This window comes from Rhinolophus hipposideros, assembly GCF_964194185.1.
Source record: "Rhinolophus hipposideros genome assembly, chromosome: 12".
NCBI lineage: Eukaryota > Metazoa > Chordata > Mammalia > Chiroptera > Rhinolophidae > Rhinolophus > Rhinolophus hipposideros.
In genome coordinates, this window is record NC_138058.1 from 5965762 (window position 1) to 6037850 (window position 72089).

Consider the following 72089-nt stretch of genomic DNA (forward strand, 5'->3'; position numbering starts at 1 on the left):
GGGTCTCCCACATTGATTGTCCCTGTGTTTCCCAGAACAGAATACTGTCCAAAGACAAGCAGTTTTCCATAGACATTTGTTCAGAAGGATGACAGAGGGATAACTCTTCAGGGTCTCCAGCAGCATCTTCCTGCTCATGACGCTGTCCACTTGGTTAAAATACACCTGGAACAAAGTCATTACCCTTTTCAGTCACCTCACCAATTACAAGCTGTTTCCATGAATCCCATGTAGAAATACCACACCCTGAAATTATGATATTGGGCCTACTTTAATTTCTTTCTCTTTTCTGGGGTTGAGATCGCCAACAGTGCCTCCGAAAACATCGGGAACTGGCTGGTATGGAGTAAGCAATCTGGCCTGTGGGCCAGAACATGTCCTTTATTGGGGGAGAATTTCTCCATCACACGTGAGGCTAGAAATGCATGGAGCAGTGGGGCTACGTCTTCAGGAAGTTGCTTATCCCCTGGGCGGTGGCCTCACCGCAGTCCCTGTCCTCCATCTCCAGGACGCGCATGCGGCATTTGTGTATTACACTTGTGGTTGATGTCTGGATGGGCAGCAACAGGTCCTTCGTGTAGGATACACTGAGGGTCAGGGCATCACCCCCACAGGTCAGGGAAAGCAGGACAGGCAAGTTTCCTGCCGAGCAGTAACCATGCTTCCCTCGTCGTTAAACACACCACAAGACCTGTCTCTGCTGCTCTCACCCGCAGACTTGACCCGCTAGATCCAGGGCTGTGCCACTGTGCCCACCTGCTGCAGCTGCCTGGCCACGCGCGGTGCCACGGTACTGTCCCCAGCAACACCACTGCCAGCCCTACTGCGGTCGCCCCAGGCCGAGGGGGCCAGCACCTGCAAGCCCCTGGCACCCAGGGCCAAGCAACGTGAGCCGGGCACAAACTCTGAGTCACCACAGTGCGCTGGCCACAGATGTCCCTATCAAAATTTTAAACGTACATTCCTCTGCCCTTCAATTCACAGTGCAGACCTGGTCGCAACATTTTCCCCCAAAATCCTTTACAGCACAGGGACGACGTACATAAATCAGGGCACATCTATGCAATGAAATAAAGAGTAAGCATTCAAACCAATGGATGAGAAGGAAGTACAGTTGTCCCTTGAACAACATAGGAGTTAGGGGCACTGACCACTGGTAGAGCCAAAAGTCCCGAGTAACTTAAGTAAGCCCTCTGCATAGGCAGATTCACAACCGCCAGTTGACCCTTAAACTGCACAGGTTTGAACTGTGTGGGGCAATTGAACTGAGGGGGTCAATGGAAAAGAATGTGCAGAGGAGCAGATCCAGCAGTTCAGACCCATTGTTCAGGGATCAGCTGTGAACATATGGAAAGATCTATAAGTGTTAATTAGGAAACAAAGTTACCGAGCAGTGAGTTTAGAATGGTCTATTTTGGGTAAACAAAATAAATAAGAGAAATGATAGATGATAGATAGGCAGGAGATAGTAGATCCACGGACATACGCATGACTTTTTAACAGACAGGAATGCTAGAAACAGTTGATAATGTTTTTTTTTTTAACCTTTGGAAAGAAGAGCTGAGAGTACAAATGGAAAGGAGAAAGTTTACTTTCCATCCTATATGCTTTTGTACTTTTAAATTTTTTCTTACTTTCAACTTTCAATTAATGCTAACAAGTTTGTTAAACCACGGAATTATGTACACTTCTATTTTCTTTCTATGCTTTGGAGATTTAAAAAATACAATAAATATTATTACTGTTTTAAGCCTATCAAGTTATTGAGTTTGTACAGAAGTATATTCATTCGTTCGTTCATTCACTAAACATGTACTGAGTGCCTAGAATATGCCAGCCACTGTTCCAGTCACTGAGGCAACAAGACACAGCCCAGCCTTTGAGAAGCTTACGGCCTTATTGGCGGCGGGGGGAGAGATGTTCATTGAGAGATTTACTGACAACCTGCTAAGTGACATCACAGAGGAAGTCACAAAGGGGCATGGGGCACTGAGGAGACGGCCCTCCCTATACCCTGGTTTGTCTGGGAAATAACCAGTTTGCATCCTGTGGGGATTATTACATGTAGACCCTTTCTCTCCACAGTCACTCAATGAAAGGGGCACAAAACAGCCTAGATAAGGGGACACAGGTCAAGGAAGGCTACCAAAGAAAGAGAAGCTTTAGCTGAGTCTTGAATAATGAACAGATCTGTCTGTATTTCTTTGCTAGGTATAAAATACCATAAACTGAGTGATTTAAACAGCAGACATTTATTTTCTCACAGTTCTAGAGGTTAGAAATCCAAAGTCAAAGTGTCACCAGGTTTGACTTCTCGTGAGGCCTCACTCCTTGGCTCGTAGATGGCCACCTTCTTGCTGTGTCCACATATGGTCCATCTTTCCTGTGTGTGTGTCTCTGCCCTAATCTCCTCTTCCTATAAGGACACTAGTCAGATTAGATAAGAGCCCACCCTAATGACTTCATTTTAACTAAAGGCCCTATCTCCAAATACAGTCGCATTCTGAGGTACTGAGCATTAGAACTTAAACATGTGAATTGGGGTGTGGGATGGGAACACAATTCAGCCCATAACAAGGTCTTAACCAGAAACTAAGTTGGGGGTGTCCAGGCAGAGGAAACAATGTCACTAAACATTACAACTGTAACACTTTTTCTCTTGACCTTTAACAAATTTGTCTGAGTTTATTTCTTGACTCTCTTTTGAGCTGACTCATTTCCTGCTGCACCTGCCAAGAGTTGTTGAAAGCTGAGGGCCAAACACTTCCAAACCACCCAGAAGAGACACACTGTGCTCATTTTCCTGAATGATTAGGAGAAAAAGCTCAGTGCTTGTCTGGGAGCGCTAACTGTAGAGTTCCTGGAGAAAGCCTACATGTCACTATCATAAGTGTCCAACCAGCCCAGGCCAGTTTGGTTCCAGTTCAAATCTAGAGTCAAAACCAGGTACTTTTGCTCAACCCAGCCTCCCTAACTTGGCAACCATGAGTTTCCCCTTGAAGGAACATGAACCCTTTCTAAAATCCCAAGGTATCTTTATAACACCTGCAGGACCCATCACTACTGTTCTATGATTACTACTGTCTCCAAACTATGACAAATAACAGGCACTGGGGACTTATCTCATGAACTCCAGTGTTTATAAAAGAATCTGTTAAGGGAATTAATGTTGGGGTGGCAAATTTCCTGAGAGTGAGATTCCATATCTCAGAAAAGTTTATTTTTCTCCCCTAGAAAGTTTTTGTTTTGTTTTCAAATACAGACTTACCTACAATTATAGTCCTGTCCACTTCTCAGTGGTGAATTTCACTCAACTGCATTTTTCTTCTTTATGTGGTGAGGAAGAAGGAAGTCAGTGGGTGGCCCTGACAAGCCCACTCCCCACAGTGCACGCACTGTTCACAGGCTCCCACATAAGCTCTACCTCCTTATGAGCGGGTAAACAGTTCTCTAATCCTTTTGTGGTCACACACGAGTGAGCTTATTTCCACCAATGATGAAATTGTGTTAAATCTCTCAGGAAACTGAGTAGTGAGTCCGGCTTTCCCTGAAAACACTTCTATTGTGGAGAGAAATAAATGATCCCTGCAGGTGTCCAACTGGTAAATCAATACACCCCAACAGGTGTGTCCACTGAGAAGAGGCCAACAGGTAAGGCAGCTGGGATCTTTGACTGCTTCTTTCTCCATGGACAACACAGGTCTTTAATAATATTAGCCAGGGTACATGCTCCCATAACTGTTGCCGAAATTTATAATCCAGAGCATGTCTATAAAGTGAATGTCTTCATAGCATTACTCCAAGGCTGAATAAATTCCAGTGAGCAATTATTTTGATTGCAGATGGGTTTCTGAGCTGCTCTTGCTATTGGCACTCCTGTCCCCTACAAACTATTTTCCAACAACAGCCAGTGTGCTCTCTGTCCAGTGCAAATCAAAACCCTGATTTTAAGCAAGGGTGCGAAGCCCTTCAAAGCGACCCTCTTGTTTTAGAGTAAAACCCAAACTCACTTTCAGTCCCTAAGCCTGCTTAACCTGACCCCCACCTACCTTTCAGATCTGGCCCCTACCACTTGCCCCTGATCACCACACTCAGAGGCTCCTCTGAGAAAGACATGTCAGAGGAAGTTCTGAATAAAATCATCTATCGCACCTCTTTTGAAGTAATGAAACAAAACCCAAAGACCAACTACACCACTTTGCTTACCAGTATCATGGATCAGTCTGTCTCCCCTTTTAGGAGGAAAGGTATATAAGACTTATACACTAAGATGCCAAATTAAACTCTGTGGTTTCCATGGTCTGCTTAGGTTTTCCAGAAATTTTCTTTACACCATTACTTAGTCTTGTCAGCAACACTACTGTACAGGTTTTGAAAGGCAAGCTTCCTTTTCTTCTCCATTCTTGTGCTGGCTCAAAGGGTGCATGCTCACTTCCCTTGTACTCCTCTAATAATCACTGAGTCTTTGCCTTGTTTCAGTGATGCCTGGGGACTGGAAGAACTATTTTACTGTGGCTCAGAATGAAGAATTTGACAAGGACTACCAGAAGAAGATGGGAGGAAACACGCTCACCTTCCGCACAGAGATCTAAGAGCAACAAGGAATTGGTCAGGACTTCCTTACTAGATTTTAGACATTTGAACCTCCTGACCAAGAATGCTTAAAACATTGACAGCCTTTCTCCAACCCCAAGTTTTTGCACACTATCTGTAGCTTCTATGGCACTGGTATACTTCATCAAAATATGATCAAATCCTGGGTAGAAGTTTAAGATTAAAATAGGTGATCATTCACATATACACCTACCATATGATAATGTACTCACCTACACTAAGGAAAAAGAAACACATGATTTAACTCCGTGACTAGTTTACAATAGCCTGGCCTCCCAGAGACAAAATTCATGAAAAGAGAGAATTAAATAAGAGTAGAACTTCAACATAAGAGAAAGTGAACAAGAGAAGCAAAGTATATGAGAAGTGAGCACGAGGAGAGCATGAAAGTTTTTATCCCTGATGGTCAAGAATGAGGGACCAAGGATGGCCCATCTCTTAGAGATATAAGGTTATGAGGTGTGGAGGATAAAATGAAGAGAAGCGGCGAGTGATGGGAGCATGGGATAAACAATAAACAGTCCACTTCTGTGGTCAACACAAGGCTGGAAACAGAGGATTTTATACTCCAGATGGGCTCCTTAGAGAGAGAGAGACAGAGAGAGAGAGAGAGAGAGAGAGAGAGAGAGAGAGAGAGAGAGAGAGAGCTTAAATTAGCCCAAGGAAAATAAAATTTAATACCCAGCACCACATTCACTGTAAGAAAACCTTAACTATCACATCTCTGGAAAGATTTCCATGTAATGCTTCTTAAAAAGAGACTCCTAGCAAAATTGTCAGAATTGCTAAGTTGTTTAGCTACACATGTAATGGCGTTCTGCTTCTTCTTTTTTCTTAAAACCTGCCTCAGAAAAGTGTCTACCATCATTTACACAAGTTGCACAAAGGTCAGTGTGTTATTTTTAAGGAGTGTCAGGAAAGCACATTTTGTGAGAGTGGTACTTTCCCATGCGACTCCATCATATGACACAGAAAATTATTTACTCCACTCAGTAACAAAGGATTTTGCTTGCATTCTTCCTTCTTTCTACTTTCTAAAATAAGCATGCAAATCACTAAACACATGACAAACAATCTAATAGAATATCATATGTATGGAAAGAGCTGAGTTGCACTGAGACTGTCTTGTGAACTGAACCAGTGTGATAAAAGAGCAAATAAATTTTTATCAGTGAACACCCATACCAAATATCTCCAATTTACATTCTAGGAGCTACTTAAACATTTAGACAGCAAGCACATAACAACTCCCTTTCATTGCCTTTTTTTGGAGTTGGTTCCTGGAGAACCTGTGGAAGGGGTTCCACACTAAGTTTCCCCAGATGCTACAAAGTGGAACTCAGGGCTTTTAACACTTCTCATAAATCTCCATCTTGTCTTGAATGACTATCACTTAATTGATTCATCTGTGTCTCAACTGGAGAGAGACAGTGAGGAAAGTTCAGCCAGAGCATGTTTCATGTTCAGACAAATAAAAAATATGTCCAATCTTCCTTTTACCCTACCTAAGGGAGGCAGCCCACCTCAGCTGGTTGAAGCTGAGTTTCTGGGTCTGTTTTAGCTGGGCCAGGATCTTATGGGAATGAGTATTTAGGCATCCTGGGGAGATATATTTGTGAAGAATCAGGCTCCCATATTTGGAACAAGTATCAGGGATCCTGGATGGGGATCACATTGCAGCCCCAGAAATCCAGACATCATCAGAGCTTCCCATTCTTTTTCACAAAGAACACAGAAGAACATTCCCACCAATGAAAGTGTGTACTGTGAAGGGCTTGCCTCTGTTTGAGGCTTCTGGAGGAAGTACCTCCAGGTGTGTAGGCCCAGGAAGGGCCAACATTACCAGAGCTATGGAGCTCCCAAGGTGGGTGCTACTCCTGTACCGCCCACCCCACACACCGTCTGGTAGCAAATCCTGAGAAGCAGCACACATGCTGTGGGTTGTAGGAGTAAGCAGGTGTGTGTAGAAGGGACCCTTGGTGGATGTGGACCATGATGGCAGGGACTCTAAAGCAAGTACAGAGTATGGTTTTCAGGTAGCACTAGGAACAGGGTCCCCAGCCAGAAGATGACATGAACCAGGAAGGCTTGTGAGTAGCTAATGTGTTAGATTGTCCCACAGAACCTCTGGACTGCCATGGTCATGTAAGCAACCAGTTTCCCAAGAGCAGTCATTGGGGTCCACTCAGAGAAGTCAGGCTTAGCTCCAAAGTTTAGCAGGAAAACTGGACTGGCTGTCTAGGGCTTGGCCCACAGTATGATTAAAACTCCACAGTCCTTATGGCCTTGACTAGGGGCCACTGGCTGCCTCCCAAAGCTCCAAGGTGATGAGGAAAATCCCCAACCACCACGAGCATCAGCAATGGGAGGCAGGGGACAGTGGGGTGGGGAGAGGCAGGCCCGCTAGCTTCCCACACGAGGGCCTATGTACAGAGTTACTATGACACTGGATATTAGTTCAAATATCCTCCCCAGCAATGCATGTGCTTGTGAGCCCAGGAAACTAGCACAAAACTTCTCCCAGCACTCCTTCTCCACCCTGTCACAGCTCATGTCCCAGGGAGATGGAATTTGGTGGAATGTCGTGTCACTTCCTGGCTTCTAATGCAGCAGGAAACTACAACCAGCCATAGGCTGTCTCACAAGGCAGTGTTCTCACGGATTTCAGGGAGCCCAGCTTTGACCTGATGCTCAGGGGCTCCAGAGTGTGCCCCTCCTCAAGGCAGGGATCTGGGCACGCCTGTTCCTGCCATTATCCCCTCCTTATTGCTGCCCCAGGCAGATGTCAGCTCCCAAACTTTTATGCTGTCAAAGCTACTGGGCAAAGCTGCCCCAGCACCCCAGTGTGTGCTGCCTTCCCTGGAGGAAACAGGCAGAGGCCTGTCAGAAGGAAGCACACAGCCGGTGGGGCAGATCCAAGGCTATGTGGGCAGAGCACCAGCAACAGTGCTCTAGGTACAGGGAGCTTTAGTGAAGAACAACCTACTTCTGAGTCCCATGTGCAAAGCTCACCATTGTGGGATTGCCAGAAAGAACCCTGAGCTCTATAGATTGGAAAGCTTCATTCTGAAGCTGGAAGCTGAGTAGTCAGGTGAATACAGGGTGGGGGTGGGGGCTGGTAAGACTGAGGAACAGCAGTGGTGGTTCATGTGGGATTATTTTGCCAGTTCAGCATTATGAGTTTTGCCCTGAGCTTTGCCATCGAAGCTGGGAGGACCTTCAGCTGCAGGTGGAAGTCCCCCTTCTTATCTCACCACACTCTGCTCCCAGATACACAGCCTGTGGCCACTCAAGTGGAAACCACCTGTGACACAATATCCTAATCTTTTCTTGTGGGGCAGAGGGTACAGTGTTCCAGCCAGTGGAGGTCCTGGGAGGGTATGTCCCCTACTCAGGGCACAGGTCCTATTATAATCAAGAGGGCACAACAATCAAGAGTTATGGCTATCATCAATAAGTCATCAAACAAGTGCTGGTGAGGATGTGGAAAAAAGGGAACCCTCGTGCACTGCTGGTGGGATTGCAGATTGGTGCTGCCACTATGGAAATCAGGATGGAGATATTTCAAAAAACTGGAAATGCAACTACTTTATGATCCAGCAATTCCACTCCTAGGTACCTATCCAGAGAAATCCAAAACAATAATTTGAAAACAATTTATGCACCCCTATGTTTATTCACAATAAACAGCACTATGCACAATAGCCAAGACATGGAAACAACCGAAATGCCCAATGGTAGATGACTGGATTAAGAAACTGGCACATTTACACAATGGAGTATTACTTGGCCAGAAAGAAGAATGAAAGCTTACCATTTGCAACGATATGGATGGACCTAGAGAACATTATGCTAAGTGAAATAACTCAGACGGAGAAAGACAAATACCATATGATCTCACTTATATGTGGAATCTAAAGAATAGAATAAATGAACAAACTAATGAGAAACAGTCTCAAAGATACAGAGGAAAAACTGAGGGTTGCTAGATGGGAGAGGAGTTGAGGATGAAGGAGAAGGAGAGGGGATTAGGAAGAACAATTGGAAACCACAAGATTGCCACAGGGATACGAAAGTCAATTTGGGGAATGCAATCAATAATATTGCAAAGATTTTGTAGAGTATCTGATGGACACTTATCTTACTAGGAAGACCACTTCAGGGATGGTGTAGATGCCTGACCACTGCACTGTACACCTGAAGCTGAAGCTGAAGAATAATGAACGTCAACTATAAATATATATATATATATATATATATATATATATATATATATATATAGTCACAAGAAGTGGAGTACAGCATAAGGAAATGTAACGGTTGTATCCGATGTCAGAGGAGTAGTAGATTGGGGGAGGGAGGTTATCAATTTGTGAGGGGTGTAAATGTCTAACTATTACATTGTTTTGTACACCTGAAACTAATAAAAAAAGAAAAAGAGTTAAGCTTGAAATAAGGGACTGAGACAAGGTAACCCGAGAAAATGGCAAGGGGAGAACCTGAAGTGTGTATCGGGACTGAAACTCAAAGCTAAAGAAGCAGAACAGTGTTCCAGCCTTGCTCTTGTTTTCTTGCTGGAGACGGTACAGAAGGAATGGAGAAAGTGAACAATCAAAAAAGGGGAAATACTGAACCCTGATAGATGATGATGGCTAAATTCCTAAACAGGAGCTTCGCTTAAACTGTAACTGGAGAACTGGCTCAAACCAGTCCCATTCTGTTTCTAACAAGATACCGAGTTGCTTTTCAGAGAAAACAGATCAAAACCACAGGTCATAGAGCTGTAGCATGTACAGAGGAGACAATTTTAACCAAGAACCAGTCTCACCCTCCCCTCCGCAGAACTGAAGGACCAGGACATAACCAGAGCTTGAATGCCGGAACCTGTCAGACGTGAAGACTCCATTGTCCAGGAAGACCTGGTGCTGAAGCCAATAACCATATCTCACCATTAATGGCCAACTTCCAAAGCCCTCCAATCAATCAAAATCTGGCCCGTCAGCATTTCCATATACCAGTCTGTTCCCCCTAATCCCTTAAAACTCGCCCCAAACTCTAGATTGGAGAGACACATTTGAGCCTTGCTCTTGTCTTCTTGCTGGTAAACTTAAGCAACAAAAGCTTTTTCTTTTCTCAAAAACTAGAGCCATAGTGTCGGCACTTATGTGTGTTGGGCATCAAGAGCTTGCTTAGTAATAACACCAAAAGGACAAAATATTTGCCAATATACTTAACAGATTTTTACTCAATTTCTGAGAGAAAACTGAAAATATGGAAATGCTTCCACTTCCCACTTGACATTTCATTTTATAATAAACATCTAATTATGATAGATGATAGAGAGGTAGAGAGATTGATAGATAGATAGATGATACAGAGGTAGATAGATAAAAAGTGTAAACTGTTCTTAAGTATATTTGATCTTGTGGGTATAATTTAATGCCCAGACACCATAAGATTTCACAGTCATGCTTGTCCATCATGCCAACCCTCTGAAGGATGTTCCTATCTTTCCAAAATTTGCCTCTAACATATGATTTCACTGATATGTGGGACATGAAACTGAAAACAACAAAAGAACAAGACAAATAAATGAAGAAACAAAAACTCATAGACACAGACAATTCTTTTTGGTTACCAGAAGTTGAGGGCAGAGGTGGATGGTCGATGAGGGTAAATGGAATCCAATACAGAGTTATGGAAGGAGAACTGACTCTGGGTGGTGAACACACAATGTGATATATAGATGATTTACTACAGAATTGTACACCTGAAATCTATGTAACTTTACTAACATTTGTCATCCCAATAAACTTTAATTACAAAAAAATATAATTAAATTAAATTAATTTAAATGAAAGAAAAACGAGAAAAACAAACGATTTGCTTTTACAAACAGCCTTTGGTCATTCAGGCTGGTATGATGTTATGTCAAAGTAGATCGAATGTTGAAAAAAATACTTTGAAATCATAAAGCAATTTGAACACAAAGCTTTATAAAGCCAGCCTTCCCTTTGGTCACCCGTTGTGTCAGATTCCAGTAGGGACAGAATCTGGTAGAGGCAGTGTAGATGCCTCAGAGGAGTACATTGGGCCTGGCAAACACTGATCCAAGAGGCAGCTCTAGGAATTCTCCGGTCTGGAGCCCCACTGACTGTCACATCCCACTAGAAGGTTGGTGTCCTGAGACTACAAATACTCCAACATGGAGTATTTGTGAACTTGTGGGAATATTTTAATGCCTAGATACCATGAGATTTCACAGCGATGCTTGCCTGGCATGTCAACCCCCAATAGGTTGTTCTTGTCTTCCTAAGATTTTCCTTTACAAACAGCCTTTGGGGAATCAGGCTTGTGTTAGGTTATGTTAAAATAAAATTAAAAATTGGAAAAAATACTTTGAAATCATAAAGCAGTTTGAACACAAAGTTTAATAAAGCCAGCCTTCCCTTTGTCCACCCACTGTGTCAGATTCCAGTAGACACAGAATGCAGTAGAGGAAGTGTAGATGCCTCAGAATACTGAGTGGGGCTGGCAGCCTGTGGTTACAAGGAGGCAACTGTAGGAACTGTCAGGCCTGGAGCCCCGTTGACTGTCACATCCCACCACAGGGGTGGTGCCCTCAGACTAAGGTGACTCAGACTTGGAGTTTATTTGATCTTCTGGGTATATTTGAATGCCTGGACACCTCAAGATTTCACACCGAGGCTTGCCTGGCATGCCATCCCCCAGAAGGATGTTTCTGTCTTCCCAAGATTTGTCTTTACCATATGATTTCCCTGATATGTGGTACATAAAACTGAAGAAAAAAAAAGAACACAAGAAACAAATAAAGAAACAAAAACTCCTAGACACAGACAATAGTTTAGTGGTTACCAGAGGATAGGTAAGAGGGGAGCAGAGTGGTAAAAGAGGGTAAAGGTTATCCAATATATGGTGATAGAAAGAGAACTGATTCTGGGTGGTGAACACACAATGTGATGTATAGATGATGTATTACAGAATTGTACACCTGAAATCTGTAACTTTACTAACCATTGTCCCCCAATAAACCTTAATTACAAAAAATGCAATTAAATTAAATGAACAGAAAAAGAAAAGAAAAAAAAATGATTTGCTTTTACAAACAGCCTTAGGGCATTCAGGCTATTGTGGGGTTATGTCACAATAGATCTAAAACTGAAAAAAATAGTTTGAAATCACAAAGCAATATGAACACAAAGCTTCATACAGCCAGCCTAACCTATGCCCACCCATTGCAGAATGCAGTAGAGGCAGTGGTGATACCTCAGAATACTAAGTAGGACTGGCAGCCTCTTGTGGCAGGGAGGCAACTCTAGGACCTCTCAGGCCTGGAGCCCTATTGACTGTCACATCGAACCACAGAGGTGGTGCCCTAAGACTCAGGTGACTCAAACATGGGCTATATTTGATCTTGTGGGCATATTTTAAAGCCTAAACACCACACGACTTCACAGTGATATTTGCCTAGCATGTCAAACCCTAGTGCCATGTTCCTTTGTTTCCAAGTTTGCCATTACAAACAGCCTCTGGGCATTCAGGCTGTTGTGGGGTTATGTCAAAATAAATTGAAAAAATACTTTGAAATCATAAAGCAATTTGAACACAAAGCTTCAAAAGGCCAGCCTACTCTTTCTCCACCCAGTGTGGCAGAATCCTTTAGAGGCAGAATCCAGCAGAGGCAGTGTAGCTATCTCAGAGTGTAGAGTGGGGCTGACAACCTCAGGTTGCAAGGAGGCAGCTCTAGGAATTGTCAGGCCTCGAGCCCCATTGACTGTCACATCCTTCCCCTGGGGTGGTGCCCTAAGACGAAGGTGACTCAAACATGGAGTATATGTGATCTTCTGGGAATATTTTAATGCCTAGATACCGTAAGATTTCACAGTGATGTTTGCCTGGCATGTCTGCCCCAGCAGGATGTTCCTGTCTTCCCAAGATTTGCCTTTACACAAAGCCTTTCGGCATTCACGTGGTGTGAGGTTATATCAAAGTAGATCTAAACCTGAAAAAAAAAATACTTTGAAATCATAAAGCAATTTGAACACAAAGCTTTATACACACAGCCTACCCTTTGCCCACCCAGTGTGTCAGAATCCACTAGTGGCAGAATCCAGTAGAGACAGTGTACATTCCTCAGAGCAGTGCAGTGGGGCTGGCAGCCTCTGGTGATAAGGAGGCACCTCTAGGAAATGTGAGGCCTGGGGCCCCATTGAATGTCACATCCGACCAGAAGGTTGGTGCCCTGAGACTAAGGTGACTCAAACATGGGAGTGTATTTGATCTGAAGTGTATATTTTAATGCCTAGACACCATAAGAATTCACAGTGATGTCTGTCTGGCATGTCAAATCCCAGTAGGATGTTCCTGTCTTCCCAAGATTTGCCTTTACAAACAGCCTTTGGGTATTAAGTCTGGTTTGGCATTATATCAAAATAAATTAAAAACTGAAGAAAACACTTTGAAATCATAAAGAAATTTGAACAAAACGCTTCATACAGCCCTTCTACCCTTTGCCCACCCATTCATTATGTCACAATCCAGCAGAGACAGAATCAAGTAGAGGCAGTGTAGATGCCTCAAAGTAGTAGAGTGGGGCTGGCAGTCTCTGGTTACAATGAGGAAGCTCTAGGAACTCCTAGTGTCCTGAAACTAAGGGGACTCAAACACGGTGGGGATGCCCACTCCATTGGAGAATAAGTGGCATTTCCCAAGACTGAGGTGACAAGACCCACCAAGATCCTGGAGATGCGAGTAGTTCAGGTAAGAGGGAAAAAAAAATTTATGCTGTACCAGCATCTATAGGAAAACAAAAGAAAGGCCACTGGTGATCGTGTTGTATTGTTGACAGCAACACAGTACTTAAAAAAGAAATGAGTTTCGTACATCAAATGCATGGCAGATTAATAAGCCATGAATAACCAAATTACAAGGTAGCTCAGAAAGGAAATGAAAAGCCCTCAGAACCCCAATTCAAATGCATGGCAGGCTGTGATTTAAATGACAGAGGACCCAAGATTTCAGTTATGAAAAATTTCAATGATTTACAAGAAACTCAAAAGGGCAGTTCAATAAGCTAAGGAATAAAAGCAACAAACAAATGTAGTACTTTACAAAGAGATTGAAACTATAAATAAGAACCAAACAGCAATTCTGGAGGTGAGGAACTCAATAAATGATATGAAGACTACATAAGGGAACAATAGAAACAAAGTAGACCAGAAAGAAAGAATTAGTGAGCTCTGAGATTGAAACCTAGAAATGACTGAGGTAGAAGAGGAAAGAGATCTGAGTGTTTTAAAAAAATGAAATAACTCTATGAGAACTACCTGACTCCATTATAAAAAGCAAGATAAGAATAATGGCTATACCAGAAGAAGAAAGGAAGGAGAAGAGAACAGAAAGACTATTAAAACAAATATTCAATGAGATCTTCCCAAACATATGGAAAGAGTTGAAACTTCAAACTCAGGAAGCTCACAGAACAACTGATTATCTCAATGCTAAAAGACTTTCTGCAAGACACATTATATTAAAGTGTCAAAAGTTAATGAAAAAGAAAAAATTCTCAAGGTAATCAGAGAAAGAAAGTCTGTAACCTACAAAGGAAACTCCATCAAATTATCATTATTTTTTTTTTCAGCAGAAATCTTACAAGCCAGGAGAGAGTGGAATGCAATATTCAGAATATTGAAAGAAACTACTAGCCAAGAAAAGTATATACAGCAAAGTTATCCTTTACATATGAAAGAGAAATAAAGGCTTTCCAAGACAAACAAAAGGTGATGAAATTTACCAACTACAAGACCTGCATTACAAGAAATGTGGGAAGAAGCTCTTCTACCTGATACAAAAAGACAAAAGTATACAAGACTGAAAAAGATGACAAAAAGACAGACAGAAGCAGGGAATTGCAACTCTTTTTTAGAATAGGTATTTAAAAATTATAACATAAAGGTTAAAGGGGGAAAAGCAATTACAAAAAGACAGTAATTTCTGCAATTTGGAAACAAACACACAACATAAAGAGGGATAATTTGTGACAACAAAAATATAGAAGAGGAGGAAGGAAAGAAATGAACTTACATAGGTGAATAGAGATAAGGTGCAATCAGAAAAAAAAAAGGACTATTGTACATGTGATACTTTTTTTGCATTGGCTTGATGGTAACCACAAAATTAGAGTCTAGAGCTGAGACACATAACAGAAGAAAAAAAAAGAGGAAATGGAGAAAAAAAATCACAGAAAACCAAACTAAAATAGCAGACAGGAACACAAGGGAAAAGAAACAATGGAGAAGCAGAGCAACAGAAAACAAAAAGTAAAATGGCTATAATAAGTCCTCATATGTCAATAATCAACCTAAGTATAAATGCACTGAACTCACCAGTCAGAAGGCACAGACTAGCAGGGAGAATTGAAAAAACAAGACACAACTATATGTTGCCTTCAGGAGATCCATGTAAGCTACAAAGACAAACATAGGCTCAAAATGAAAGGGTGGAAGATGATATTTCAAGCTAGTGGCTGCCAGAGAAAATGGGGTGTAGCCGTATCCTATATGAGAAAAAAAATAGATGTCCAAATATAAAAGGTAACAAGAGACAAAGATGGGCCTTTTATAATGATAAAGGAGAAAATACATCAAGTTACACTTATTAATACATATGCACACAAACTGGGAGCACCAAAATTATAAAGCAACTACTAGCAGAACTAAAAGGAGAAACTAACAATAAATATAATAATAGTTGGGGACCTGATTACCCCATTGATAGCAATGGATAGATTATCCAAACAGAGAGTCAATAAGGAAATATAAGCCTTAAATGTCATATTAGATCAAATAGAAATAATTGATATTTTTAGAACTCTCCATCCCAAATACTAGAATATACATTTTTCTCAAGTACACACTGAACATTTTCTAAGATAGATCATATGTTGGGGCGCATTTATTTAGTCTCAATAAATTTAAAAAGATTGAAATCATACCAAGCATATTTTTCAACCACAGCAGTATAAGACTGGAAATTTACTACAAGAAGAAAGCTGGAAGAACCACAACTATATGAAGATTAAACAACATGCTACAGAACAACTAACTAGTAGGTCAAAGAACTAAAAGAACCAACCAAAAGATACATAAAAACAAATAAAAATGAAAACACAACATACCAAAATTTGGAGGATTTGCAAAAGCATTACTATGAGAGAAGTTTATAGCATTACAAATCTATCTGGAAAAAAAAAAGAACAAGAAAAATTTCTAATAAATAATCTAACATTACATCTTAAGAACTAGAAAAATAAGACCAAGTAAAGCTCAAAGTCAATAGAAGGAAGGAAATAAAAATTAGACCAAAAATCAATGACAGAGAAAAAAAAACACAATAGAAAAAAATTAATAAAACAAAGAGCTAGTTTTCGGAAAATAAATAAAATTGACAAACTTCTGGATAGAGTCACTAAGGAAAAAAAGGAAAAGACTCAAATAAAATAGCAAATGAAACAGAAGTTACAACACATACCACAAAAATACAAATGATTATGCAAGAATAATATGAAAGGCTATACACTATCAAATTATATAATAACCTAGAGAAAATGGAAAAATTGTTAGAAATACATAACCTCCCTAGACTGAATGATGAAGAATTTAGAAACCTAAATAGATTGATCACTACTATGAAATTGAAATAATAATCAAAATCCTTCCCCAAAAAACAAAAGTCAGGACAAGATGGCTGGCTTCACTGGTGAATTCTACCAAATGCTCAAAGGTTTAATACCTGTCCTTCTCAAACTCTTCCAAAAAAATTAAAGAGGAGGGAATACTTCCTAACTTATTATATGAGGCCAACATTACCCAGATACTCAAGCCAAAAAAAACAAAGAAAATTACAAGGCAATATCTCTGATGATGTAATACAGAATTGTACACCTGAATTATGTAATTTCATTAACAATTGTCACCCCAATAAATTTAAAAAAAAAAGAAAAAGAAAAAAAAAGAACAGTGGAAAAACCACAAACAACAAAAAGAAAAGTAGATAACTTGAACTTCATCAAAATTAAAAACGTTTGTGCTTCAAAGGATCCTATCAAGAAAGTGAAAAGACAACCCACAGAATAGAAGGAAACATTTGTAAATCATATATCTGATAAGGGACTTGTATCTAGAATATATAAATAACTCTTATAATTCAATAATAGAAGACAAATAACCCAATTAAAAATGGGCAAATTAATACCTACACTTCACATTTCTTTGATCTACAGAAAGAAAGAAAAAAATGTTGTAAAATACAGAAGGTAAGAAGAAAGAAAAGAGGAAACAAACAAAGAAAAACCTAGATCTTCCTGAATCAGAAAAAGAGCACAGGATACCTCATGGCAGGCAGGCGGAATGGCAGAAGCTGGTCCAAGGCCCAGAGCTGGCTGAAGATGGTGCTAATCTCTTACAGAAGCATACTGAAGTTGTTAATGGCCCTGACTACCTGTATGTGATGTGGATGGATCTTATTCACTTTCTGCCTTGGTACCTAGTCAGGTGAGAGAACTAGAGCTGAGGAAAAAGTGTTAGACCACATGTATCACCTCCACCTTAAGCAATGCACAGATCAGGACATGTGAAACACATACCCACCTGTATCAATTCTACTACAGGTCTGATAGAAAAATCGGCTTCAGTCACCAGCTATAGGCAGAACACCATTGTTTGTGAGTCCCACCCCCCCATACTTCCTCCACCACCAGCTCCAACCACTGCTCAGCAAGTTCCAAGAGTACCACCATCTTCAGCTTCTTTTCAGATTGTCCCTGGAGTTCTTCAACCAGCTCCTTTTTCAATTATACCTATTTTAGTACAGCTCTCTCCGCTACTAGCTAGACCTGCCGCAGTACGTAAGACTATACAAGTTAATCCACCCCAAACAGGTGAAGTCAAAGAGTTTCCTCCACCCTCACCAGCTCCCCCTCTGTCTCCACCTGACATTTGACCATCATCACCTGTCACAGTTGATGCCCTTGCTTATCTTCCCTCTCGGTTATACCCAACAACACTGAATACTGCCCCAAGTCCCCATGTTCCGTGAATGCTTTCATCTGTCCCATCACAAGTTAAACCGTTTGTGAGCCAAAGTGTTACTAATCAACTGTACTTGTAATCAGTGATGTAAATGTATTTGTGGAAGCAATACAGAAAGGTATTCAACTATGCAAGGTAGAATTGCGATGTAAACAGAGAGCTAATCATGAGCACATTGAACATGATGTTGCCATCATCCTGTGTCACTGTGTTGCTCTGGAATATAATGATTCAGGAGATGATTCAGAATTTGATAGAGTAGATTAGTTGGAGTAAGAAAAATTCACCGATGAATATGACAAAACTGAATGCAAACATCCTTTGTAGTTCTTGTTCTTTAAAAAGTTTTGACTCTTCTGGTGTTTTGCTTTATTTTCCTTATGATAACCTCTGTTCTCCAATTATTTTTTTAAATTTTCATGACAGTATTAAAATATATTTCAAACTAAGTGTTTTACAGTGGCTTATCTTTTTTAGTCTCTGAGAACACCTAATTTGATCAAATAAACCACTAAGAATGTTAAGCATGGAACCCTGTTGTTAGAGTAGCGAATTTAATTTTTTTATATATCTTAATTATGCACTTTGTGAGTTTTAAAGAAATCCACTGAAGTTGAAATCTTAAGGGAAGTTGCACTTATTAATGAGCATTAGTCCTATTTCTGATGTCTTAAAAGAATAATCACTGCCTTGATTATATGAACAATTCTCTTAAGGAAATACCTGAATTAAAAATGCATATACCGTGTTTCCCCGAAAATAAGACCTAGCCAAACGATCAGCACTAATGCATCTCTTGGAGCAAAAATTAGTATAAGACCCAGTCTTATAGTAAAATAAGATGGGGTCTTTACTATACTATACTATACTATACTATACTATACTATACTATACTATACTATACTATAGTACGGGGTCTTATATTAATTTTTGCTCCAAAAGACGCAGTAAAGCTAATGGTCCAGCTAGTTCTAATGGTCCAGCTATTCCAGCTAGTTTTCAAGGAAACACGTTATGTTGTTTTATTGTTTTTAAATACTTACTATATTGGTATGGTTAATAATATTCCCTTCCTATTTCTAGACCATGTGGTACAATTTTGCTTGCCTATAAGACTTTATTTTTTTCCATGTGAAACACTTCATCTTAAATATACATGTAACTTATTTAAACTGTTAAGAATAACAGCTGATTGAATAAATGGCTTATTTTTTTAATGGGCAAAAGAATAGACATTTCTCCAAAGATGTACACATGGTGAGTAAGCCCTTGAAAACATGCTCAACATCATGAGTCATTAAAGAAATGTAAATCAAAACCATAAAGAGATACTTGTGCTGAGACAAAGGACACAGGCCCTTTTGTTTTAAGACTTTTATATATCATCACTACAAGAAAAAGAAATAGAGGAGTAGCAAAATACACAGGTGCCAAGGTTCCAGAAAACATAGAAAGCTCTTATTTCTTTGTTTTCTCAGTGTGTGAAATCGGTCACAAAATGCCACATATTGTATGATTCCAATTGTGATCAACAAATGTTGAATGAATGAACAAATACTGAATGCACAAATGAATGAAGATAGTAGTCACCAATCTACCATGGAACTCTCTATGTCTCTTTGTTTTCTCTCTTTTATTTCTGAAGGAAGAGTCCACTGGACCCCACTTCATCTTTTTACAGAATCTCCACCTCCCTCCAGCACTTTCCAGCTTTCCACAACTGTATCATAATGCTGGAAGCAAATATTTAAACGAGTAAGCATCCCAGAAGGTCCCTTAAATCTCACAGAAACTGGAGAGAGTGCTCTGTCCTTTCACTGTGGTCTGACTTTCATACAAGGGTGCTTATTCAATCATTTCCTCCTATACTTAGGAATGAATTCACCCTGTGTGTGCTTGTCCCCAGGCAAAAGAAACCCAACCCTGATTCTGTTCCTAGGTGTGCTCAATTCTATCAAAAGTAAATTCTTTGGTCAGAACCCTGATATGATAACACCAGAAAAGGAGTTCTTAGATAAAAAAGCTGTAGCAACCTACAGGCTGTGGCTTTGCCAAGAATGGGCCCACACACCTCAGTGACTGGCCAATGTGACTGGATCTCCATGTACCATTTACCCTGGGTCGGGGTGCTCAAACAGCCTGAAGGTGGGCGCTGGTTAAAGTCTTTCTCAGTGAATCCTGGGCCTGGCACGCAACTTCCGAGCTTGGTGTTACACTGCTTGCCTTCAAACACCAACGGTGAGTAATCATAAAAATAGAGAGAGAATGTATTTTTGTAGCTCTTTCTTTGTCAGTCCTTCAAAATGAAATTGACTAAAACATTGAAAATAAAGTATATTATTAATTTTGAAAGGGGGCTTGTATTGTTAGCCCCTTGAAAGACAAGAATAAATTTCAGGTGACCTTAACGAATACAAGAATTTTTTTTTAACTTTTATTTATTTTTGTCCTTTTTTTTTTTTCTAGATTTATTGACACAAAAGTGGCATATTACATTGTGGAAATTTAAAGTGTACAGCATGTTGATTTGACATACTTATAAATTGCAAAATGATATCCAAGGCAAATGATAGCTAACACCGCCATTATGTCACGTAATTACCATTACTTTTGTGATGAGAACATTTAAGATTCACTCTCTCAACAACTTTCAAGTATATACTACACTATTGTTGGCTTTAATCACCAGGCTGTACATTAGATCCCCAGAACTTATTCATCTTATAATTGAAAGTTTGTGTCTTTTGATCAACATTTTCCCATTTTGTCATCCCCTAACCCCTGGTAACCACCATTCTATTCTCTGTTTCCGCAAGTTCAGTTTCTTAAGATTTTACATATAACTACTGTCATACAGTGTTTGCCTTTCTCTGTCTGACTTACCTCACTCAATATAATGCACTCGGGTTTCATTCATATTGTCACAAATGGCAGGATTTTCTTTTTTATGGCTGAGTAATATTCCATTGTATATACGTACCACCTCTTCTTCATCCATTCATCTGTTGGTAGACACTTAGGTTATTTTCATATCTTGGCTATTGTGAATAATGCTGCAGTGAATATGGGACTACAGGTAACTCTTCGATAGCTTCTTTTCATTTCCTTCACATATATACCCAGAAGTGGAATTACTGGGTCACATTGTAGTTCTATCTTTAACTTTTTGAAGAATCTCTGTACTGTTTTCCACAATGGCTGCACCAATTTACATCCCCACCAACAGTACATGAAGATTCACTTCTCTCCACATCCTTGCCAACACTGTCTTTTGTCTTTTTTTTTAATTTTTATGAGTTTATTGGATCCAAACTAATGACAAATGACAGAAAGCAAGATCTCAAATGCTCTGCAGAATAACAGTTTTGCAGCTTCTTTTATGCACTTGAAACTAATGAGGGAAGGTAAAGAAGATTACATGGAGGTGGGAGAAGGCAAGTCAGGGATTGGATTACAGGATAGTTAAGATTATGTGCTCCTCTTTCATCTTTTTGATGATAGACATTTTAACAGGTGTGAGGTGGTATCTCTTTGTGGTTTTGATTTGCATTTCCCTGATGATTAGTGATATTGAGCATCCTTTCATGTACCTGTTGTCCATTTGTATGTTTTGGGGAAAATATCCATTCAGTCCCTCTGTGTGAGAAATGTTCTTAAAAGTGATACTGTCCCACACTCTGAACCATCAACTTATCCTTTACAAATAATATGTGAGACCACAAGGATGAGTGAATAATTTCTCTAGAGAATAAGGTGAATTATAACTGTTTTAGAGACAGGGTCTAAAGCTCCCTCAGATACCTGGGGAAGGACTGCAAGGTTAGGCTGTGCTATGAGAAAGTAGCTGAGGCCCTTTGCTCCAGAAATAGAATCTGGAGGTCTGAGCTCAAGAGTGGCCCACCCTAGAATAATTCTCATGTTCATGCCAATCCTGTTACTCTACATTCACCAGGAAACAAAGCTATGTAACATGGGCTTGAATCATAGAGTATAGTGATGGTTAAAAGCCTGGACTAAGGACAGAGCCTTCTGGGTTTCAAATTCTGGCTCTGTGTTATGATTTAGAGCAGGGTATTTACCCCTCAAGTAGCTGAGTGTCATCATGTTATGAGAACAATAGCACAGGGTTGCTAGAGGTCTAAATGAAATAGTAAAAATGTGAAATTTCTAAAACAGTGCCAGTTATATAGTAAGCTTTATATTATTATATCATCATTAATGTCATAAAAAGAGTTTAATTTAAAGAAAGAGATCTACTAAAAATTGAACTAAGGTGATTTACTCACCAGAACATGAATACCTTGAAGAACAATGACTATAATGTCAAAAAAAAAAGAAAGAAAGAAAACACCTCAGGTTGGCTGACAGCCACGTCACATAAATATATCTAAAGATAAAATATCAGACTAGGTGAGCCTGGTATGTATTTGGTCAGCCAAGGACTATAATGATTTCTGTAGAGATATATATTCAAAGTAGGAAGTCCTAGTAGAACTGAGGTCAAATAAACAGCAGCAGCAACCAAGATCCTGTCAGTGGCCCTATCAAACTACTAGAATTCCAAAGTTCAAAGAGCCGCCAAGGTCAAAATCATCCAGACTCTACCTGTTGAGATGTGCCAACCTGGAATCTGTTCCTGAAGTTCTTCCTCCAGAAATCAGAATTCTGCATCTTAAATTACCCTCCACAATCTGGTTCTATGAAATTACCCCATGCACTCTGAGGAACCAGCATAAACACTCCAGATTTATTTGGTTGTATCCCTTGGTTCTGCCCATTCTTTGCTTTTGGATGTAGAGCTGAGAAACATTAAGAAAGTAAGAATCTTCTTTGGAGAAAAATACCATTACATTCTAATTACAAAGGAACATAAATTCAATAGAAATTTCGAAAAATACAGAAAAGCAGAAAGAAAGAAAAAGTATTATTGGATCCAAGCTTCTCATCATCACCAAAACTTGGTATATCCTGACTTTTTTATTTTAAACATTCTTCTAGTTGGAAATTGGTAAGTATTTAATTGTGATTTAATTTTTAATTTATTTAAATTAATTTATTTAACCTGTGTCTCTGGTAATTACTGATGTTAACATCTTTTCATGTGTTTATTGGCCACGTTGTCATTTTTGAAGTAACTATTTAAGTCTTTCGCTCATTTTTCTATTAGTTGTTAGTCTTTTTCTCTTCAATTTATAGTTCTTTATATAATCTAGATATGAGTGTTTTAGACAAATATCTTTTACTTTATAGCTTGCTTTTTACTTTCTTAATGGTGTTTTTGATTAATAGTTCTTTATTTTAGTTTAATCTAAGCTTGTGATGTTTTTTTAATGGTGGATGCTTGTTTTAGCCTGTTGAAGAAAGCTTGAGTTTCCCAAAGGTCATGAAAATATTCTCTCATGTCTTCATTTAAAAGCTTTATTGTTTTACCTCTCATAATATTTAGATCTACAATCTACCTACAATTTATTTTTATGTATGGCATATGGTGATGATTCAGTTTTTGCTAAATGAATACCCAACTTATCCAGCATTATTTATTGGTAAGGTAATGCTTTCCTCCTCTCCAGTACAATGTCACCGTCATCATAAATCCGATGGGTGTCTATACATGGGTCTATTTCTGGATTCTGTTCAGTTTCATTCAATTATTTGTCCATCCTTGCACAAATACCACACTGTATTTAATACGCTTTTATAATGAAACTTGATAAAAGATAGCTTAAGTTTTCCAGCTTTGTTCTTCTTCAAGGTTGCCTTGACCATTCTTGGCCTTTTGCATTTTCATATAAATTTTAGAATCAACCTGTCAAATCTACCCTAGGAAAAAAATTCTGTTGAGATTTTGATCAGAATTATGTTGAATCTATAAATTAATTTTAAAAGAATTGAAATCCTTACATTATTAAGTTTTTTTGTTGTGTAAACTTGGTATATCTCTACATTTATTTGGGTATTTTTAAACTTTCTGTCAATAAGGTTTTGTAGCTTTTAGTGTAGCAATTTTACACATTTAATGTTAGATTTATTCCTAAGTATTTGATGCTTTGTGATCCTATTATAAGTTGTATCATTTTAAAATTTTAATTCTTTGTTTCATTCTCTGTTTATTCATACTGTTCATGATGAATAAATTGTCACAACCACTTTGGGGAAAATGGTAGTTTCTACTAAAGCTGGTCATCTTCAAAGCCTATGTAGCAAATTCAGTGCTCCACCCCAGTTCTCCTGGGATCACTTTTCACCCTTTTGCAATACAATAGAAAAATTAAGCAACAAGACTGAACAAACCATTTCTACCTGTAACACCATGAATTAACTTCACAGACAAAATGGTGAGCAAAAGACAGACCCATGCAGTGTGATTTCATCTTAATTTATGTTACATTGAACCAAATAAACCAAATTGTCATTTTGAAGGGCAAAGAATATTGAACATCATCAATTTCATCTGTTTCAATAGAATATAGTGTTCAAAAATAGCACACACTGAGCAGTAATGTTAGAAGTCAGGACAGGGGCTACTTTTGAAGGGAGAATGCATGAAAGACATCTGCAGTGCTAATAGTGTTCTGGCCCTTGATCTGGGTGCCAATGTGCAGGTGTGCTCAGGTTCCAAAAAACTCATGAAGCTGTATATGTCTTATTTGTACACCTTTGTATGTGTGTGTGCTACTTATATAATTTATAAAATTAGAAAAATAGGAGTCTTCTTGCCTTGGTTATAATTCAAGGCACCAAAATAATAAACATTAAATACTAAAATCAGTATGAGATAGAATTCTTATATCCAGAATTTAAAATATAACCAAGAAATTGTTTCTTGCTTGTCAGAACTCTCATTCAGGTCAAGAATATAAAAAAGGTGCTGGGATGTGGAAAGAAGACAGGATATGGGAATAAATCTTTTTTGAGAGAGCTGTTAGTGTGCTGTGGATCCCCACTCCAGCCCTGACAGAGGAAGATGGATGAGGTGCCTCCCATTTGTCTCCAGCCTAAAGAGTGTGGACTTCAAGGGGAGTGTGATTGGGGTACTCTGCACCAGAGGAGCCCTGTTGACTCCAGGTTCCAAGCCCCATCTGGAAAATGTAGGGAACCAGAGAGAACTTCTGAGTTAGCATTGCCTTGCACACCCAGGAGTAGCCAGGAGAAAGGGTATCTGAGTGCTTCCCATGGGGGCCACACAAGAGGGCTCTAGAACCACCCTGTACAGTGAGCCAGGAGCTAAGAGGAGAGCCTCTGGCCAGGGGCTCTCCAGACATACAAAAATGTGTGGTAAGAGTAGCAGATCTGGGACTCCCAAAAGGACACCAAAGAGTCCCACAAGAGGAAGACTTAGATATCTGCCAGGTCAGAGATGACAAAGGCCCCCAGCCATGTTAGAAATTTCCTAACCCCCTACCTCTTTCCCCTAGGGTTTGGACCCTAGTAGAGTCCAAACATATAGCTAGTGAGCGGGGAGGAGGTGTGCCACACAGAGAGTGAAATCCAATATTATCCTGATCCCTGAAATCAGGCAGTAGCATATGAAGGGGAAAGAGATGTCTTATCTCTGATAAAAATTAAAACATTAATCCAGATTAAAATATAATAGAAAAAATTAATGCACCAAAGAGTTGATTCATTGAAAAGATGAATAAAATTGACAAGCCTCTGGCTAGACTCACTAAGGAAAAAAGAGAAGAGCGGCAAATAAACAAAATCAGAAATGAAAGATGAGATATTATGATGGACACCACAGAAATACAAAAATACTATAAAGGACTATATACCACCAAATTCAATACCCTAGAAGAAATGGACAAGTTCTTAGAAATATATAACCTTCCTAGACTGAATTAAGAAGAACTGGAAAACCTAAATAAACTGATCAACAGTAAGGGAATGGAAACAACCATCCAAAATTCCCCCAAACAGCAAAAGTCTAGGACCAGATGTCTTTACTAGTGAATTTTACCAAAAATCCAAAGATGATTTAACACCTCTCCTTTTCAAATTCTTCCAAAAAATTGAAGAGGCAATACTTCCTAACTCATTTTATGAGACCAACACTACCCTGATACAAAACCTAGTAAGGATAGCACAAAAAAAGAAAATCACAGACTAATATCTCTGATAAATACAGATGCAAAAAATCCTAAACAAAGTACTATCAAATCAAATACAACAATACATTAAAAAGATTATACATCACTCTCAAGTGGGGTTCATTCCAGAGGCACAAGGATGGTTCAACATAGAAAAATCGATCAATGTGATACACCACATAAACAAAATAAAGGATAGAAATCACATGATCATATCAATAGATGCAGAAAAAGCGTTTGACAAGATACAACATCCGTTGATTATTAAAGTACTTGATTAAATGAGTAAAGAAGGAAAGGATCTCAGCATAATAAAGGACATGTAGTACAAACACTCAGGAAATATCATAATGGTGAAAAACTGAAAGCTTTTTTGTTATGATCAGAAATAAAACAAGGATTCTCCTTTTCACTACTATTATTCAATGTAGCATTGGAAGTCCTCTCCAGAGCAACCAGGCAAGGGAAAGAAGTAGAAGACATCCAAATTGGGAATGAAGAAGTCAAATTGTCACTTTTTTGCAAATGTCATGATCCTAAAGATTCCACCAAAAAACAATTAGAAACAATAAACAAACAGAGTAAAGTTGCAGGATACAAAATTAATATACAAATATGTATTGCATTTCTATATACTAACAATGAAATTTCAGAGAAAGAAATGAAGAAATTCTTTTGCAATTACCATAAAAGAATAAAATACGTAGGAATAAACTTAACGAAAGAAATGAAGGACCTATACACTAAGAACTACCAAACATTATTTAAAGAAATTGGAGAAGACACAAAGAAATGGAAGGATATTTCATGTTAATGGATTGGAAGAATCAACATAGTTAAAATGGCCCCACTACGCAAAGCAATATACAGATTTAATGCAGTCCCCATGAAAATCCCAATGGCATTTTTTATAGAAATGGAACCAAAAAAAACCATCAGATTTATATGGAGTCACAAAAGCCAAAGCAATCCTGAGAAAAAAAAAAAATAAGGCCAGAGGTATCACACTCCCTGACTTCAATTTATATTATAAAGTGACTATATTCAGAACAGCATGGTATTGGCAGAAAAACAGACACACAGACCAATGGAATAGAATTGAGAACCCAGAAGTAATCCCACATATATATGGGCAGATAATTTTAAACAAAGGGGCCAAAAGCATACAATGGAGAAAAGACAGCCTGTTCAATAAATGGTGCTGGGAGAATTGGAAAGCCACACGCAAAAGAATGAAACTAGACTGCTGTTACTATGTACCAAAATTAACTCAAAATGGATCAAAGACCTACATGTAGGACCTGATAGAAGAAAGCATAGGTACTAAACTTATGGACCTTGGGTTCAGAGAGGATTTTGTGAATTTGATCTGAAAGACAAGGGAAGTAAAAGCAAAAATAAATGAATGGGACTATATCAAACTGAAAAGCTTCTGCGCAATAAAGAAACCATCAACAAAACAAAGATGCAATCAACCGAATGGGTGAAGATATTTGCAAATGCTTTTGATAAGGGGCACTTACCTAAATATATATATCTAAATATATAAAGAACTCATAACTCAAAAACAAAAAAACAAACAATCCAATTAAAAAATGGGCAGAGGACCTGAACATACGCTTCTCCCAAGAAGACATACAAACAGCCAACAGATATATATTTTTTTTTTAAAATGCTCAATTTCACTAGCTACTAGGGAAATGCAAATCAAAATCACAATGAGCTACCACCTCACACCTGTTAGAATGCCTATCATCAACAAGACAAGTAATAACAAGTGTTGGAGAGGCTGTGGAGAAAAAGGAACCCTCATACACTGTACACTGCTGGTGGAAATGTAAACTGGTACAGCCACTATGAAAAACAGTATGGACATTTCTCAAAAAATTAAGAATAGAATTACCATACAACCCAGTATTATTCACGGTGGCCAAGACATGGAACCACCGGAAGCTAGGGGGAGGCATGGAACAGATTATCTCTGCCAGCCTCAGAGGAAACCAGCCCTGCTGACACTTTGATCCCAGACTTCTGGTCTCCAGAACTGTGAGGCAATATATTCCTGTTTAAGTCACCCAGGCTGTGGTACAGTACTTTGTTACAGCGGCCCTAGGAAATTAGGACACAGTGATTCTCCATTACAGATGGTTCCCAACTTACGAGTATTTGACTTACAATATTTTGAATTTATGATGGTGTGAAAGAGATATGCATTCAATGGAAACTCTACTTTGAATTTTGAATTTTGATCTTTCCCCAGGCTAGTGATCTGTGGTATGATACTCTCTCATGATGCTGGGCAGTAAGCTGCCACCCGCAGCAGGCCATGCGATCACAGGGGAAGGGTGAATAGCTGACACGCTACAGTGCTCCCTGTTGCCAGCATTTTTTGGATTGCGTGTTTTGTGTCTTCACATTCCATCATGTCGACAAAATGTCCATCTATGTCTCCTGCTTCTCATGAGGAGAAAAACAGGAAGGAAATTACTCTTGAGATGAAACTCAAATAATTGCCCCAGGGTGGGCTAATGTAAGTGTTCTGAACATGCTGAAGGTAGATAAGTCTAAGTCATGATGTAGGCTACGTGCATTGAATGTATTTTGAGTTACAATGTTTTCAATTTATAATGGGTTTGTCAGGACTTAACCCCATCGTAAGAGGAGAAGCATCTATATTTGTAAATTTGCTTCATATCTCAGAGTTAATCTCTTCTTTTAAACCAACTGTGCCACATCCTCATGCCTATAGCCATAGCCAAAGCTGGAGTGGGGTCCAGCAAGCAAATAACAGGGAAAGAAGGAGAAAAGGAAAGAAAGGAGATAGTCGAACATGAGAGAGAGAGATTTAGTCCATCTTTCCTTAGGTGAGTGGGAAAGAGTTGGACAAGAAAAAGGAGGGGAGAAGTTAAGCAAATGAGCATAGCTAAGTGTGAATAATGGCCTGAGAGTAACGTAACTATATGACTTGTATGTAGGTGGTCAAAAACATAAGGAAAAAATAAAAAGATGAGGACACAGAGCAAGATGGTGCTCAGCGGGGTTTTCATCAAACAAGCAAGGTCCAGGGTGTAACAAAGCCATCAGAGTTTGCCCAGCCAGACTATGGCAGCTGCTGGAAAGAGCTGCTGGCTTAGTCAGTATCTGCAGGACTAAACCAATATTATACAGACTCCATCCCCAAAAGAGGAACATTTGCTGAGTCAGATGGTTATGTTCAGGGGAAAGACCTTTGTTCTCAGAGCTCCTCAGAGCCAGCTCACTGAGAAAACGGACACTACCTTCTTTGTGACTGTCATGCAGGAGACCCTGCTCGCTGCGCCATTTGTCATGCGGGGCGTCCGGCGGGGTCTCAGCTCCCGTTCCCCCCATAAGAACGCAGGACACGGTGAGGCCAAAAAGGAACACCCACGGAGCCATAGATAGGTGAGTCAAACCAATATATTCTCACTGGCAGCTGGGCTGGAGACACAGGAAGCAGGATCTACATAATCTGCCTAACAGCAGTCCGCACTTGCCAGCCACCATCTTCTTGCTAGCCCTCATTCCCTACCTGCTAGCATAGCCACAGCCGTCATATTAGTGGCCAGTGGCTTACGGGTTACAGCTGACAGCCAACTAGCCACAGCTGCTGGCCATCTGATCACAGTTGATGGCCATTTACTACCCAAGCCAGCACCTTTCTATGTGAGGCCGAGAGCCTGGAAACTGTTTTTTGGGGCTTTGTCCCCACAGTGACAGTGGCAACAGTTCACTCAGTTACTTCTCCCAGTTTTAAAGTCTCTCAGAACCTTCGTGAAGTGGACGGTGGTAGCCTTGGTTTCCTGGGTAGAAAGAAGCTGCTATAAAGAATTTCTCCTAACTTTAAAGTGAACCCTTTACCTGGTGCTCAGAAATGGCTCAGAAATTTCTGCAGAGGGACGTGGATGTCTGTCAGGGGAAAATCAGCGTAGGTGGTGCTTTCACAGAAAGTAGGGCCAGGAGGAATGTGGCCAGCACAGAGCCAGGGGCACAAGTAGAGGAAGTGCTCACTCCTGAGGGATTGCACAGCCCCGAAGGCCAGTGTTTCTTTACGTTTTGCACTCTAGTCTGCTCATTCACCTCACCCTTGTGTCAGTCCTGGTGTAAAGTTTTTGTTCATGCATTTATCCATTTAATAAATATCTTCATCAATCCAGTTAAATGGGTACATGGTGAGTAACTATTCACAGAGCTCATATTACATAGCAAATTCTGATTTGTTCATAAAAAAAAATGATACAACATAGACGTTAGAACTAGTCCCAATGTAAGTCCCAACATGACAGCTAAGACACTTGAGCCCTGGGAGAATTAGTGATTCACTCATTAAAGTAAAAAGGGATAAGTGCTGTAAAAGTAGGACAAATAAATCATATGGATCACAATTTATGTGAAATGTCCACAATAGGCAAATCTACACACACAAATGACTTTGGTGGTGACTTAAAGCTGGGGAATAGAAGGAAGAGGGGTGACTGTTAATAGGTATGGAATTTCTTTATGAGGTAATAAAAATGTTCTAAAATTGATTGTGGGGATGCTTGGTGCACCACTCTGTGCATATACTAAAAACCATTCAACCATATACTTTTGAATTCTATGGTATGTGAATTAGATTTCAATAAAGCTGTTCTTTTTTAAAACCATACAGCAGTTCACAGTTTTATCTGGAACTTAAGGAAAGGCTGCAAGGAAAAGATGGCTTCCAAGTTGAAGCAGTGGACTCTGTGGAAATGGATTAAGATCATTTCTGGCAGGAAGAACTATAGTAAAGCAGGGAGGCAGGAAATTATGCGATGCACACAGAGGACACTGAGTTATTCAGTTGAGCTGGTATTTGAGGTCCATGGTGGGGACTGTGTCATATTAAAGACAACCTTGAATTCCATCAAAATCATCCAGACTTTGGCCCTTAAACAACCAGGAGATAACTTGATCTGAAGTGATAAAACTTAATTTATATGCTAAATGTATGAGAAACCAGAAGGGAAGAGACCAGAGGTCGGGCGACCTGCTAGAAGGTTCTGCAGGTCCTGCAGAGAAGGATTGGGAGTTCGTTCTCAGAATGGGTGAGTCTGCCAAAAGTTGCTGACAGTTGACAGCACTGGAATAAATAAAATTGTCAAAGAGAAGAAAGCAGAAAGAGAAATGGATTGTGATTTAAACAAACAAACCTTCAGAAAACAGGAGGAAGACGTGTCAGTGAAGAAAGGGAGTGGGGGGAAGCTGTTAGAGTCAAGGGGTGCATAGTCAAAGAAGGAAAGGGAGGCCTTGGCAGGAAGGGTAGCTGGGGGGTGTGGTTAGGCTTCAATTCCAGAAAGAAAAGCAGTGGCCTGTGAGTAAGGGTGGGACTTGGCAGTACAGTAGCGGTTCAGAGAATATTTAACACAATGATTAGTTTGGTTCCCCAGGTTGCCAAGACCACCAGGTAACGTAATCTGCCTCCATGAAAGTAGGCTCTCTGTAGGACAAGACAAGGTATAAATAAACACACACTTAGGTTGCAGACTTTTGTTCTGTCCTCCCTACATTTAAGTTTGGTTGAACACAGTTTGAGAAGACAGTCAAGAAGAACCGGCATTTTACTAGGCAAGGTGTTTTTTATTGACATTGCTGTTTTTCATTTTACAACAATTGGAGACAGGAGCTGTCACCCACGTGTGATAGACTCTGCTACAGAGCTCAGTCACCAGCTGGGCAGTGAACCTAGAGGAAGGAAGAGTGTGCTCTAGGAAAGTGAGTAAACTCAGGGGAGCTGAGATTGACAGAGTGGTCAGGGACACATTTGAATGATCGTTTACAGTTCCTCCTTCTCAGGCCAGGTCAAAGAGTAAAGTTCTGTTAAGTTCTGGAAGCAGCAATGTCTCCCTCTTACCACATTGACCCTAAGAGCCCCCCAGAGGGCCTTTACCTGCTGACAGTCCCCATGTGCCTCTGACACAGTGGTAATTTGAGCCAGTGCCACATCCAGGGCACTGCCCTGCCTCCTTGGAACCTGTTTTCTGTGCTCACTGACCCTTAGTTGGCCATTTCAGCTGCTGATTTTCAGCTGGAACTTGAAGGTAAACAGCTTAAAGCAAATCCTTTACTTAACTCATTTGTTTGCTTTTTAAAATATTGGCTATAGTAATGTAGATGCTGCTGTATAGATAGGATTGATTAACTCAAGCCAGAAAATATTTTAAGAAACCTATAAAACAAAGATATTTGTAACCAACAAACACCAGCTTAACAATATTAGACCTGCAAATTCAGGTCCCTAAGGCAAAAATCTCAAAAAGCTCCCTCTCCCATAATACCATCTTTTTCCTACTGTGACCTCATCCCCAAATACCCTCTCTCCCCTGTCCCCTGTCGGAGGGGCAGCTCTCCTTCACCCGAGTCGTTCTCCTAAGAATGGTCCTCCTTTCATCCCAGCCATTGCCTAGAACAAATGTTTCCCATGCTCCGGGGGCTAGATATATAGGTACATAGATAAGTAGTTGTAGGACAGTGGAGTAAGAACTATAAAATTTACACACAAAATATTATAGGATGCCATGGGAATGTCCACATAAGAAACATGCAAACCTGTAGAGAATTTTTATGACTTTATTTGAACCAAACTGACAATTTCCAGAAAGCAAAATATCAGTGAATTGAGAAATATACCAAAGAATGGCAGTTTTACAGCTTATTTTATACTTTAGAATCAAAGGAGACATAAGGGAGTTACATGAAATCCATTGGTGGTAGATTAAGGGGGTGGGAGAAAACAAAGTGGGGAAATCTCTGGGATTGGATAAAGAGTAAAATGGAGATGTACAAACTTCTTTTACATAGGAAGTGTCATGCAGGAACTCAACTCCCGCTCCCCACACAAGAATGCAGGATACAGTGAGGCTAAAACTGAACACCAACAGAGCCATGGATAGGGGGTTCACAGCAGTACATTCTAGCTGGCAGCTGGGCCGGAGACACAGGAAGCAGGATCAACACAATCTGCAATCCGCTGTCCGCTTCTCTGTCAATCAATCACCCACTTGCTAGCTGCAATCTACAGTCTACTTCTCTGCTTGCTTGCTTGCCAGCCAGCCAGCCAGCCAGCCAGCCAGCCAACCAACCAACCAATCATCCAACCCCCTAGCATAGCCACAGCAGTTATATTAGTGGCTAATGGCTAACTAGTAACAGTTGATAGCCAGCTAGTTACAGCCAATGGCCATCTACTACCCGAGCTAGCACCTTTCCACATGAGACCAAGAGCCTGGAAACTGCTCTCTGGGACTCTGTCCCCACAGGAGGGCACAGGCTAGTTAACAATTAACATTTACAGAACATAGAGATGGTATTTGGGGGACATATAACAATGAGGGATCTGTGGTCTCCTCCTCTAGTATAGTGGGTTTTGCCCAGAGGGGTCTGGAAAAAGGGATTACTCTGACATTCCAAAGGTATGTTGTCTTAGATGCAAAAAAGACAAAAACAGGCTCATTTAAGGTAAAGGTTAACTTTTGTGAAGAAAGCTACAGGCCTAGGACATGACTATCCCCCGTGACCTGCTTTTTGTTAGGAATTTTTCATCATCTGTGTAGTTACTTTAGGTCTCTGACTTCATAAAGCCTACCATGCTGGCCATGCTGGCCTCCCCTGAGCTTACCAGGTTTAGTATATGGCTGCTTTTTCACTTACAGGAAAGAATTACAGGAAAAATGATTTACTTTTTTTCCTTTTATTTGCCAGTTTTCAAAATAAACAGTTGGTTTCTGAGCTTCAGTCAAACGCATCAGTATTAGCTTGCTAGGACTTCCATAACAAAATACCACAGACTAAATAGCTTAAACAACAGAAATTAATTTTCTCACAATTCTGGAGACTGGGATTTGAAAACCAAGGTGTTGCCAGGTGTGGTTTCTCTTGAGGCCTCTCTTCTTGGCTTGCAGATGATCGTCTTCTTGCTGTGTCCTCACATGGCCTTTCCTCCATGGGTGAGGATCCCTGGTGTCTCTTTGTGTGTCCAAATTTCCTCTTCTTAGAAGAACACCAGTCAAATTGGATTAGAGTCCACCTTAACAGCCTCATTTTAACACAATCATCTCTTTAAAGGCTGTCTCTTTTGGGGAGACACAATTCAGTCCATTGTAATATCTAGTGCTTTGTTTTTCCACAAATTTGGCAGCTTAAAACAATACAAATTGGGAGCTTTCCAAGATAGTGGAGTTGATAAACACTGTGCCTGAGTCCTTCTGTGAACACATTAAAATTACAACTAAGTTATAGAACAATCAACCTGGAGGACCATCTGAAGTCTAGCTGAACAGATGTCCTATAACTACAAATATAAAGAAGAAGCCATGTTGAGATTAGTAGGAGGGGCGGAGACCTGGAATGGGCCCCAAACCTCCCTGTGGCAGTTGAGAATCAGGAGGACGACCTCAGCCATAGAGGTTCCTCCCAGAGGAGGGAAGGACCCCAGCACCCAACACCAGGCTCCCCAGCACAGTGGACTGGTGCTGGGACGAGAAGCCACCACAACATCTGGCCATGAAAAGCGGTGGGGATTCCAACCATTCAGGTGGGACAGAAGGCTGTGGGAAAACCAGACGTCCTCTTAGATAGCCCATGCACAGACTCACTGGCTCACAGGCACTCATCTTGGACTGCAGTGGAGGGACAGTGATTTGGGGGACTTTGGGGACACATGGAGGGGGCAGACTGAGGAGTGTGGCTTCAGTAGGAGGACTAGAGGACAGTCAGCATTTTCCTGGTAAAGGGTCTCCTTCCTATACATCCTGCAAGCCGGTGCCATCTTTCCTGTGTTGAGCCTGCTCCCACAGGCTAAATCTGAATCTAATTGGCCTGATGAGCTCTGCTGATCTACTGCTCCACCCTGCTGACTCAGCTGGAACCTGCCCTACCTAATTCACACACCACTGAAGGCACTTTCGCCATAAGCAGCCAGCCCATACCAAATTGCATTATTTCTAGGAAAACTATTGAAGTCCATGGGCCCCAGGCAGGCAGCAACTGGCCTCAGTGTGCTCTGAGACTTGCTGAGGCATTCCAGGCTCAGCCCTGGCACCAAACCAGAGTCTACATTAACCTAACGACCTCAACTCTTTTCACTCTAGTGACTCCCTGAGACCCTGACTCACCCAACTTGTGTACTGCTTTAGCAGCGGCTGAACCTTAAGGCAGCCTTCAGGTGGCAGCAGGCCTCCAGATGTCCTGGCTTTTTGTGGAGTTACCCCAGGCCTGGTACTGGTGGCAGCCATCCTCCGTGGGCAGTGTGGCCTCTCCCATGCACCTCCAGGTTTAGCACAGGTAGTGAACAACTGCTGATTGTTTTAAAGCTCCTACCAGGTAGCCCCCAGCCAGTCACAGGCAGTGCCTGACCTGGGCCTGCACCAGAACCCTTCCCAAGAGTCCCCAGAACCAACATACTTGGAAGTTGGCTTCAGACCACAGCCGAGCACTGCCCAATTAGCCCCACAAGTGGCACACACAAAGAGTGGTCTCAACAGGCACCAGAGCCCAGTGGGACGAATCCCACTCAGTGGGGTAAGCCACTCCCACAACAGCCCATAAGTAGTGGGTGTGGCCAAATCCCACAGTCAGTCAGCCTGAGAGTCACTTCCACTCACTGATGTGCCAATAGCAATCAAGGATCAACTGTCACAGGAGGGCACACACAACCCACACAAGGGACACTCCTGGAGCACCCAGCTCAGGGGACCAAGGAGACTGTGCCACTGGGACCCCCAGGACACCTACTACATGAGGCCACCCAGCCAAGACTGGGAGAGACAGCAGATCTACATTATACATAAAAACAAACACACAGAAAAGCAGTAAAATGAGAAAACAAAGAAATGCATCCCAAATGAATGAACAGGAGAAAACTCCAGAAAAATAACTAAAGGAAATGGAGGTAAACAATCTACCACATACAGAATTCAAAACAATGGTTATACAGATGTTCAAGGAATTTAGTGAGATCTTCAACAAAGAGATTGCAAGCAAAAAAAGGACATAGAAACCATAAAAAAGAACCAATCAGATGTGAAGAATACAATAAATGAAATGAAGAATGCACTAGAAGGAATCGCCAGAAGGCTAGATGAGGTAGAGAATTGAATCAGCATTTCAGAAGACAAGGTAACAGAAAATGTCCAATCAGAACAGCAAAAAGAAAAATAATCCAAAAAAATGAGGATAGTTTAAGAGACCTCTGGGAGAACATCAAGTGTAACAACATTCACATCACAGTGGTACCAGGAGAAAAGCGAATCAAGAGATTGAGGACGTATTTAAAGAAGTAATTACTGAAAACTTTCCTAACCTGGTGAAGGAAATAGACATACAAGTCTGGAAGCACAGAGAGTCCTAAACAGGACGAACCCAAACAGTCCCACACAGAGACATTATAATTAAAATGGCAAAAGTTTAAGACAAAAAGAGAATCCTAAAAGCAGCAAGAGAAAGGCAACTAGTAACTTATAAGGGATCTCCTATTAGACTGATCAGCTAATTTATCAGCTAATAAATCAGCTGATTTATCAACAGAAACTTTGCAGGCCAGATTATATTCAATGTGATGAAAAGCTAGGACCTACAATCAAGACTACTCTAACAAGCAAAGCTATTATTTAAAATTGAAGGACAGATAAAGAGCTTCCCAGACAAGAAAAAAAAAATAATAAACTAAAGATGTTCATCACCACCAAACCAATATTACAAGGAATCTTGGAGGGACTTCTTTAAGATGGAAAAAAAAAATCAAATGTATGAATAATAAAATGGCAATAGCTACATAGCTATCAACAATTACTTTCAATGTAAATGGATTAAATGCTTCAATCAAAAGACATAGAAGGGCTGAATGGATAAGAAAATAAAAACCTTACATATGCTGCTTACAAGAGATTCACTTCAGATTGAAAGAAACACAGTCAGAAAATAAAGGGATGGAAAAAGAGATTTCATGAAAATGTAAATGGGGGGAAAAAAGGAAAGTTGGGATAGCAATACTTATACCAGACAAAATAGACTTTAAAACAGGCTATAAGAAGGGACAATGAAGTACCCAGTAATCCCATTTCTGGGTATTTATCCAAAGAAACCCATGCTACTTCAAGGAGACATGTGCATCTATTTGTTCATTGCAGCATTGTTTACAATGGCCAAGATGCAGAGTCAGCTTGAGTGTCCGTCAATGGAAGAATGGATAAAGATGAGGTGGTACATATATATAATGGAATATTGCTTGGCCATGGAAGGGAATGGGTTCTTACCATCTGTGGCACCATGGATGGACCTGGCAGGTATTATGCTGAGTAAGACAAAGACAGATGCAATGTGATTTCACTTATCTGTGGAATCTAAGAATAAAATTAACAAACTCATAGATACTCATAGATACAGAGAACATTTTGATGGTTGCCAGATGGGAGGAAGGTTGGAATGGTGAAAAGGGCGGGGGGGATTAAGAAGTACAAATTGGTTGTTACAAACTAGTTATGGGAGTATAAAGTATAGCATAAGGAATATAGTCAATAATATTGTAATAATTGCGTAAGGTGTCAGATGGGTATTAGATTTGTTAAGGTGAGAAATGAAAGGGAATTAGGGGCAGGGTGAAAAAGATGAAGAGATTAAATAGTACAAATTGGTAGTTACAAAATAGTCATGGGGATGTAAAGTAAAGCACAAGGACTATAGTCAATAATATAGTAATAACTATGTATAGTGGCAGGTGAGTACTAGGCTGGTCAGGGGGATTACTTCTTAAATTATATAAATGTCTAACCACTATGCTGTACACCTGAAATGAATATAAAATAATACTGAATGTAAAAGAAATAAAGTGCATTTGGCAATAAAAAAGAAAATACAACTTTATTATATCACACTTCTGTAAGTCAGAAGTCCAAAACAGATATCTCTGGGTAAAACCAGGTGCTGGCAGGGCTCTGTTTCTTTCTGGAAGCTCTGGAGAACAGCTTTCATGCTCATATTGAATGTTGGCAGAGTTCAGTTCCATTTCGCTGTAGGACTGAGCTCCTGTTTCCTTGCTTGCTGTCAGCTGAGGTCCCTTCCCAGCTTCTAGAGGTCCTGTCTGTCTCCTGTCCCCTTCGTCTTCAAGCCAGCAGTCGTGGGGTGGGTCCTTCTCAAGTTTCTCATGAATCTCCCTGCCTCTTCTGCTGGTGCATTGGTCTAACTGGCTCTCCCTCCTCCTCCATCCACTTCTAAGTGTTCTTGTGGTTACATTAGGCCCACCCAGATAATATAGGCCAATCTCATGGCCTTAAGGTCCATAACCTTAATTTTATCTGCAAAGTCCCTTTGCCATGCATTGTAAAATATTGGGGAATTAAGACATGGACATCTTTTGGGGGGTTTATTCTGCCTATCACAATATATAAGAGAGAGAGAAATATATCAAAATAAGAATTCCTGTGAAAGATATTTTTCCTTGTACATTTGGGCTTATTCCAAATGTGATGCTGTATATATATTTACACTCACAATGAAAACAAAAGGTAATTTTTAAAGAAAAAATGTGGGATTTGTGGACAGATGTTGGCTGCAGTCCTGAGAAAATTATTGATCATGTGACTCAGCTTCCTCACCTTTATAATGGTAATAATTCTTTCTTCCTAATAAAATCGTAATATGAATTAAAAGAAAAAAGAAAAGTTTATAAAAGATCCAACAGAGAAGACCTGTATGAAATGTTAGTTTTCTTCCCTCCTCCCTCCTGAAGTTGATCACATTATAATCTCAGGAGTATCATCCAAACTCTAAGTTCTTTAACACATTATAACTATAGCTACATCTTCTACTTAAACTTTTTTCAGAAATAGTTTATCTTCCATTTTATGGAAGGAAAACATAGGATGGAAAACATAGTCTCCATCCTAAAGGATGACTCAGTGTGAGAGTAGAAATTACCATGAAAACAGGCCTCGCTAAGGTAGGCACCCAGTTCTCTCACCCATTCCATTGAAAGGCCAGGCAAGATTCTTTTATTCAATTTCAATAATCATTTGCTGTGACATTTTTTTGTGAGAGTCCTTTCAGCTCTGAAGTTCCAATACTCATTTTATGCAAGAGTCAAAATGAGTTAATGTATACAAGGCACTCAGCCAGCACATGCAAACTGAAGTGTTTAATAAATGTTAGCGTTTAACCATTATCCGTATTAGCAATAACAGTAAATGTCTTCTGGAATCCCAGTAGCCAATTATTCTGGAGTAATAGTGGCCCATTCTATCTGGCTTCCTCAATTTGTGCATTTAAAAAGTTTCTTTCAAAAGAACAACAATAAAACAAACAACCAGATTCAAAAATGAACAAAGAATTTAAACAGACATTTCTCCAAAGGAAATACACAAATGACAAATAAGCACATGAAAAGATGCCCAGCATCACTAATCATTAGGGAAATGAAAATTAAAATAACATGAGCTATTACCTCACATCCGTTAGGATTGCTATTATAAAAATTTTAAAAAAAAGAAAAAATTACAAGTGTTGGTGAGATTGGAACCCTTGTGCTTTGATGGTGAGAATGAAAAATTATGCAACTGCTGTGGAAAATAGTATGGCAATTTCTTAAAAACTTAAACATAGAATTACCAAACAATCTTGCAATTCCAATTCTGAGTATATATCCAGAAGAATTGAAAGCAGGGTCTCAAAGAGATATTTGTACACTCATGTACACAGCAGCATTATTCACAAAACCAAAAGTTGGAAGCAACCCAAGTGTCTGTGCATGGATGAATGGATAAACAAAATGTGGTATATCCCTGCAATAGGATATTATGCAGCCTCACAAAGGAATGAAATTCTGACCCATGCTACAGCATGGATAACTTGAAGATATTGTGCTAAGTGAAGTAAGCCAGTCACAAAAGAACAAATGTTATACGAGTCCACTTGTATGAGGTAACTAGAGTAGTCAAATGAATGGAGACAGAAAGTAGAATGGTGGTTACCAGGGCCTGGAGGGAGGGGAAATGGGGAGTTATTGTTTAATGGGTAGAGTTGTCTGGTGATGAGTGTTGGTAATAGTCAGACAACAAAGTGAACATACTTAATGATACTGAACTGTACATGTAAAATGATTTAAATGGTAAGTTTTATGTTATGTGTATTTTACCACAATTTTTAAAGCCTCCTCTACTCTTCACTTATAAGGACTCCTCCATCTCAAGACAGTATGGCCCTGACCGCAGAGTTGAGGAGACCACAACTGAGAGAGGTGGCAGGAATCCCCCTGCAGGCTACAACTGTAGACAACTGGAGCCAGATCCAAAACTTTGAGGCCAAGCCAGATGATCTCCTCATCTGTACCTACCCTAAATCAGGTGACTATAGGACCCAGGGAGACCAAGACCTTGGCCTGCTGAGTCAGCATGGTCTTCTCATGTCAAGTAGAATTGCCCCTGGTAGGATGTATGCACTTATTCAAGGAAAAATGCTCCTTCTTATTGTTTCACAATGGTGCTCGCTATCAGGATACCTAGTATCCCTGGGTATACCCGGGATCAAGCATAATGGCTCTAGAGGACCCAGACTGCTCTGCTCTGCCTCGCCTGCTGTTGGGTGAGAGCATATGTGGCTTTCCCTCTGCTGCTCCTCTCCCCATAGAAATCCAGTGGGTTTCTCCCACACTAATGTCTACCTGCCCTGGCTAGCAGGATCATGACCTGAGGGAAGGTTGAAGCAAACACCATCAGTCTCCATGTCCCCTTCACTTACCCAGGACACTTGGGACATATTGTCTAACTGGTTTCTGCTTCTCCTTCGTTCTGTATGGGCCTCAGGGACAACATGGATTCAGGAAATTGTTGACATGATTGAACAGAATGGGGATGTGGAGAAATGTCAGCGAGCCATCATTCAACACCGCCATCCTTTCATTGAGTGGGCTCGGCCACCCCAACTCTCTGGTAAGAGCTGCCCTGTGTCCTTCCTTTCTTTCTTAAGTCAGACAGATAAAGACTAATACCATGTAACTTCACTTACATGTGGAATCCACAAAATAAAATAAATGAACAAACAAAACAGAAACGGACTCATAGATACAGAAAAGATTTTGATGGTCACCAGATGGGAGGGGTGTTGGGGGGCTGGGTGAAAAGGGATTAAGAAGTACAAATTGGTAGTTACGAAATAGTCACGGTGATATAAAGTACAGCACAAGGAATACAGTCAATAATAGTGTAATAACTATGTACAGTGTCAAATGGGTATTAGACTTATCAGGAGGATCATTTCGTAAGTTATATAAATGTCTAATCACTATGTTGCACACCTGAGACCAATATAATATTGTATGTCAAGTATAATAGAAAAATTAATTTTAAAAAATTCTTCTTTTTTTTTTTTTTTAGAGCAGTGTTAGGTTTGCAACAAAAGTGAGAGGAAGGTACATGGTGCCTCCTCTTTCTTTCTCTTTTGTTCTCTCCTTTCTCTGTCTTTTCCCTCTCTCGTTTCCTTGTTCCCATGTACTCCCTGCTCTCATGCACGCACAGACACACCCACTATCAGTATCCCCCCTCTCCCTGGAGAGGTACATAATGACATAAATCTATCATTGTATCATACAGAGTTTGATATGCTGCTCTAAAAATCCTCTGTGCTCTGACTATTCATCTCATCTCCTCTCCCTGTCGTCACACTTGGCAACCTTTGATTTTTTCACTGTCCCCGTAATTTAACTTCTTCCAGAATATCATATAGTTGGAATCATACAGTATGTAGCCTTTTCAGACTCACTTCTTTCACGTAGTGATATGCATGTAAGGTTTCTCCCTGGCTTTTCATGGCTTGATGACTCATTTCTTTTCAGTACTGAATAATGGTCCATTGTCTGGATGAACCAGTTTATTTATCCACTCACCTACTGAAAGGGATCTTGATTGCTATCCCCTCTTTCTTTCTCTTCCTTTCTCTTTTCTCTCTGTCTTTTCCCACTCTCTTGTTTTTTTGTTTCTTCCTTCTTTTACTTTTTTCTCTTGTTTGTTCATTCTTTTTTCTCTCTCCTTTCTCACCTGTCTTTTTTCTCTCTCCTTTCTTTCATGTCCCCTTCTCTCTCTCTCTCTGTCTCTCTCCCCTCCCCCTTATTATTCTTCCCCCTTATTTCTATCACTACTTGTTTCTTCCTGTTCCTTTTCTCTACTTTCTACATATTAACTAAGATTATTAGTCAAAAGTGAATCACCAAGTAAGAAAGAATCTGCCTTAATTTCTCTTTAAACCCTCCCTCTGGTCACTGTTACTGTAGAACACATAGAGAAGGTGGAAAACTGAGCAAGTCCCACCCTTGCCCATCCTTACTCCACCCCTATGAAAAATCAGTGCAGTCAAGGGAGTGCCTGAAAATTGGACAAAAACAAAAAATGCATTTGGATCCAACTGCTTCTGTTCAGTAGGAGAGTCTTTTTCAGATAATACTCAACTTAAAATTTTTTCCCTTAACACCTAAAAAAACAAAGCTAAAAAAGACAAACAGAAGGCAAAAGAGGCCATTCCTAGAAGCTGCTGGAAATATTTTGCAGAACAGGATAGGAGGAAAGCCTACTCCCCTAAGTTTCAGCATTGTGTAGGTCAATGTAATGGAAAATTGGAAACACAAATAACTAGAAGTATGAAAGTGTAGTCCATACAACTCTAGTGTTAAAGTCTGAACTTGGAGTAATTGTTGACAGAAGACTGATAGATTTCTACAAATACTTTGAGATAGAAAAGTTCCTGATCTGATACTCAGAAGACACCTGGAGCCTGTACTATTGTGTTAGAGTATCCTTGAGGCATTTTGTTTACCCTTATGGTCCTACCAGCCCAGCCTCTCTGGCTCCTCTGACCCCCGTTGCTCTCTGTCTAGTTAACAACTAGCTATGCAATCCAGTGCCTGTACTGGCCCCCTGCTCTGAACTGTCTGTGGGGCTCTGATCCCACACACAAGCTACTGTCTGCTTGCTTAACTGTGATCACACTCATTCCCTGTTTGTTTGTGTCTGGTCTTCACAAGGACAACTAGGGTTTAAATCTTGATGCCACCACTCATTCTGTGATCTTTAGCAAGTTACCCTGTCTGTATTATAATTTCCTCAGCTGCAAAATGTCCATGGAATTTGTGCCAACCTCAAAGAGTTGTTGTGGAGATTAAATGATTTAATACATGTTAAAAGCTTAAAACAGTGCCTGGCACAGAGTAGATACTATTTAAATGTTAGGTTATTATTCACCACCTCTTCAGGCTAAGTTACCCCACAACCCTATGTGCTCCCTGGTTCACCCAAGCATAACTTTTGAACTTGTTTCTACATTCTTTCCCTGCACCATTGTCTTACCCCTCACAATTTGAGAGATTAAAAAGAGAGAGGAAAAGAAAAAAAGAAAGAAAGCCTAAAATGATTTTCAATCAGGTGTTCTTGGCAGGGTGTCTAATCAGTAAGTCAGTATTAAAAATAGGATAGAGCTTCTCTCAAGTGAATGCCAGCAGCTGTACAATTTTAAAAAAGGATGAAAACCAATAGCCCAGCATGACATATCATAGAAACCAAGATGGTTCTTTTTGAAACAAGGCACCCTGTGTCTAAAGAGGTAACAAACAGGCTTTATGGTCTTTCCAGCCACAAGCAGATGGATGCTGGGTGCAGACTAGGCTGTGTGGTGGTTTTATTTCAGAACAGATAATCCCGCAGAGGTAAGGAGTACCACTGAAGAGAGTAGGTGATTCCTGAAATAGACTGATGGGTGTGGGTTAAGTGTACCAACTACCTCGGAGGGTTCTGGAGTAGATGGATAGTGCTGAATGCTGTGCGAGCTTGTGCCCTGCAGTTTCTCTCTCTTCCAGGCCCCCTTCATCCTCTCACCAACTCTCACCTACAGAGCAGTTTGACATTAAAGGCATTGCATCTGTGACCCAATGAGAATAGAGCTGGAAAGACTGTGAAAAGACAAGTGTGTGTGTGTGTGTGTGTGTGTGTGTGTGTGTGTGTGTGTATGAACTGTATATAGGTGAAATCTAGGAATGACCCCTTCAGTTCAGCAAACATTTATACTATAAGCCCTGTGCTGCACAGAAGACTTCATACCTCCACTTGCCTTCAATAAATTTATCATCCAATGAAAGAGAAAAATGCACGCTACACAATGACAATCAGTGAGTATGTTGGGTAGAAGTTAGCATAGGAAGCTATGAGCAGGGTGAGAGGAATGTGACAAAAGACCAATTCCTAGAAAGAGCGACACCTAAAATGGTAAGCTATTGTTATTGTTATCTGTCTATCTCTCCTCCAGACCTCAAGCTTCTTGTGCAGATGGTAAAAGCCAAAAATGACTCCATCTACCCCCTTTTCCCTCAGCGTGGGCTTGAGAAGGGAGTCTGTAACCTGAGGTGTGTTCATGGACCCAGAGGCTAAGCAATTGTGGCAGTGTGCCAGGGGAAGGACACAACTGAAGCAGCTTTTCTGGAGCATTTCTGGAGAGACAGAGAGAGAGACAGAGAGAGAGAGAAGGAAGAGATGCATAATTTTAATTTGTAAAAGGAAACACTGGTGAAATGCTTTATATAAAGCCCCAAGCCCACAGAGTCTCTCTCTGCTACAGAGGTTCTCTGGCAGAAAGTTTGAAGTGGGAGCTGGGCCAAACCTGCCAGGAGGGCTGCACGTAGGAGGAGGAAAGCCCAAGTGTATAGGGGTCCTGGGGAAGCAAACATGCTCAGGGCAGTGTCATCACAGTTTTTCTTCTTTCTCTCCTTCTTTCTTCTTCTTACCTCTCTATCTTGCAATTCCCTCTTCATCTTGGCTGCTCTGGAGCCACTTTAAAAGTAGAAGTAACCCAAATGTTCATGGATGGATGAACAGACAAGTAAAATGTGGTATATGCACACAATGGAATATCATTGTTTTTAAAAGGAAGGAAATTCTGACACATGCTACAATGTGGATGAACCTTGAGGACATACTGTAACGTAAATAAGCCAGTCACCAAAAAGACAAACACTGTTTGATTCCACTTAAATGAAGTATATAAAATAAACAGAGTCATAGAGACAGAAGGAGAATTGGTTGTCAGGTCTGCAGAGAGGGAAAAGGTAGGAGCCAGTGTTTAACAGGTAGAGTTTCATCTGCAGAATGAAAAGAGTTCTGGAGTAAAACTATCTGAAAGTACTTAACACTATTGAACTGTATGCTTGAAAACGTTAAGATGGTAAATTTTGGTTATGTGTATTTTACCATAATTTAAAAAAATTATTGGGGATTCCCAATATATAAAAAAAGGAAATTAATAAAAAGCAGATTGAAGCATATCCCTTCCCTACCACCTCTAACTCCCACCTCCCACCCAACACACACACACACACACACACACAAACACACACACAAACACACACACATACACACGCACGCACGCGCATGCAGCTTGAAAATTAGACATTGCCCAAGACTTCCAAGCAGAAGAGTCACATGATGGGAGCTGCTCCAAAGCAGCAGCAATTTGAAGCCACCAGGGGCAGTTACATTCCAAGGTGTTAGTAACAAGAGCTTCAGCCCCAGACACAGTCCCTCCCAAAGAGGGCTTTGTCCTCTCCTGTCTGCTGGGATCTGGCAGTCTACCTCCTCCTCAGGCCCGGAAGTGTAGCCATGCCATAATGCTCAGATAGACCACAAGCAACATTTACAACAGGGAGAGTGCAGTTAGCACTCCAAGTAACATTCCATGGGATCCAGCTATTTAAAAGTCAAACATGGCACCTGTCTTCCCAGGGTGATTGGCAGGGGCAGGGCTAGGCATTTTCCTCACAGGCTCCTTTCTATCTGCCCCCATCTTTGGAAAACCAGGCACTGACTAGAAAGGGTCCAGCTCCTCAGTCTGCTGGGCTTGGTTCTCAGAGGACCACAGAGATAGAAGGGTGGTGTGGAAGGTTGCTTCAGAGCATGACTTGTTGATGCATATTTAAAATAAGATGTTACTTTATTATTAAGCTTTTTTCCAGTTTTTAGAAATGCTCTCCTTTATTCCCTCCGATTCCTCCACTAGAATGGAAGCTTGTTAGAGAGAAGGGTCATGTCTTCCTTATCTTTGTTGCCTTTTTCCTTAACCTCAATTTAACATAATGATGGCACAGAGCAAGTGCCCAGTAAGTGTTTTAAAGGAGAGAGTAAAAATCACAACTCATATGTTATCAAGTGTATATGGCTTTAGAAACAAGTGACTGGCACACAGGCCAGGCACTTGGGCACCAGCTGCAGGCACACAAGGGTAAGCACTGTCTAGGAGGTGAGAGAGGCCTGTGTTCTGGTCCCAGATGGCTCAACAAGACGTCACTGTTCCATCCTCAACTTCCATCTCTTCAGCTGCCTTCCTGCTCTCAGGCTGTATTATTCTACAGAAGTGAAGGTAATATCAATAATACCATTATGAAATTCCAAAAGAAAGCCAAGAGACAAATAGAAAGATAGGCAGGTGATGGAACCTCCGGACAGAGCCTGAAACATAAGTTCCACATGAGATGACTACACAGACATTTCCTCTTGACTTGCTTTAAAGGTGTGGAAAAAGCCAATGCAATGCCCTCTCCACGGACAATAAGGACTCACCTTCCCATTCAGCTGTTGCCTCCATCTTTCTGGGAAAACAACTGCAAGGTAAGATAGCAAACCCCAGCCCCATCCAAGGACAGACGGGAGGGTAAGTCTCCCGAGAGCAAATCCTCCAGACTTCAATTCAAGACATATATCATTTTTACTTCTCCATTCTCTCTGAAGTGTTGAGAGTTTATCAGCAATAAGATAAAATGTAAAGTTCTACACTCAGCAGGATACTCACCTGAACAGTTTCAAGCAAGATATGAAAGCATAAGCCAGACTGAATTTTTGGAGCGAACTAGAGACATTGGGGAGATGGTGAGTGTCTACTGCTATTTCAGTAAGTCTGGCTGTGAAAGGATGGGGAGCAGGTGGTTACCCTAATTTGTAAGCAATGGGAAGACTCATATAATAGAGCAGAGAAGAAAGAGTGAGGGGGAAAAAAAGCCCTGAAGTCTATTTTTTATTAAATTTATTGAGGTGACATTGGTTAATAAAATTATATAGGTTTCAAGTGTACAATTCTATAATACATCATCTATATGTCACATTGTGTGCTCACCACCCAGTTAGTTCCCTTCCCATCACCATATGTTAGACCCCCTTTACCCTTTTCTGCCTCCTGTCCCCTTTCCCTCTGGTAACCACTAAACTGTTGTCTGTATCTGTGAGTTTTTGCCTGATGACTATTTAAAAGGGTAGGTAGATGGAGTAGTGTTCATGTGGGGAGAAGGGGCACTTAGCTTCAGCCTCTAGTAGAATCTGAGCTTCTAGTTTATTTACTCTGGGACTTCATTTATTCTGCACCCCTGTGCCTAATCTGTTCCTGGTACATAGAGGACATTGAAAACATATTTGTTAAATGAACAATGAATGAGTAGTCGTGGAGTGAGTGGAGTCAAGGGTAACTAAGTTATGAGCAGACCTGGTAAGAAAGTGGGGCACTGTTTTCTCAGAGGTTGGAACGAAGGAGGAAAAAGATGTATTTCTAGGGTACAGAGGACTCACATAAAATGACATGCTCTTTCAGTAAAGTTCGATGAGGAAACAAGAACTTCCATTTCCAGGATTATAGCAGACTAAATATCTTGGAACTCTTTTGTATATCACACATGGGAAAGTTGTATAACATATAATAAGTTTCCTTTTAAGTGCATTAGTGAGTTCAAGATAAAGTAAGGGAAAATCCTAAATTCTAAAAATGAAGAGGGAGCCGAAATTCAGAGAGACGTAAATTGAGACTATACGAGGTCTGCCAATTAAATTTGCGAACTCATCCTAGAAAAAGTGCTATATACATTATTGCTGAATATCACTACGGTCACCTTCAAAGTACTCCCCTGGGAAAGCTATGCACCTTCGCGAGAACCTAGTCCCCCTTTCAAAGCAATTTTGGAACTCTTTTTCTGAAATGGCCATCAGAGCTGTTATCGTATTACCCTTGATGTCTTGAGTGTCATCAAAATGTCTTCCTTTCAATATTTCCTTTGTCTTTGGGTAAAGAAAGAAGTCATTGCGGGTCAGATCAGGTGAGTAGGGAGGGTATTCCAATACAGTTATTTATTTACTGGCTAAGAGTCCCTCACAGACAGTGCTGTGTGAGCTGGTGCATTGTCATGATGCAAGAGCCATGAATTACTGACGAAAAGTTTGGGTCGTCTAACTTTTTCATGCAGACTTTCAGCACTTCCAAACAGTCAACTTGATTAATTGTTTGTCCCATTGGTGCAAATTCATAATGAATAATCCCTCTGATATCAAAAAAGGGTTAGCAACATCGTTACAACAAAGTTTGCAAACTTAATTGTCAGACCTCATAGTTGTCCCTGGCGGATTTGCTGACCTGGATAATCCAGCAACTCGAGCTGTAATGGCTGCACAGGGACAAGGTCAAAGCCGAGAACAGAAGGAACCAGAAGTGTGAGGAACTGAAGCTGGGACTGCTGAAGGACTTCATCCTCAATGGATGGGTGGAGGAAGCTTCTCTGTTGTGACCTGGGCTCTTAGGTCCCCTGACAATGTGTAGCCAGAGACCTCCTCTCTCACGGGTTTGACATTCACACTTGCACTTCTTGCATCGTACAAGAAGCTACAAGCTGAGAAATTCATGTAAGAAGGTTCCCATTGCCAGTGTCCCCAGAGTGCCTGGAAGAAACAAATACAGATCCTCTCTGGGGCTTCAACTTGGGCCCCACAGTGCTCCCCCTTGAGTTTGCCATCTCACATTAAAAATGCACAAAGGAACAAGTCACCATGAGAGTCCACAGAAAGAATGAACAGTGAGTCAGATCTCAAGAATTTCTGATAATGTTCCAAAAACAACCATTGAACAGAAATTCAAAATGGCCGTTTTGTGTGTGTGTGTGTGTGTGTGTGTGTGAGAGAGAGAGAGAGAGAGAGAGAGAGAGAGAGAGAGACAGAGAGAGAGACAGAGAGAGAGACAGAGAGACAGAGAGAGAGAGAGACAGAGAGAGACAGAGAGAGACAGAGAGAGAGACAGAGAGAGAAGAGGGAACATGAGTGAACATAAACGTTCATCTAACAGAATGTAGATGCTTTTGGCCTGTTGCTCAACAGAAAACTAGAAAAATCACCCTGCAGCACTGAAATCCAGGGTGACTGTATCCCCTGTCAGGTGGTTAAAGTCATTCAGTGTAGCTTTTTGCTTAATTAATTGAGAGAATCAAATTTGATCTTTAATCAAGCACTATTTTAAATAGTGATTTATTTGTTTTCATTTGTCAATATCATTTCTCTTTGGGGGTGGTGTGTGTGTGTGTGTGTGCGTGCGTGTTTTCACACTGACCCAGGGATGCTTCTTTTCCTAACAGACAATGAATTCAGCTTTCCAGCCCAATTTTTAATCTTTTGTCTGGTTAAAATTCATTTTGTTCAGCCTGTTGTGCTTGGGAATAACCCACATAGGCTATTTGGATTTGAGAGTAAAATTTACACTGAAACCTTGCATGATGAGGGGGTGAATTACTCCTATATTCATTGATAGAGGGCATAAACCTTTACTACATCTCCATCTGTAGAGATTGCCCAAATCCACCCACAGCCAGCGGAAGCCTGGAATATGGCTGATAAGACCCACGTATCATCTAGAACTTCACTACGAGAGCAAACGTCCCTAAGAACTCCCTTGGGATTCCCAAGCAGAGTCAGGAAACATCTCCATGCCTCTCTGCTTCAACATCAAATTATTGTTTATAGTAACCCTCAATGCACAGGTGCGCACACTCATACACACACACACACTACAAAGTTATTGTCATGCAGCTGAAATGTTTTTGGAACATTGCTACATAAAATGTTTTCCTTTGGGTGCACCCCAGACATGAAGTACCATCTTTTACACATGCTTATGTTGAGAACACTTGCAGAAAAATCACTAGACTACCAAAAGAAATCTTATTTCCACCATGGATTTCTACTTTTTCCCTGGACTCTTGACCTATCTCAATGTCATGAATAGCTGGTCCATGTTTAATTTAGGTCCTTTGCGCTCCTCTTACACTCTGGTGTTATTATTAAACAGTATGACCACACTGCAGCATGCAGTTAAAAGGAGCAAAAATGGCCTGGCTACCTCCTGGCTAACTGCTATTTGGGCATTATGTGATTATTAAAATAGGTCTTTCTGGGTAAAAAAACAACTCACCAGTAGAAATGTGTTCATTTGGGGGGAAAAAAAGAATTTCTGATAATAAAATCATCTGATATAAAAATTAAAGAAGAATGTTTAAGTTGTATAAAGAAATAAAAGATTGAATTAAAAGTAAAAGACTGGTATAAGATACTATTTTTAAAAGAATTATTTATTAAATAAATAAATAAACAGGATTTCTGTCACTAAAAAGATATATGATCATTTAATTGAAAAACTGAAGAACAGGTTAAAGTGCAGAATATGTATAGCTGAAAACAGAATTTATGAACTTGGGAAGGGGGATGGGATAAAAGTTTGCAGACAAAGGAAAGAGGAAAGAACCTTGTGACTAGTGGTGAGAAATATGAGAAGGAATGAAGAAGAGATTAATAAAATGACTATCGAGCAGCAATGGAGTGAAAGCCAACTAGAGGATAAAAAGATTAAGAATTCCAGTGGACATTTTAAAGTCCCTGCACCAGGAAGCACCAGGGTAGGTCAGGAAGCAGAGGGAATGAGGATAAAATGTTAGCAAGAACATTTACTGTGGTTTCCAAGGAAGGATGAGTGAGGCAGGTAAGTAGGTTTAGGATTGGCTAATTTAAATAATTTCAGTAGGCTCTGGGGCATAGGGCTGTCCTTAATTATCTGATCCTGTCCTTGGGTTATCACAGCAGGTGAATAGTGGCCCAGAGTGTGAGAGCCCAATAAGGAAGGTGATTGAGGTGTGGGCTCTGTGTTGGGTGGTTTGCATTTGAAAACGGAGCTTGATGGTGAGTTGTTACTCTCTCTAAGAACTGGCTAACCCTCCAGGGTCCATAAGGCCCTAAGAGGTCAAATCATCAGAATACAGAAAATAAAACACATGGTTAATACAGCACTATTGACACTTTGGGCCAGATAATTCATTCTTGGGGGTGGGGGTAGGGCTGTTCTGTGCATTGTAGAATGTTCAGCAGCATCCCTGTCCTCCAATGGTGGTGCGAATGGCACCACCACCCCCAGTTGTAACAATCAAAAATGTCTCCAGACATTGCTAAAAGTCCCCTAGTGGGTAAAATCATTCCCAATTGAGAACTACCATTTTAGGGTAAAAAAATCAGCACAGCTTCAAATGGCTAGTCATGGATCTGAAATGGCTGGTTAGTGAGAACACTTTGAGACTGATGCTGTTAGAACACGAGTTGAGTACCTAGAAATCGCAATGAGATAGAAGGTCACACTTGGTTAAAGTGAAAGGCTAGGAGGATAAAAGGATACAAAGCTATGGTCAAAGTGAAACCTAAAAGGATGCTTTGTAGGGGGACAGCTGAAGTGATTAGAGGTGGAAATAACAGTTGAAGAGGCCAGAAAAAGTAATAGCTATTTTCTTGCTGCATGGCCCCAACTCTTAACCATGAAGGTGTTCTGCTTCTCCAGTAAACTAAGGTGACGGTGTTAGGAGGATCATCAGTGTGTATGTATCATCTTAGTCTGATGGTGGGTCATAGTTTTTAGACAAAGAGTGTACTCTGATCCCAAGAGGAAAATCAGGAGCCAGCCTGCTTCATAGGACCGAGTTAGGACTAGAGAGCAAAACTAGCAGAAAGGCAGGGACAACGAGAGGAGAGGAAGGTCACAAGGCCAAGTTGAATTGCCACAACAGGAGAGCTGAGCAGGGTGTGCACAGCTACCCTCAGGATGGGTCAACCTGTGAAAAGCCACTTAACGCAGTCATCTCTCAGCCACCTCTCTTCTTACCTCAAAGTTCCTATACGTCGCTCGAAATGCCAAAGACTGTATGGTTTCCTACTACCATTTCCAAAGGATGAATCAAATGCTTCCTGACCCTGGTACCTGGGAAGAGTATTTTGAAAGTTTCATCAGTGGGAAAGGTAAAGGGAAATCCTTCACATCCTTGCATTCCCACTCCTGCTAGGCTTAATCACACATAACATTTTGATTCCCTAGAATGTCGTGTGCCTCCTTCATCAGGCGTGTCCTACCACAGACTGGGGCTGGCTACAGCAGGCTATCTGTTCTCCCAGTGAACACCCATAGGTCAAGTAAATACTTGTATCACCCACTTGATTCAAAAGCCTTTATTCTGGGTCACCTTACCTGTAGAGTCACCCTTATTCCAAAAGGTGTCCCTGTCCCATTATGAGGGCATAAGTTATTACACATATTAAATATGAAGCCATGTAATGTAGTGTGTTGGGATAAATTACCCCAAGTGTGTCCCATAGTACATCACCCTCAAAATCATACAGATCACGACTCTTAGAATATATTTGTTCCATCATTTGTTTTTCCTCTCTCTCCAACACACATCAGGTAAATAGAATTCCTAACGATTGGAAGATTTTATATGATCCCTATATGGGCTGCTCTGTTTCCTGTGTCCGTTACAGTGGGTTGGGGTTCCTGGTATGACCATGTGAAAGGATGGTGGGAAATGAAAGACAGATACCAGATCCTCTTCCTCTTCTACGAGGACATAAAGAAGGTGAGTAAAGGCCCTTCAGATGAACTGCTTCTGACTCAGACACAGAAAGATCCAAAGCTTTTCGCAGGGCTGGACTTCTGGGAGGTATATCCTGAAGTATAGGTGTGTCTTTCTGATACCCTCGATACCGTCTTTCATTCCAATGCAATGTGACCCTCACCACAGGACCCAAAGCATGAAATTCAGAAGGTGATGAAATTCATGGGAAGGAACTTGGATGAAACAGTGCTAGATAAAATTGTCCAGGAGACATCATTTGAGAAAATGAAAGAAAATCCCATGACAAATCGTTCTACAGTTCCCAAATCTATCCTGGACCAGTCCATTTCCCCCTTCATGAGAAAAGGTTTGTGGGGCTGAAATACTACATAAATATATGTATAAGTCAAATACTCAGTTTGTCTAGTAACATACTACCGGGCTCTTAGCAAGATGTTGGGTTTTACTAATATCAAGACAATACTTTTTATGCTTTTCATAATATCTGCTGTTATAATAATAAGGTTGGGGGTTTGATCTTGAAACACAAGATTTGGTGGCAAGGAACAGAGTCCCTCAAGCTGGCCTCAAAACAAGGGGCTTGTTATCATCATATGCAATCTCAAAGAGCAGGAGCTACTATTGGTCCAGGCCACGTGGGAATTCCTGGACCTCAGGGTCTGGGACCCCAGCAGCAGCAGATTCTGGCTGTTTATTGTACCACCATTTATAGGACTCATTGCTGTCCACATGTCTGCTGTGAGTGCCTTTCTCTGCTGACCAGCTTCCTCTATCTCTCCCTATTGTACACTTTTCCCATATTATTGCTTCTGTTGACTCAGTTTCAGATCATGACTTGGTCTTGATCATGACCCAAATCTGCTCTTCATCATAATTTTCACGCACAGCTACTCCTGAGAACTGCCTTATCCTCTTAACATTTCTGAGTTCCAATTCACAAAAGAGGAATTCTAATTGGCCCAGATAACATTTTCTAAAGAAAATAAAAACTTTTATTGCTTTTTAATTTAAAAAGTAATACATGTCATTGTAAAATAAATTAGGTCAATATAGAATTATGTTTAAAAAGTTCCCTTCAGCAAAACCCTGCTCCCCAGAAGTGACTATCGATGGTATGGATGTCCCCTCCCTCTCTGTTTTATAAATACAGACTTTTCATTTTCACAGCAGTGGAACCATGGTGTACATACTGCTTTGAACTTCTTTCCTTCTTCTTTTAAACATGTGCTTGAATTTATTTTCTTGCATTTTCCAATCTACAACACCATCCCTACTGAAACAAACCGAACTATTCCATTTCTTTCCACTTCAATGGTGATAACTTGGGAAGTAGCCCTTGTACAGACCCATACAGACTCATCTTGCTGTACATCCTCCTTCCCTCAGGCTCATACATACACAAAGATATACACCATGCTGAGAGTTTGTTCTTTGAAAGACAAAATGCGGTCGGAAACACCTTCATTTACCAGAGTATCAGACATTCCTCCAGCACAAGGCATGCATGTAGGTCTATGTAGCTCATTGTTTTTAGTGATCTTATGTTGTACCAAAGTATGGGTACATCATACTTCACTTAACTATTTCCCTAATGGTAGACATTACGGTTATTTTCAATTTTTTGTCTTTATGAATAATGCTGTAGTAAACATCTTTGTGCATATGTTCTCATGTCCTGATACTTTTATATCTATTGCATAATTTTCCAGAAGAGGCATTGGTGGGACAAGTGGTATTTTCCATTTTTAAAATAATTTTAATACTTAATGCTTGGTGAAAAAAAATGTATCTCATTCATATTTTTCCCAAAAGTCTTTTTAATTGAGATGTAATTTACATACAAAATGTACAACTCTTAAGAGTACATACAGTTCAACAAGTTTTGATAAACATAGTATATACCTATATATATATATACTATGGATCCCTAACCAGGATCCCAATCAAGATACTGAACATTTTCATCACCCCAGAAGGTTGCCCCTCATGCCCCTGAAAAGTCAATCTCTACCCCTAGAGACAAGCACTGTCTTAATTTCTATCATTATAGGTTGATTTTGCCTTTATATAAATGAAATCATACAGTAGGTACTTTCTTGTGTGTGGTGTTTTTTGTTCAATGTAAAGTTTTGAGATTCCTCTGTGTGGCTGTATGTCAGTAGTTCCTTTCCATGTCTGTGTAGTAATCCATCATGTGAATATATCATAGGTGGGACCAGGTCACCAGCTCTTTTGGGTCAATTGTCCACCCAGCTTAGGAGCCCATCCCCTGCACAGAGCACCCCAGGACCACTTCTCAGAGCAGAGAGCTGCAGATGAATGGGTATCCATTGTAGGAAAAGTGGGGTAAGGCAGGCCCCTCCACTTCTTCATACAGGCCACCGAAACGTTCAGAGAGTGACACTCCCATCTGGGCTTTCCTCTTCTAGGAACTGTGGGGGATTGGAAAAATCATTTCACTGTGGCTCAGAATGAGAGATTTGATCAAATCTATAGGAAAAAGATGGAAGGAACCTCAATAAACTTCTGCATGGAACTCTAAGTCATAAATAAGAAGGTGGATGACAAGAACGCAGATGTTACCTTTCACTCCCTCAGCCCTGGCCAAAAGAATCTCTGAAATCACATTGTACATGTACACGACTGTGGTACCAACCATCTCTGTGATTGTTACAGTATGTGCCAACCTCATTTTTAAACAGAAGTATGTATAATGCTTATTTTCTGAACCATTTTTCCAAAGTAAGAAATAAGATGTTTGAATAAAATAAGTAAAATACAAGAGTTGAATACTGTGAGAATTTTTTAAAACCTCCATCATTCTAGAAAATCCGTACGAGTTTTCTAGTCTGTAATATAATACCTTGAGTATAAATATGCAAATATTAACTTACATCCATATTATTAATATGAAATTTCTGACAAATGCCAAGGCCATTTAAGGAACCCCAGTTGTGCTGGATCCTGGGGTTCCTGATTACTATGGGAAGGGAACTTCAAGGGCAGTCCTGGTACAGCCAGCCCTGAGGAAACATGCTCTGAGAGACTTCCCTGGTGGTGAGGAATAAAAGGGAAGGGCATAGAAGGAAGATGCCAGAAGACCAAAACCTCTTAAAACAGCCATGATGCTAGGTCACATAGAAAACTGAACTCTCAGAGGTGGCCTTTTGGAAGCCCACACTGTGTCCTGGTAAAGGCAGAAAATGGAAGATGGGAGCAGCATCAACAAAGCTAACCCAGCGCTGACTGTTGGGCTGGTCTTTAGTCTCAACGTCAATGCCATATCTTCTGGTGACTCCTCAAAACCAAGCCAGGAGCCCTTTTCAGTGGTTTCCCACATTTACCCCAGTTGTAGCCATGCTGCTCTGTATTTACTTGTCTATACATTCCACTCAGTTGTAAATTCTTTTGCATTTGGTTTCATGTTTTATTCAACATTTCGTTCCCAGTACCTCCTGCAGTGCCTGGCACATAACATGTATCCATTAAGTACTTGTGGAATGAGCCAGTGAATGCATGGATGAAGGACTACAGGAAGGCAGGCACATGTTAGATAACAAATTCTCAACTTTTAGTCCCGACTAGTGGGATTCAAGCTGAGGGCTATAGGAGCAGTTCACCTGGTGAACAGGCAACAAGAGGGTGCGTCAAGCCAACTAAAATTCTGACTGCTTTTTTCACCTGGTAAATAGGCAACAAGAGGGTGCATCAAGCCAACTAAAATTCTGACTGCTTTTTATTATCACCCTCCTCAGGCAATTCTAAATAATGTCAATGATAACATAATCCTCCCAGGGAAAAAAAGAGAAACTTGTGTTGGCCTAAATTCTAAACAATTGCTTGGTTACTACCAGTTTTAATCATATGTATGTAAGCTTCAAATTAGCACCTTTGTATTATGTAAAAAAAAAAAAAAATAATTAAAATCCTGTATCCCCCATAGATTGTAATTTTATATTGTAAAGATTTTTTGGTTTTGTTCCCTGTCTTATTCACCTTTGTATGGAAATTAATTCAGAGAACCCCCAGGCATAGAGCCAGCCTCTGTAACTGACACACACAGATGCAGCTACCCCTGCTGCTTTTCAGGGTAAGTTCCTAACAGTTCAGAATTCTTCAAGCTCACTTCAGCTACAATTTGTGTCCCTGTAAGATATGAATATTCCTGTGTTTAAACAGTAGTAGATTCAGCATAAACAATGATAGCATGGTGATTATAATAGCAATGAAGCAGAACTTGAGTTTCTTCAATTCTGCCATTCTATATGACTCCTTAGAGTTTTTGTTTGTATCCGGAACTTAAAATACTGAAATTTAAGAAGTCTGAACTACGGGGCATAAAATATTTCTTTGGTAAGTGCAAAGTTTTGTTCATACAGGAAATAGTTTACTGATCTTGAATAATATTTTATACTTAAAATTTATTATCTTCTGTAATTGTTAATTACCTGTTTTAAAACTCAAGAATGAATCAAGAAAATGAAACATTACATCAATGGTATGAATTAGTAATTGTCTGGATTTTATTTTTTATAAACATTTTAGTTTTATTAAAATTGACTCATTCTGATCATTTTTTACTGGAGTGAGTCCATACTGAAAGTCAAATCGCTGACTATATTTCTTTACTAACTATCATTATTATGTGTTTCTATTCATGATAAATACAGAAAATAATTTTGTTGTATATGGGAGGGAAGTAATAAAAAATGGTTGTTTCCAAGATTCAGATATAATTTCAACTCCAAACTACATAATGGCGTGTTTGTTTAAACTCACTTTCCTTTTCCCTCTCTAGTTAGGAGCTAAGCATACTGACTTTAAGTTTTAGTATATCAAAGGGTTTTAGAGTTTAATGCTGTGAGATTTCATGGGACTGTGGGTTTTTTAATCATCTGCAAATTACCTTTATGTCCAGGCTTCCAAAACCTTGGTGGAAACTACATGCCAACTGGAACACATTGTAATCAAGGTCAAGGGTGAAAAGCTGCCTTGCTGGTAAGGCAGTGTTTTGCAACTTGACCAGCTCTCAGCCTGTTCATGCAGGGAGGGGTCAAATACAGGAGCAGAGACACAAGAAATAAAACCAACGCCAAGGGGTTTGGGATTTAAGCAACAAGCCAAGATGAGGAGGTCATAACATGCCCTCTCTCCCATAAGGTTATGAGTCAATAGCCAAAAAGGGGTGATTTTAAGATCTTTCTTTCTTCCTAGAAAGAGCTATAGCCATCATTCATTCATTCATTCATTCCTGATTGAACACCAATTTTGCTGTCCAGTGAGTGAGACATCAGGAAAGTCTTACACACACACATAGTCACCAGTTGAGAGTGCCATGAGGAAAGACCACAGTTCTTTCAGAGTATGTAGCAGATCAAGTGATGGAAGACTGAAGGATTGTTTACCCAAGAGAAGTGCTCCTTCAAGCACTGAAGTGTGCATTGGTGTTAACTAGAAGAAGAGTATGGGCAGAGGGAGGGAGACACAGGAAGAGGCTCATGGTGGAGGGAATGTGGTGCTTGTTTGAGGACTAGAAGGAAAGGCTGTGAGGGGAAGTGCAGTGACTTCAGGGGTAAACCAACAAAATGAGGCTGGAAAGAGAGGTAGGGTGAGCCACCAGTGTCTTGACAGTCATGCCAAAGATGTTAGTCTTTATCCTAAAAGCAGTGAAAATCTACTGAAGACTTAAGAAGGAAGGCAATATATTCACGCTAGCATTTCGACATGTGCACTGTGGGTAAGTGTAGAGACAGGAGGATACGAGTGGGGGCAGTGACAGGGCAGAGGCCCACAGCATAAGTCCAGTTAAGAAGGGCCAGGGTGTGGCCTTGGGCATGGAAGCTTTCAGGATTAAGGTAGGAAGTTGACCTCCTCGCCTCCAGCACACTGGGTACAAATGTAGCAGGTTAAATATAAGATTGATTTGTAGGACAGTCAGTTCCTTGTAAAATATCTTCTTCACTTTAATTGCATAAACATTCCACTAGTACCCATTATAGTAGGTACAACTAAAGATTAATGAGAAGAAGAGAGGACAGTAGAGGAGAAGAAAAGAGAGGGGAGGAGATGGGATGGGAGGGGAAGGGAGGAGAGGGGACGGAAGGGAAGAGGAGGGGAGGGGAGGGGAGGCCTGCCCTCTCCTGCCCTCCAGGCATACCTTCCCCACTCCTCTCCTCTCTGGAGTCAAAGTACAAACTGGCAGATCATTTCAAAATGAGGATATAAAAACACAGAAAAATGTAGATCACTTTTAGGCACAAGCACTTCCGCCCTCACCAAGAGAATACTTAAATAGATTTTCAACAACAACAAAAAAATTACCATGGTATAACTGTCCCAGGTCCTACTGAAGATTCATTTATAAAAAAAAGAAAGGGGGTAAGAGGAACAGGAAGGAAGGAAGGCAAAAAGAAAAGAAACAAAGGAAACAAAAGGAAAAGAAAATGTACCCAACCCCACATGACCAATATAAGTTGTTTCAGGGACTTTAATCCAGTTATGGAGAAAGTTGGACTACTGCTCCACCCAGGCACGATGACATGTGCTCTCAGATCACCTGGTGAATCACTTAGTGTGTGCCAAGTGTTAGCACACTGATGCTATCTGCCATTGTACTTATGCATGACATACATCAAACAGAAAGGATGGTGCCCAGGCTATACCAGGGGCACCACACATAAATCACAACAGGCCATTTCCTCCAGAGCAACATTTCCTTCCCAGCCTGCTGACAGCTAGAATCTTCCCCAAATCAGACAAGCTTGCAAATTCTTTTACAGCTTTTCTGAAAATCTCTTCGGACACAATCTGCCTCAACTGAAATAAAATACTTTGCCATCTCTTTTTGACTTCCGATTGTCTTTTTCCATTTAGAATACTGTTTCCCAATAGTCCTGAAGAAAGGCCCAATAAAGCACCACAAAATGGATGACATGGTGGGAATTTTCTTGATCAAAGCAATGTATACCTTTTGGGATGAAATCTGGTGCTTCCAGGGTAGGCCCAATAAGCTCACCATCACATATCTTAAAGCAAGTGTGTTAAACTGCTCAGGAAAATATAGAGGCAAGTTGTGGGAAACTGAAGAGCACAACTGAGAGCTAAGCCTCCTCACATGGGCCCCTTCCCAGTATGGTTAGTGCTCCATTTTCCTGGTTATTTCCCATAGCGGAGGGAGCAGCAGCTTGAAGAGTCCTAAGCAAAATTCATCGAAACACCCAAACACTGACACACGTATGCACATACTGGTACACACATGCACACATGTACACACACACACAAACACACACAGTCAGGCAACATTGTTGTCTATCCCTGCCCAGGAGTGAAATAAGTATATCTGGAAGTAAATTTTCCTAAACGTGCTCCCTCCAGGGAATCTGAAGGGTCCACTCGGTTTCCTTATAATTTAATTTATTTTACATTTCCCCTCATCTCTCCCTTCTCTTCTATTAGCTCTTGATTATGCAAGGAGCAGAAAAGTAATCAATCAGATTCCTACCGTGTTTCCCCGAAAATAAGATATATCCTTAAAATAAGCCCCAGTTAACATCGTCAGCCAGACGGCGCATTTAGTACGTTATGACAATGTTCCAGAAGAAGATGACATGACTGTATTTGAATAAATGTAGATTGTTGTACATGAAAAAATAAGATATCCCCTGAAAATATGCCTTAATGTGTCTTTTGGAGCAAAAATTAATATAAGACCCGGTCTTATTTTCGAGGAAACATGGTAGTCAGTTGGCAACATACATAAACTGATAAACGCAGCCTGCCCCATGCCCTTGGGCCAATGTTCTAACATCTCTGGCTTTCATTTCCTTACATATAAAGTGAAGAATTAAAAGAAAATGTTCTACTAATCAGAAACAGTCTCAGAGACATAGAGGAAAAACTAAGGGTTGCTAGATGCGGGGGGGGGATATGGGGGACGAGGGAGAAGGTGAGGGGATTAGAAAGCACAGTCGATAACCATAAGATTGCCACAGGGATATGAAAGTCAACTTGGAGAATGTAATCAATAATGTTGTAAAGATTTTGTAGGGTAGCCCATGGACATTTGTCTCATTAGGGAGACCACCTCAAGGATGATGTAGATGCCTGATCACTGCACTGTCCACCTGAAGCTGAAGCTGAACAATAATGAATGTCAACTACAATTTTATATATATATATATATATAATTATATATATGTATATATTTACAAGAAGCGGAGTACAGCATTAGGAATAGAGACAGTGGAAATGTAATGGCTGTGTGCGACGTCAGAGGGGTAGTGGGTGAGGGGAGGGGGTTGTCACTGTGTGAGGGATATAAATGATAAATGTTTAACTATTACATTGTTTTGTGCACCTGAAACTAATTTCAAAATGTTAAAAAAAAAAAAAAGAATGTTCTAGATACTTGCATTCTTTAATAAAAATTTACAGTGAATTTTACAGTGTGTTAGGCACTGCATTATGACCGGGGACCTGAAGATGTGTAAGAAACCACCCTAACTATTAAATATGAGGGAGGCTGCAATGTGGGTCATTGGAAAGAGAAAGTCCTTCAGCCTCACACTCTGCCATTTATGAACTGTGTGACCTTGGACAAGTTAATTAACCTCTTTGGGTCCCCATTTCTTCATCAGGGAAACGAGAGTACTGTCCACCTGACAATTTTATGGAGGTTTGAACGAAAGAGCAAATGCAAAGCAGTCATCTGATGTGATAGCCATGTGCTGCTATCCCCCACCTCTGGCACCCACATGCCCCAAAAGTCTAGAATAGAGATTTAGGGCACCATGGGGCACAAAGTAAAGAGAACTTCGCCTCTCCTTCACCCGTGCTTCCATTGTTCAGTTTCACAAGACACGATCCCGGCACAAAGAAAATATCCTACATCAGAATTGTGTCTCCCTCAGAAGTTTATTCCACCCCATCCCCCCGTGTTAGCATACAGGGCTTAGTAGAGACTCACTAAGATCTCAGAAAACTACCCGAATGTATGCATGGATAACTGAACCAAAGAATGAATGAGAAGAGCAGACAAATGTGTAGGAGAGGAGCTGGACCAAATAACACAGTTGTTTATTTATCAGTTTTTTGATACATTCAGCAGTGGTTGGGGATGGATTTGCAGATCTATAGCTATATTGCAAAATGCAAAAGATTAAATAGAAATTTAGTGAAAATTGTCTGAGAGGCAATTAGACAATAGAAATTGCCTGAGAGTCAAATAACAATATTGTCACTCCACTCATCTGACTGTGGAGCCGATCGGGAACAATGTGGACACAGGTGATTATGGATATGATAGTCCTTGATGAAGAAGTTGATAAATGAAGTGAGAACCTGTACACATTAAGCAACTTTTTCTTGAATAGGTTTCTCCAGAAGGCCAATCTGGTGAGTGGCTGTGAGCGACCCTCTCTGCCCTCTACACTGTGCCCTACGCTGGTCTGCTCTGCTCCATAAAAAGTCTTCGGTGCTTCATCTATCAGGATTCAGCTCTAGCAGTAAACTGTCTTCAGTCTAAGATGGAAAGAAAAAGTGCACTCTCAGAGTCAGATAGGAGCAACTTATGTAGAAAGAAGTCCTTGCCTCTGAGACTTTTCAATGAAGATTCCAAATCTTCGCTGTTTGATTGGTCTAAGGAGCACTGCCCTGACTGGTCAGAATGGAACCTCTCTGACTGGTTAGTGTATATTCTGATGGAGGAAATATAGCGGTGCAGCTCTGATTGGATGGGGAAAGCCCCAGTCCTATTGGTTGAAATATTAATCCGGGAACTCCTTCACAGGGAATGGCTCAGATGGTAGGCAGGTCACTGTACCCTCTTCCTGAAGCATGGTTTGCTTGAGAGGCTCCTGTTTAGAAATGGCTGCTATGCTCTGCTTTTCAATTTAAGCCTAGTTAGCCACCAGGAGTTCTTTACTGTAATTGCTTCTGACTGAAATTAAAAAACCGAATTTGCTGTGATTTCAGCATCACTGATATGCGATTTTTGTTTAGTAGTTCTGTAGCATGAAAGAGAGAAAACTAAAAGGTGGATTGATTCAGACCTGGGTATTTGTAGGATGAAGACAACAATTAAAAGCAGGATAATTGAAAGTGATGGTGACTGAGGTAGAAGGAAGGGATTCCAATTTAGACAGGATATTATTAGTATTTAAGATGTCTGAGGCACAGCAATTTTGGCTTGTGGGTGACAAGGGTTCTATGGAAAGTAACCTCATGGGGTGACCTGAAATGATAAATTTCTAACTAGCAGGTCATGGTGAGCTAGTCACTCCCCAGGCTCATAACTTCTTTACTAAAAGGCTTAACTTTGCCTTAAGCAGCCCTGTTCATTGATTCTGTGCATCTGGGTTAACACACCTTGGAAACAAGTGGTAACCGCCCTCAAGAGAACATAATCTTTTTAGCTATCCTGTAATCCAATCCTCACCTTGTTTCCTCCCACCTCCATGTAATCTTCCTTATGGTCTCTCCTTAATTTCAAATGCATAAAAAAGCAGCAAAAACTGTTATTCTCCAGAGCATTTGAGATTCTGCTCCTTGGCATATGTTATCAATTTGGCTCAAATAAACTCATAAAAATTCCTTACAGGTTTGGAGGTTTCTTACATTAACAGGATTATGACAATCTAGGACGTAATTTAAGGACTGGCATTGTGAAACAGAGTGAAGGCCTTTAGAGCAGAGGAGGTCAAGGATAGGTTGAGTAAAGTGCCCACAGGAGCAGTAAAACACAGATGACATGACAAACATAACGGAATTGACCTGTAGAGGGAAACTCTAAGCTGGCCAGTCCCGGTGCTATTTTGAAAGATATGGTCAGCAAGAGTTGTGGCAGTGATAGAATACAGGGTCTGTACTGGGTGGGAGACAAAGAGAAGGCAGAAAGGAGTGACAGGTTGGGAGAAAAAATGATGATGAAGGGAACTGATGGGGGTGATATGTTTGGATGAACAGTGGAACCGATGTGGTCAGAGCACTGACTTGTGAATGGTAAGCTATTGGAAAAGAGCATCCCGCCATGACACAGTACTCTGTAGTTAGGGATGGAATATTCTCCTTCATCATCCAGCAAATAAAAGCACCTAACATATTTAAATTGACTTTCTTAAACAGACATAAATAAAGTCAAAATTAATTTACAAGAAAAAGCCAATGAAATGCCTTCCCACTGGTCAGTAAGACTCAGTTTCCATTGATGATGCCATTCATTTGGAAAAATGGATGACAAGGTCAGAATCAGAAAGAAAACAAATGTGACGTTTTATGAAAATTGAACAGTCTACTTAGTTTAAATGATTCTGAATTAATGAAAATTCAGGCTGAGCTTGTATGTTTGTTTGTTTGTTAACAGCTAAGAAAAATGTCTTGCTGAACTATTAATTGTATAAAAAAGAGTTCAGAAGGAATTTTTAATCCAATTGCAACTTACAAAATTAAGTGGTATTGAAGTACTGTTCTATGCTTATTATTCCTACACAAATCAACGCCTCCATGTGTTTATTTGTCACCTATGATGAGCACAGCAATGCCATGCTGCTAAGCCTAGAACACTTAGATCCTATTATGTTGAATTGGTTAAGACCTCTTGGAAAGATTAATCAGCAGTGACCCTAATTAATCAGGTATAACTTAATGTAATACATCATTATTGCTTTGAAGTAATTCTGAAATTAAACTTGTCCTTTAACTTCTATGGCCATGGGTATCACGCTGCTGGCTAATTGTACCCCATAGAAAGTCAACCTGTGATGGAATTTAAAACCTCCTGACCAATAGGCCATTAGGCAACCCCAAGACCCCACTGCAATGTCAATTCATAGTCTTCAGGAATCTGCATTACAGTACCTTCCATGGCCCTCAGAAATTCTTCCCATGGCTTATAGAGACATCGGTCCCTTCTCCTTTAATGAAAAAGGTGATCAAATAAAAATAACCAATTGCAGAAACTTTTTCTAAATATTATCAAGAGCTCCTGTGAGGGGTTATCAAAATATTAGCAAAACTTAGGGATAAGCAGCCCTAAGTTTTTGTACTCCTGTGAAGCACCTAGTAGCTGATAGCATAGACATTTGAGCTGTCCTGTGATGGTTTATTAGCATTAATTAGGAGTCCAAGGAACCACACCACTGAGCATCAGACCATGACATTCACAGGTTCTTGTTAAGCCATATTTAGACCAGGAGCAGAAACCTTATCTTAAAAACGATCTTGTCTTGATCCTGTCTTGCTTTATCTCCTAGGGGCCTGTGATCAGTGGGCCTGGGCAGTGACCTGGGGCCAGGGTATGAAGCTGGAGGGCTTGGTCATGCCCTGAAACCCTTTGTCAACAAAAACTCTGAAGCATTACACCCTCCTATAAAACTGCATACCTCCCTTTGTTCGGGGAAGTTATGATATTTTCCCTCTGTTCTAACCTGACCTCTCAGCTCAATCATGCCAAATAAATTCTAATAGACCAATTTTGATCTCCCACGACTCATTCCTCCAGCCGTGCCTAACAATCTGGTGGCCCATTTGGGGAGCCGCCTTCATCTACCCTTTGATGGATGACTTAAGTAAGTCTTTCTTCTTCACCCTCTGACTCAGTCAGATTTGCCAGTCCACCGGACCTAAGAAAACCGAAAGTGGGATGCCCTGTCATTTTCCCTTTTCCTTCAGGTGATTAAGAGGGTTTAGACTTTACCTTCTTTTGCCCCCTATTCCCTTCCTTTATTACTATGGTCTCCAGATCCTCCTCTTACCCCAGAGACTCCCTTTTGGGGATCCTCTTGGGCCTCATTAAGAGCCTACCGGAATTCTTGATCTCGATATTCTCCAAGACTATGGACTCTAGCTTGTCCTCTTACCAGGGACTCCCCTTTGGGGATCCTGTTGGACCACATTAAGAGAGGACTTTACCCCGTTTTAGAAGCTAAACACCTTATTTCCTTTTCAACTGTGGCCTGGCCACAATATAAACTTGATAATGGTGAACCTGGCCACCTACCAGAACTCTTGACCTTGATATTCTCGGAGATTTAGACAACCGTCTCTTCTGGCAGGGTAAATAGAGAGAGCGAAGTCCCCTACCTCCTGGCTTTCTTTGAGCTGCAAAGGGACTTGTCCCATTTCCCACCTAAGGGCAAATCATGCCTCTTAGGTTTAGCTTCAACCTCTTGTTCTCCCTCTGCTCTGGACCCCCTGATTTTTCCTCTCCCCGACCTGCACTAGTTCAACTCCCCCCACCATATCCACCCACTGCCTCTGCATCACCACCCGATACTTCCTCCACTACTGCCCTGCCTGCTCCCGACCTTTCTTCCCCTCCTCATACCCAATCCGGGCAACCTTACGCACCCCCAGTCACCCAGATGCCTTTCAAGGAAGTGGTAGGTGCTGAAGGCCCTGTTAGGGTCCATGTCCCTTTCTCGATGATGGGCTTGAGTCAGATTAAATCTAAGCCAGGCATGTCCCAGTCGGCCCCTGATATTCACAGGAAGTTTCATAAACTAGAGAAGGGTCCTTACACACCCCAAACAGATCTTTTAGAACTGGCCTTTAAGGTCTTCAACAATTGAGACGAGGAGAGTAGATAGGCCCATGCCCAGGCCTTACAGATTGTTGCTGCAGCAGTTTCCCAGGCCGTTAGGCCAGGCCGGCCCCAAGGGAAAGAACCAGGACCCCAATCCTCTGTACAGCCTAAGCAACCAGGTGCCTGCTTTATATGTGGCCTCCCAGGACACTGAAGCCGCTCTTGCCCTAACCCAAGGCCTCTTACTAACCCTCCCCTCCATGCAGTCATGGTGGCCACTGGAAGTCAGATTGCTCTCAAGCCCCTCAAGGCTCAGGAACATGCACTTTCTGGCCCCAGCCAAACACCGCGCCTGCCACGGCACCAGCAGATGGAACTAATCTTTCCCTCCTGGGGATCTTCGGCACTGATTAACAATGAAGGAGCCCGGTCTCATCACAGGCCTCCACTTCCACCATATGCATGATGGAACCACGGGTAACTCTCCTAATTGCCCATAAGGCCATTTCTTTCCTTCTAGACACAGGGGCCACTTACTCAGCACTCTCTGAATTTTCAGGCAAGCTCTCTCCCTCTTTTGTGTAGATTGTGGGGGTCGATGGGATACTTTTTCACCCCATCACTACCCCACCCCTTTTATGTTCCCTATTGGGACACCCTTTTAAGATTCTCCACCCCATTTCTAACCCCTTACTTCCATTATACACTGCAGGGGCCACCAAAGGGGCTGTGGCCCTGTTGCCATTGGTTAGAACAAGGCTGATAGGGACGGCCCTCCTGGGCTCTCGGGAGCCTGTTACCAGTCAGGGAGCCATTTGGGAGGGCTCCTAGCTTACCTCCACCGGAAAACTGCCCCTACTATCCATGTCCCTCCTCCCTATTGCCCTTTCTCACCTCCGCGCTTCCACCTCACCCCCAACTTTCCTCAGCCCGTTTTGCTGCCCTTACTTAGGCAAGTCTTCCCTCGTTCACTCTTGACTTGGTCAGATTTGCCATCCGATACAAGACCTAGCGCTAGGCCTACCCTGGTCTGTACCCTTCCCCTCCGCTGGACCTGAGGAAACCGAGAGCGGGATGTACTGCCGTTTTTCCTTGCCTTCCGGGTGAGATTAAGAGGGTCTAGGGTCTAGACTTTACCTCCTTTTGCCCCCTATCCTTTACCTCACACTTCTCTGCTATCACCCCTCCCCTGGAAATGGGGACTGGGACGACAATTTTCTTAACTAACGCCTCTCACATTTTACCTGACTAATCGCTCTCTAATCCAAGTTCTGAACTCCTCCCTCCAGCATGCGAGGCCCCCTTTTCTTTGAGGGTTCGTTTGGGAACGTAACCCACCCCTTTGCTTCCGACTAACTCCCTTACAACATAAGCTCCAAAACCTCTCTTCCAGACTAGGTATCCCCCCTCCATCTTATATCCTCCTGACTTCCAAGCCCCTCTTGGAAGTGGTTACTCCCACTGGTTACTCCCACTCATAGGCTCCTTGATCACCTTGTTGGCTCCTCTTACTTTTTGGCCCCTTCTTGCTCCATCTGCTTATTAACTTTATCTCACCATGCTCTTGTGAGAGCACCATTACAGATCCCTCACCCAAAACTCTAATTAGGGACACTGATCGATGCCCCCACTCAGCAGGAAGCAGTTACAGAAGATTGACCACCGCCCCTTTTCTAAGACTAGTTACCAAACCCAGAGCGGGAATTTGTTAGGCCATATTTAGACCAGGAGCAGAAACCTTATCTTAAAAGCCATCTTGTCTTGATCCTGTCTTGCTTTATCTCCTAGGGGCCTGTGATCAGTGGGCCTGAGCAGGCCTGGGCATAGCTGGAGGGCTGGGTCATGCCCTGAAACCCTTTGTTATTGAAGGGGGAACAGCCTCATTCACCCCTCCTATAAAACTCCATACCTCTCTTTGCTCAGGGAGGTTATGATCTTTTTCCTCTGCTCTAACCTGACCCCCCACAGCTCAAACACGCCAAATAAATTCTAATAGACCAATTTTGGTCTCCCGCAACTCATTCCTTTGGCCATGCCTAACAGTTCTGGGACCCACAAAGGCAAATTGGCACGTTGGCAATGACCAGAGAGTTTGTAGTCCTAGTCTCAGTAGGTCTCTAATCAGAGGTTCCTTGAGCAAGTCAGAGATGGAGGAAGGAGAAAGGATTTGTTGTAGAGTTGTGGGAACTTCCCAAAGGCTTGCAAAGAAGCCCCAGAAATGACCATTTCTACCATGTTGTTTGTGAATTATATCCCTGAGAATATCTCCATGACCACAGATGACCCTTAAAGTTATAAGGACCCCAGATATGTCCTCCAATATCTACAGGTCAGAAGGTTGCACAATCTATCTGGCCATATCTTTTAAAATGGCACCGGGACTGGCCAGCTTAGAGTTCCCTTCTACACTGTCAATTCCATTATGTTTGTCATGTCATCTGTGTTTTACTGCTCCTGTGGGCACTTTACTCAACCTATCCTTGACCTCCTCTGCTCTAAAGGCCTTCACCTACACTCTGTTTCACAACCCCAATCCATAAATTACATCCTAGATTCTGTCATAATCCTGTTAATGCAGGAAACCTCCAAATCTGTAAGGAATTTTTATGAGTTTATTTGCGCCAAATTGATGACATATGCCAAGGAGCAGAATCTCAAATGCTCTGGAGAATAAGTTTTGCTGCTTTTTTATGCATTTGAAATTAAGGAGAGACCATAAGGAAGATTACATGGAGGTGGGAGGAAACAAGGTGAGGATTGGATTACAGGATAGCTAAAAAGATTATGTTCTCTTGAGGGCGGTTACCACTTGTTTTCAAGGTGTGTTAACCCAGATGCACAGAATCAATGAACAGAGCTGCTTAAGGCAAAGTTAAGCCTTTTAGGAAAGAAGTTAGAAGCCTGGGGAGTGACTACCCATCGTGACCTGCCAGTTGGAAATTTATGATCAGATCACCCTATGAGTGATCTCTGGCAATGACCAGAGAAAGTAACCCTATGAGGTTTACTAGTAACCCTATGAGGTTACTTTCCATAGAACCCTTGTCACCCACAAGCCAAAACTGCTGTGCTTCAGACATCTTAAATACTAATAATATCCTATCTGAATTGGAATCTCTTTCAATTACCCTGCTTTTAAATTGTTGTTTTCAACTTGCAAATGCCCAGGTCTGAATCAATCCACCTTTTAGTTTTCTCTCTTTCATGCTACAGAACTACTAAACAAAAATTGCATAACAGTGGTGCTCAAATCACAGCAAATTCTGCTTTTTGACCTCAGCCAGAAGCAATTACAGAAAAGGACTCCTGGAGGCTAACTGGGCTCAAATTGAAAAGCAGAGCCTAGCAGTCATTTCTAAACAGGAGCCCCTCAGCAAAACACACGTCAGGAAGAAGTTACACTGACCTGCCTGCCATCTGAGGCAGTCCCTGTGAAGGAGTTCCCGGATTAGTATTTCAACCAATAGAACTGGGGCTTTCCCCCATCAAATCAGAGCTGCACCACTATATTTCCTCCATCAGAATATACACTAACCAATCAGAAAGTCTCCAATCTGACCAATCAGGATAGTGCTTCTTGGACCAATCAAACAGCGAAGATTTGGAGTCCTCATTTAAAAGTCTCAGAGGCAAGGACTTCTGTCTACATAAGTCAGCTCCTGTCTGACTCTAAGAGGACATTTTCCCTTTCCTTTCCACTTTAGACTGAAAACTGGTTCCCGCTGGAGCTGAATCACCAAAGATGAAACACCAAAGATGTCCCATGGAGCAGAGCGGAGCAGACCAGTGCAGGGCAGAGTAGAACGGACCAAACCGGACCTGAGCAGGTGGCCCCAGGGTCGCCTCACAGCTATGCTGTGCTGCTTCATAATTGAGCTGTAACACTAGGGAGCTGTAACACTTGGCTGCTCTCACAGCCAAGCTCTATCACAATTGAGCAGTTTGCACTGAATAAAGTTCCTTCTTCACCGCAGCCCTAACGGGGGATTTCTGTTGGCAGTGAATTGGCCCCATCCACCATCAGTTGACAATAGGAAAACCAGGTTCAATATTATAATAAAGTCCTGTTTCTATTACAGCCTGGGAATTGTGGTTTGATTCTTTCCCTTCCCCTGCTCATATCAATGAGGTAGACTCTCACATTCCTTATTGAACTGAGAAATCAGGCAGTGTCATCAGCTTATTGTGTGGGAGAAGGGAGAAAGGCCAGCCCCCCTCTCTGGCTACTGAAAGATATCCCCAAGTCCCCCTTCCTCAAAGGACAGGTTCATTCCAGTGTCATGAACCTGGTCCAGAGACACACACAGCCCCTCAGAACCCCTGGGACTTAGAGGTTGAAAGTTCTTTCACAGGCATAGCAACCACTGAAACTGGGTGTCTAAAAATGCCACTTGTCAGGGCCATTTCCTGCCCTCGGACAGTGGATGCCTTGATATGATTCAGAGAAAGAAGAAGTATTCTCCTTTGTTCCTCTTGTTGAGATTTCTTTTGAACAAATATTTGGAACTTGTAGTTTTCTAGTTCAGTCTCAGGAACTGCATCAGTGAGCAAAAGTAAGTAGAAGGATCAAACGTCGGATGTGGAGAAGACAAGGCCACAGGAAGGTCAGGTGCAAATGGGCTCAGGGCAGGCAGGACTGTCCATCCTCAGGCCCCTCTAGGGACTCCGTGTTCACCCTTTAGTGACATTTGAAATCTTCTGGGATCCTGACCCATCACTTTCTTCTCTGGAGAAAGATGTGTGCTGCAGCTTCTAGGGCTACAGCTGGGCCTCATTCCACGAACATTTATGCTCCATGTGAACTCCAGTGTCCAGTCTCCCTGCCCATCTTTATAAAATTCTGTTCAAGGCAGAAATTCCCCTAGAGGCCCCCCAGCCTCTCCATCAGCTACATCGTGGCCACTCCTCCCTGGCTAGGACCTCGTAATTCAGGGGATGGGTTCTCGGTGGCCAGGACAGGTGTCCATATCCTTGGCCAAGGGAAACCCCCATGCTCTTCCAGGCTGACCAAGGTGCCCTCTGGGCCGTGTGGTTCTGAGGTCCATGTTCAATCACCAGTTCATACACTGAATCATCTTGTTACTGACTTGTCCTGAAGGGGCAGCTTGTAAGCCTCCTGGGACCAGTGCTCTTTTCCACAGTCTTCTGCTGTGGTCATGTCAAGTGGGTGTGAACTTTTCCTGTTGGGACCTTATAGATGAAGCATGAAAGGGGAGAGGGTAGGGAGGTCCAGCAGAGGAATGCCACCAAACTCATGACCCATGGGCATGCACGGACACGGGTTTACCTATTAAAATAAAGTACTGAAATGCTTACCATCTGGGTGGAAAACAAACACTGCTCTGAGCTCACGTCAAAAACCCATCCCATGATCAGGAGCCAGTGAGTTACCACTTCACCTTTTGAGGATCACCTCCTGGAAACACTCTGTAAAAGCAAGATTAAGATGAATTACTGGACAGTTCTGTGTTATCTCCCCCTACTCTATAATCTCTAAATTGCTTTTGGGGTCATTCTTCCATTGTTTTTGGAGACAAGCTCCTGGTTTCTGAGGAGATGGCTGATCCATACTGTGATACTGTGATTTATAATGAGAAATATATATTTGATTTTTGTCCCTGTTTCTGGCATAGAATTCCTAAAACCCTTAGAATTTTTTTCAGCTTCTTATTTTTAGCATTCCCTTGTCTTTTTATTTATTTATTAGTTTCAGGTGCACAAGACAAAGTACTATTGAGACGTTTATCATTTATATCCCTAACACTGTGTGAACCGCCCCCCCCCCCCAGAATTTTTTTAAGTGATGGAAGCTGCAAAGGTCTCTCTTGTTATCTTAATGAGTTGACTTTGGGAAAAGCCCTAACTCACCAAAGAATGGGGCTGTTTGCCAGGGAACCAAGTTTAGGATTAGAGGGTCCTGACTTTTAGCCCCACTCCTGACTTCTGGAAAGGGGAGAGGGACTGGAGATAAGTTCAGTTGTCAATGACCAATGATTTAATCAATCATACCTATG

General features: G+C 41.1%; 1 protein-coding gene across 3 annotated transcripts; it reads left to right on the forward strand.

Annotated features, from left to right (window-relative positions):
• Nucleotides 1-29048: 29048 nt before the first annotated feature.
• LOC308505532 (sulfotransferase 1C2) lies at nucleotides 29049-57271 on the forward strand. Of its 3 annotated transcripts, none has more exons than XM_081067905.1 (8): nucleotides 29049-29233; nucleotides 40013-40182; nucleotides 40642-40767; nucleotides 46379-46476; nucleotides 51816-51942; nucleotides 52462-52556; nucleotides 52722-52902; nucleotides 54986-57271. In XM_081067905.1, exons 2-8 carry the CDS (start codon nucleotides 40035-40037, stop codon nucleotides 55096-55098), a joined length of 888 nt encoding a protein of 295 aa, XP_080924031.1. In that variant the 5' UTR covers nucleotides 29049-29233; nucleotides 40013-40034; the 3' UTR covers nucleotides 55099-57271. The 3 variants fall into 3 exon arrangements, with proteins under 3 accessions (XP_080924031.1, XP_080924032.1, XP_080924033.1); XM_081067906.1 differs by having other exon boundaries at nucleotides 29066-29233; nucleotides 40030-40182; XM_081067907.1 differs by lacking the exon at nucleotides 40013-40182 and having other exon boundaries at nucleotides 29069-29233.
• Nucleotides 57272-72089: the final 14818 nt, after the last annotated feature.

What these genes read in the sequence shown, in the direction of transcription:
- LOC308505532 (XM_081067905.1), top strand. Translation starts at nt 40,035, where the DNA reads ATGGCCCTGACCGCAGAGTTGAGGAGACCACAACTGAGAGAGGTGGCA. An exon ending in CTGTACCTACCCTAAATCAG is followed by an intron (nt 40,183 to 40,641) that starts GTGACTATAGGA and finishes TATGGGCCTCAG; the next exon opens with GGACAACATGGATTCAGGAA. An exon ending in TCGGCCACCCCAACTCTCTG is followed by an intron (nt 40,768 to 46,378) that starts GTAAGAGCTGCC and finishes CTTGCTTTAAAG; the next exon opens with GTGTGGAAAAAGCCAATGCA.